This window comes from Peromyscus leucopus, chromosome 10, assembly GCF_004664715.2.
Source record: "Peromyscus leucopus breed LL Stock chromosome 10, UCI_PerLeu_2.1, whole genome shotgun sequence".
NCBI lineage: Eukaryota > Metazoa > Chordata > Mammalia > Rodentia > Cricetidae > Peromyscus > Peromyscus leucopus.
In genome coordinates this window covers 30607186-30679274 of record NC_051071.1, presented here as the reverse complement: position 1 = coordinate 30679274, position 72089 = coordinate 30607186, and the positions used below count along the sequence as shown (strand labels likewise).

Below are 72089 nucleotides of genomic sequence, written 5' to 3'. Positions count from 1 at the left end.
AAGCTCACGCCTCTCGATAGTAGACTGGCATTTAATAGAGGGATGTGGAGAAGAAGGGGATGCTGAGATGAAGCCATATATACACAGCCAAGAAGAATGGACAGCTGAATTCAAAAACTGTCAACAATTTCCAGAATTTAAAATCCTGAACATTTAAAATCATGACATGACACTAGTGGAATTCAGGTGTTTCTGGTACATGGACTGCTCTCACCCAATGTGAGGTTGAACTGTTGACCTTGTGTACATCCTACTTCACAAATGAGTCTGTCAGATACGCTAAGCCTATAGGCTGAAGATGATGCCCCAACACTGAGGAAACCTCAGGTGACTGTCCAGGCAGCTGGCTGTTTCTGTCAACTCACAAATTTTTTGGAAGTTGCTTGCATGCACTTCCTGTTTTTATTTTTGTTAGCTAATATTATTTCCTTCTTGGATCTCTGAGGGAGTTGAAGATTAGTTATAGTTGAAGATTAATTAGGATAGAAAGTGAATTAGATACATTTTGGACTTACCAAAATAGGATAGATAAGGGAATTATTTTCTCTGATTTGTCAAATAAAAATGGACTAGACATTGTTTAGGTATTTGTTACTTGTATATATTGTATGTAGTTATTGTACTTTTGTATATAGTTTTTCTTTTGTTAGTTATAACCTTTTCCTTTTTTTCTTTTTATTAAAATAGAAAAGGGGAAATGTGGTAGTATTCTAATTGTACTGAAATGTGATTTTAATTGTATGTTAATAAATAAAGTTGCCCGGGGGTCAGAGCTATTAGAGCCATAGACAGAGTATAGCAGTGGTGGTGCATGCCTTTAATCCCATAGATCTCTGTGTGTTCAGGGATACAGCCAGCATTGGAGACATATGCCTTTAAGACCTAGAGGGCTGTACATACAGACAGTGACGAGGCAGTCACGTATTTGGGTTTACAACCAATGAGAAGGCAGAACAAAAGACTATGAAGGGACAGACACACAGGAAATAGGTCTCTTTTGGGAAGCTAGGACCACCGCAGGAAGAAGGGTGAGATTTTAGCTCTGAGCTCTGAGCTCTTGGCTTTCTCTTTTACATTGGTTCTGTGTTTCTTATTTAATAAGACGGTTGGTTACATCTACATCAGAGTATCTTTATTAGTAGATGATATGATAGAATAAAAAAGTGGCCCAAAAAATTCCACCAGGAAACGCATAAGCTGATAAATACTTTCAGCAGAGTTGATGCAGGATACAAAATTAACTCACAAGAATCAGTAGCCCTCCAATACACAAATACAAATGGACTGAGAAAGAAATCAGGGAAACAACACCTTTCACAATAGACTCAAATAACATCAAATATCTTGGGATAACTCTAACCAAGCAAGTGAAAGACTTATATGACAAAAACTTCAGGTCTTTGAATAAATAAATTGAAGAAGCTGTCAGAAAATTAGAAGATCTCCCATGCAGATTCAGTACAATCCCCATCAAAATCCCAACACAATTCTTCACAGACCTTGAAAATATAATTTTCAGCTTCATATAGAAAAACAAAACCCCAAGACAGCTAAAACAATCCTAAACAATAAAAAAAACTTCAGAAAATATTACTATCCCTGATTGATTTCAAGTTGTACTACATCACTATAGTAATAAAAATAACATGGTAATAACACAAAAGCAAATACATTGATCAATGGAATTAAGTTGAAGACCAACACATACATCCACACAACTATGAATACCTGATTTTTTTTTTTGTTTAAAAAACTTTTGAAGCCAGAAGCATGTATTGAAAAAAAAACAGCATCTTCAACAAATAGTACTTGTCAAACCATATGGCTGCACTTTTAAGTTTCCAAATAGATCCATACACATCACTCTGCACAAAATTCAACTTTAAATGGATCAAAGACCTCAATACAAAATGAGACACAGTGGACCCGATAGAAGAGAAAGTGATAAATAGCCTTGAACTCCTTGGCACAGGAAAAGACTTTCTGAACAGAACATCATAAGCATTGGTACTAAGATGAATAATTAATAAATAGCACCTCATGAAACTGAGAAGCTTCTACACATCAAAGGACCAGCATTAGGACAAAGTGGCAGCCCATGGAATGGGAAAAGATTTTTACTAACTACACATCTGATTGAAGGCTAATATCCAAAATATATAAAGAACTTAAGAAACTAGTTATCAAAACCCCAAATAATGCAATTTAAAATGGGGTACATATTGAAATAAAGAATTTTCCACTCTCTTTCCCTCGACCCTCACCCTTCATTGCTCCCACTCATGTCCAGGCTGTTCATGTAGATCTCTTCCATTTCTCCATGTCTTTCTTGGGGTCCCGTTTTCCAGGTAGCCTCACTGGTGATGTGAGTAGCAGTCCAGTCATCCTTGTTCCACATCTAGCATCTTCCTATGAGTGAGTACATACCATATTTGTCTTTCTGAGTCTGGGTTACCTCACTCAGGATGATTTTTTCTAGATCCATCCATTTGTCTGCAAACCTCATGATGTCATTGTTTTTCTCTGCTGAGTAGTATTCCATTGTGTATATGTGCCACAATTTATTTATCCATTCTTCAGTTGAAGGACATCTGGGTTGTTTCTAGGTTTTGGCGATTACAAACAATGCTAATATGAACATAGGTGAGCAAGTGCTCTTGTGGTATGATTGAGCATTTCTTGGGTATATGCCCAGGAGTGGTATAGCTGGATCTTGGGGGAGATTGATTCCCAATTTTCTAAGAAAGCGCCATATTGATCCTAGCTGGATCAAGAAAAAAGAGGGAGAACAAGGAATAGGAGACCATGGTAAATGAAGACCACATGAGAAAAGGAAGAAACAAAGAGGCCCACAGAAATCCACAAAGATACCCCCAAAAAAGACTGCTGGCAATGGTCGAGAGACAGCCGGGACTGACCTACTCTGGTGATGGGATGGCCAAACACCCTAATAGTTGTGCCATAAACCCCATCCAAGGACTGAGGAATCTGGATGCAGACATCCACGGCTAGGCCCCTGGTGGAGCGCTGGGAGTCTAATTAGTGAGAAAGAGGAGGGTTTATATGAGTGAGAATTGTTGAAACCAAGGTTGGATAAAGCACAGGGACAAATAACCAAATGAATGGAAACACATGAACTATGAACCAAAGGCTGAGGGGCCCCCAACTGGATCAGGCCCTCTGAATAGGTGAGACAGTCGATTGGCTTGATCTGTTTGGGAGGCATCTAGGCAGTGGTACCAGGTCCTGGGCTCATTGCATGAGTTAGCTGTTTGAAACCTGGGACTTATGCAGGGACGCTTGGCTCAATCTGGGAGGAAGGGACAGGACCTGCCTGGACTGAGTCTATCAGGTCAATCCCAGTCCTCAGGGGAGACCTTGATCTGGAGGAGGTGGGAATGGGAGGTGTGCTGGGGGGAAGGGGAGGGGGGCCAGGAAGGGAGAGAACAAGAGAATCTGTGGCTATTATGTAGAACTGAATAGTATTATAAAATAAATACAAAAAAAAAAAAGATGCCACTTGATAGGATTTAAAAAAAAAAAGAATTTTCAAAAGAGAAATCTCTAATGGCTGAAAAACACTTAAATGTTCAACATCCTTAGCCATCAGGGAAATGCAAATCAAATCTACTTTGAGATTTCATTTACATCCACCAGAATGGCAAAGATCTATAAAACAGCTGACAGCTCATGTTGGAAAGGATGTGGGCTAAGGTGAACAGTCCTCCATTGCTGGTGGGAGTGCAAACTTGTACAGCCACTATTGAAATCAGTATAGTGGTTCCTCAGAAAGATGAGAATCAATCTACCTCAAGATTCAGCTATGCCTTTCTTGGGCATATACCCAATTGATGCTTCATCCTACCACAAAGACATTTGCTCAATGGTATTCACTGTTCCTCAAGTCATAATAGCCAAAAATTGGAAACAACCTAGATGTCCTCAACAGAAAAATGGATTTTGAAAAATGTGTTGCAGTTATACAGTGTAGCATTACTCACCATTAAAAAATATGATATCATGAAATTTGCAGGTAAATGAATGAAACTAGAAAAAATCATTCTGAGTAAACTATTCTAGACTCAGAAAGACAGTTATAGTTTATATTCACTTATATATGGATATTGGCTGTGAAGTCAATGATAACCAAGTTATAATCCATAGAAGCACAGAGGTTAGGTAGAGTAAGAAGCTAGGAGGTAGAGAATGGGAAGGATCAAGTGAGGAGGAAAGAATGGAGGTGGATGAGGGAGTAAATATAAGGAAAGACAGCTAAAATTAAGGTCCATCAAGGGGTAGCATAGAAACCTAATACAGTAGAAGCTTTATAAAATATATACATATATGAAAAAATATAAATGAAATCACCAAATAATGGGAGAGACAGAGTTCCAGGTGTTCTTCTCTTGTCACAAAATGAAGCTTTCCAGTACTGGGAATGAGTTGTATCTAATTGAGTTGTTGGTCAAAAGGATGTCATGGGAATCTCCAAACAACCCAGGCTGTTGCCAAGACTATAGGTTTTTCTCAACAAACTGACAGCACAGCCCCATTGTTAAAGTCAACATCTACAGGACTCATTGAACATGGAGAAATTGAGCTGACACCTACATAGAGTCTCTATCCCTACATTCTAGCATCTTTGGTACAGGAAGATACTCTGTACGCTACCAAAATAGAAACACAAACAACCCAGCCACAAACCCTTCATCTACAATGTTGTCCTGCCTGCAAGATATGCTAGGGTAATGGTGGCACAAAGTTTGTTGGAGTAACCAACAAATATATGATTTGACTTAAAACCCACTTCCCAAGCTGAGACCCATATCCAGCACTGCTTGGGTAACCAAAACAAGAGACTAGATAGCTCAGCATCGTAGGGTAAACCAAATACTACTGTTCTAAAAAGAATTAAAATTAATATTAAAAATAGTAGCAATAAAAATGACTCAATGATGTTTTGCTATACTCCGAGATTGGTGCCTTCTTCAGTCATTATCAGAGAAGTTTCCTCCTGCAGCAGATAGGAACAAACGCAAAAACCCATAGTCAGATATCATGCAAAGAGTGAGAGACCTTGGAACACTTAGCCCTAAAAAGGATAACTCTACCTAGTCCCTCCCGCTCAAGGCTCAGAGAGCTCCGAGGAAGAGGAGGAGAAAAGAGCATAAGAGCCAGAGGGGATGGAGGACATCAAAAAAATCAAGTGCTTAAAATCAACAAGATTGACACATAGAAACTAACAGAGACAGATGCAGAAGGAAAATAATAAATTTTACACCTTTATACAGTACCAGGGAGATGGCTCAGTTGGTGAAGATACCTGCCATGCAAGCCTGATAACCTGAGTTCAGTCCTGGATGCAAAGGTTGAAGGAGAAAATCAGTTCCACGAGGTTGTCCTCTAAACGTGTGTAGAGGATACACCTACACCTACACTGTGGCACACGGACCCCTACACACACATACACACACACACACACACACACACACACACACACACTAGTAATAATAACAATAATAATTAACTGTAAAATATAATCAGAAGTTTCTCTCCTGCCTGCCAGTTCCTGAATAACCATTCAAAGGCTTAATATTAATTATAAATGTTTGGTCAATGGTTCAGGCTTATTATTAGGTAACTCTTACATTAATTAACCAATTTCTATTAATCTAAGTATTGTCACATGGCTGTGGCATTACTGTTCTGCTGGCAGGTTGTTCCTTGGGCGGCTGAATGGCATCTCCCAGACTCCACCCTTATTCTCCTGTATCTCTGCTTGGATTTCCTGCCTGACTCTATCCTACCTTGCCAGAGGCCAAAGCAGTTTTATTTATCAACCAATGAGAGCAATACATATTCACAGTGTACAGAAGGACATCCCACAGTAGAACACACAGAAAAGTAACATTTACCTAGTTTTGTACTACTAAGAGACAGCAAGATCACTCTGCTTGCTTTTGTGGCTGTAGATATGGGATCTGGACAGTAACCAAGTCAACATGGGTAAGAATTCATATCCCATGCCCATCTCCATGGTCCCTGCCTATGAAACCTGGTGATAAGTGATATAAGTCTATGCTTGTTTTTTTTTTTTTTCTTCTTCTTTTTTCCCAAAGAGAAAAGTATTTTTTGAAGTAGTTCACTTGGGTATAGTGGCATGAGTGTGACTTGGCACGAGGGCTCTCGGTTGAGTCTTTTTTCTTTTCGGATATTGTACTTGTCCTTTGTATCATTTGCCATGAGGAGAACCGAAAGGTAAGAGCAGAAAGAAGGTCCTAGAAAGTCTACTGTTGGAGGTGGATAAAGGTCATCTTTTGTCCTGTCCGAGAACTTGACTTTATGACCTTTGAGATTTCAGGTCCTTGTAGTCAGGGAACAGGCTGTATAGTACATGCTAGGCAGGGAGTCTGAAATAGGAAAATGTCAAGCAGTGCTCTCTTTAGGTCCCAGGCAGTCTTTTTTGTGTCAAGGCTTTACTGTTTTTTTCTTAGCTATCTTTGGGAGTATAAGTCTTTGGGAATGGAGGTTATTTCTTTCGTAACTACCCTGTGAATACCTCTTTCAAAGATTTATTCTAAGCCTAGAGGATTACCAACTCATCTTTCTTTGAAAAGATTTATTGGGTTAAATCTATATTAGAATAAATGCATGCATTTTTAATAGCTTAACATGGTGAAAATTCAAATTCATGTTCAATCAAGAAGACTCCTGGCTGCTATTCAGACATTTTTAAAAATAGTATTCTGAATCTCACCTTCTAATTGTCTCTTACTCAGGTCACAAATTGGTGTGAAAAACACTTAGAACAAATTCTACCCAATATCAAAAAAGTATGATTGAAAATTTAGTGTTTCTTGTCTAGTAATTACTATTTATGCAAGTTTCTTTAAGAAAGTGGCCATAGTCTCCCAACTCTCCCTTGCTCTCTTTTGAGGCACACAGTTGAACTCTATGGGAATCATTCTTAAAATCTTTGTAGCAAAATGGTTCTAGCTTTTAAAAATTCCTAACTAACCAATTCATGGCCTCCCTGAAGCAAGGAAAGCCCTGATATATATATATATATATATATATATATATATATATATATATATATATATATATATATATATATATATCAACCCAACTGTCTTGAGGACTATCAGATTTATGTTGGCATTTGATGCAAGCCAGCATCAATTAATAGTAAGTGCCAAGTCAAGATTCCGTTTGTTTACAAAGGGGGTAAATATTGCCACATGTGAAATTTGTCAGCCTCTGCTTCTTGCTTTGTGTTTCTTACACTCCCTTGTGATTTGAATACCCTCTTGTCACAGTAAAAATGTACAGTCCATACAATCAACACTGCTCATTTCAGGTAGGCTCTCCTTTGAGAACGTTTCCCATATAACCAAACAATGTCTAGAGACAAATGTAACTAGAGCATTGCTTTGCAGGCAGGGCACTCGCTTGCCTATTCTTCCCGTGTCTCACTCTGTCCTAGAAGACCAGCTCTACCTATGTGGCTGAGGACTTGGATTTTTAACACTCCAGAATTCTGCTTACAGTGTGCCCCTTGGAGAAGGATACCAGTCACCTTAAAATTTTCCAAAGAGAGAGTTCAATTGATGTAGTCTGGGTCTTTTTCTTGCTTCCAGACTACTCATTAATATCAACAAACTTTTCCTAGTTTTCTACAAAGAGCTGTGGTACTACTGAATTATGACAAGTTCAATTAAAATATTGGTAATTACAATTAGATGGTACCTGAGGAAGACCAGCTGGTCTTCTATCAAGAAAATTGCCCCCACAGACATATCCACAAGCCAATCTGATGTAGGCAATTCCTCAATTGGGATTCCCTCTTCCCGAGTGTCTTAATTAGGGTTACTGTCCCTGTGATAAAACACCATGACCAAAGGCAAGTTGAGAGGAAAGGATTTATTTGGCTTATACCTACCTCCACACTGTAGTCCATAATTAAAGGAAGTAAGGACATGAACTCAAACAAACCCACACATTGCAGGATAAAGCAAGATGCAATGAGAGGAATCAACCTTGGGGTGAGACTCAAGTGAGCTATTTCCAATAAGCAGCACATAACTCTTAGGTTGAGCTTTCAGCTTAAAGGTTATATATATCATCATTGTGCCTAATGAGTACATGTTTCTGTGACCGTTATATGGTATACTTACATGATAAAATCACCTACCTCAAAAAAGGGTTCCATTCCAATCTAACTGCCTAATACATAATGCTTAGACAATCTTACTTGTGGAGGACTGAGCCCCATATTTATTTACCCGAGGTACTCTTTAGGACTGAAGAATAAGAGACTTAGTTAGAAATGAAGAAGGGAGAGAAAAAGATTAAAAAAAAAAAATACAGTATAGACTCGGGAGGGTCTAGATCCTAATCCATCAGTCCCAGAGCTTTAGTCTGAAGGGCTATTTATAATAGTGCCAAGGGGAGGGGCAAAGACAGACAGCCAAGTGTAGACCCTTACAAACACCTGATACTCAGGCCTGTGGTCCAATCAACCTCTTATGCAGTCCTGTGGGCTTCAACACTTACTCCAACTTCCTTTTAGTTTATAAGACTTGAACAAATCTACCAACTAAGTTAATTTAAAAACACAAGATCCACCAAGTGTCAGAACCTGCCAACGAGTCAACTGGGTAGCTGGGTGGAGGCGTATGGATTGTAGAGACAATGAAGAAGACAGAACAGAGTCAAGAGGACTGCCAGTCAATACCAGACAGTCCTGAGTATTTTCAGAGTCAGCTTATATACAAACTTGAAGGACATAAATTAAACAATGCACAGCACAAGCATTCAACCACTATCTATCCTGTCCTTGGGTCAAGGAGCAGGCAGTTTCATTTTCTGGCACAATGTACCTCCAGCTGGCATCAGCAGCCTACATCTAACTAGATAGTGTGTTCCTTGTGAGCTAATTAGGACTTTCTCACAGCCCTGGAGCGAGCAAGCTTGAACTCTATTGACTCAGAATAGACTTCAGATTCAAACTAGGAAACTAAGTCACTTGTGGGCTCCCACAACCAAGTGGGATAAAAGTTTACAATTTTAAGGTGAAAAATAAGGAGGCACTAAAAGAGGAAACTGAAATTAAAGGAAAGAAGGGTGCAAAGGGAAAAAAAACATAATTCGATACTCCAGCTAATTTTATGTTTCATAATTGTAGTAATTCAATTTGTACAATGTGGGGAAATGATATTCCCAGATGTTTAGGAGTGTTGTTGCCGTGTGTGTGTGTGTGTGTGTGTGTGTGTGTGTGTGTGTGTGTGTAGTGTGCTGTGTTAAACTAAGAGTCATACCTAATAGAGGTATTTGTCACTAGAAGTAACAAACGGGGAGCATATTTTAACTGAATTTTAGAAACTTGTAAGATAAGAAATGACGAAATTGCTAATTTGCCAGAAATGAAAGAGAGTTTAAGAAACTATGTCAAGGACACACCTTTAATCCTAGCACTTGTGAGGCAGAGGCAGGTGGATCTCTATGAGTTCAAGGCCAGCCTGGTCTAAAGAGTGAATTACAGGACAGCCAAGGCTATTACACAGATAAACCTTGTCTTGAAAAACCAAAAAGAAAAAAGGAATTATGTCAATTTTAAAAGATGTATAAAAACAATAATTATATTTTAGAAGTTGTGTCAGACTCTGAATTCCAAAGACCTTGTCTTCAGCCATATATTCTATCCTGTTCCAACATTGCTTCCTTCTTCATCATCCTTTCCTTCTACTCTATTCTCTAGCAATTGCCAAGGGGAACAAAATTCTATTCCAAAGGAAAGTATTATTACCTAGTTTTAATTTTTATTTATTCTTTGAAAATGTTACATATGCACACAAGGTATCTTAATCATAGCTACACTTTCATTCTCCACCTCCAGCTCTCCCCTAGTTCTCCCATCTTATTTCCCTCCCAACTTCATGCCCTCCTCTTATAATTAAAAATTTTCTAAATCCTCTGAGTCCAGTGAGTGCACATGGTCATGGGGGTCTGTTGCGAGATATTTGATTACACTGTGTAAAGATATGTCATTGTGATTGGTTTAATAAAAAGCTAAATGACCAATAGCTAGGCAGGAGGTATAGGCAGGACTTTCAGACAGTGAGAGCTCTGGGAAGAAAGAAGGGGGAGATCTGAGAAGAAGCAGGACATGCAGGGGAAGCGGTAAACACCATGAGCCACATGGCAGCTGAAGATTAATAGAAATGGGTTACTTTAAGTTATAAGAGCTAGTTAGAAACAAGCCTAAGCTAAGGCTGAGCTTTCATAATTAATAATAAGTCTCTGTGTCTTTTTTTTTTTTTGTGAGCTGACAGCTCAAAGGAAAAAAATCCACCTACAGGGGTCATCCACTGAAGTATGCTGTTATTATCTGTTTCTATGAAAAAGCCTAGAGGGAGAAAAGATTCTGATATCTCTGAACTAAGATGTCCCTGAAAACTTCACCTATGAGGTTGATATTCTTGTTTTGTATGACTGCTTATCTTTGAGTATATGAGCATCTTAAAAAGTACAGTATATGATATCTCCAACTACATCAACTGAGATCCCAGAGTAACTGAGTTCAAAACCTCTCTAGTAACAGTTCTAGCAACTATCATTTTTTGGGATACTTTTATTTAAATCTTCCAAAAACTGTCCAAGACATTTGGAATTTGACTTTGTATAGTTTCCTGGCTGACAAGAGTGCTGCTGACATTTGATGCAATGAAGCTGTAACCGAGGATATTATATTCTCTCAACAGCCATGATTTTATGGGCCAGGCTTCTTTATTTGATTCAAATGTTCATGATTAAAAGATTCAAAATATTCTCACTATCCTCATTAAATGGATTCTCTCATTGTTCAGAATTTTAAAACACTAGCTTTAAAATTGGTAGATTTTAAATCTTCCAGTACAAAGCTCGATCATGGGGATACCCTGATTTCAGACACAAAACCCTTAAGACTAAGATGATAATAATAGTAACTAGGTCCAACCAATGGGATTACTATATTGCTACTGATTTTAGAAATAGTAAAATACAACACCTTCCTAGATAATGTTCAATGCTTACACTTCCTCTTGATGGTAGGCTTGTCAAAATTGATGAAATTCTTGTGAACTCTATGAGGTAGAAATGTTTAACTCAAAATATTAGAACAAACTGAACTTACTTAAATCAATAAAAACATGTCTTTAAAAGGAAGGTGTCTTAGGGTTTCAATTGCTGTGAAGAGACACTATGACCACAGCAATTATTTTTTTAATTTTATTTTATTTACTTAACATTTTTTCATTTATTTTACATACCAACCACAGTTTCCCCTCCCTCCTCTCATTCCCTCCCCCGACTCCCATCTACTCCCTTCCTATCCACTCCTCCTCCATTCCAATTAAGAAAGGGGCAGACCTCCCATGGGCTTAAGCAAAGCATGGCTTATCAAACTGAGGTAGGACTGAGCTCCTCCCCCTGCATAAAAGCTGGACGAGGTAATCCACTATTGTCAAAATTGTATTATCATTTCTAAGGAAACAATCCAGAGCAAACAAAGCAAAAGAGGTCACTGGCAAGAAACACTACTTTAAAAAGATTTCTGAAAGTAAAAACTGTTAATGTGCCCCTTCCCTTTTCTCCAGGTAATTGCAATATTCATCCCTAGAACTGTCCTCTAACAGAAAGAAAAGTGCTTTTGAAAGAGGCCAACAATACAGATCAGTGACCTGGATCCTTTTCAATGTATCTGGGAGGTTTTTCAAGGCTATGGCATTGCTCAAGCTACATTGTATCTAGTGTGTGCAATCAGTATAATTGGAACTCCCGAATACAAACATGCTGCTTGTTAGATTTCTTCAACAAGCCAACCACCACATATTTTAGGATATCAATTGTGAATTATCTAAATTATAATCAATTCATACCTTCAAACATTTTGGAAAAGGCTTAGGATCTTTTATATATTATATAAATAATTTTATTTATTAGCCACTAAACAAATTCTTTTTAGCAGCAAATATCTTTTTTTAAATTAATCTTTAAAGATTAGTCATTGTGCCTAATTAAATTTGTTAAGTTTTTCAGGTTTCGTTTTGTTTGTTTGTTGTTTTGTTTTGGAGACAGGTTTCTCTGTGTAGCTTTGCACCTTTCCTGGAACTCACTCTGTAGCCCAGGCTGACCTCAAACTCACAGAGATCCACCTGCCTCTGCCTCCGGAGTGCTAGGATTAAAGGCATGCACCACCATTACCTGGCAAGTTTTTCAGTTTTATGGATGATAAATATATATACCAAATAATCACTAAGTCTTTTCATATTATAGACACACTTGACAACATACACCTAACAACATATTGGATTGCATTGTTGGTACACTAAGGAAATACAAGTTATAATCTCATCTTGTTACCAAAATTTATTTTGAAAATGGTGGTAAACGTCGTTAGTCGTAGCACTCAGTAGGTAGAGCCAAGTGGATCCACACAGTGAGTTCAAAGCCATCGAAACCTACATGGCTAAACCTAGTTTCAAGACAAAAAAGAAAAGGAAAGGAAAAAGAAAGAAATGATATTATACTTTATACCGATTTAAACTTGACTGATCTTTTTTTTATTTTTTGTTTTGTTTTGTTTTTTAGGCAGGGTTTCTCTGTGTAGCCCTGGCTCTCCTGGAACTCACTCTGTAGGCCAGGCTGGCCTCAAACTCAGAGATTGGCCTGCCTCTGCCTCCCAAGTGCTGAGATTAAAGGCATGGTCCACCACTGCTCAACTTTAAGAACAATTTTAAGAACAGCTTTAAAGACTCGGCCCCAGGACAGGCAATAACATGGCTGTATAACATTGTATTATTTACATCGTTTCCTGATGTGCAAATTGAAATTAGAGTGTCCTAGTTAGGGTTACTATTGCTGTGATGAAATGCCATGTCCAAAAGAAACTTGGTGGGGGTCGGGCTATTTCACTTGCACTTCCACATCACTGTTCATCATCATCATCAAAGGAAGTCAGGATAGGAACTCACAGGGCAAGAATCTGAAGGCAGGAGCTGATGCAAAAGCCATGGGGGAGCTCTGCTTACTGGCTTGCTTGCAATCAGTCTGCTTCCTCATAGAACCCAAGACCACCAGCCCAAAGATATCCCCACACACAACTGACTGGGGCCCTCCTACATCAATCATAATTAAGAAAAATGCCCCATAGGCTTGCCTACAGCCAGATCTTATGGGGGCACTTTTCTCAATTGAGGTGTCCTCCTCACAGATGACTCTAGCTTGTGCCAAGTTGACAAAAAATGCCAGAATATACAGAGACCTAGTCTTAAGTGTCTTCCAAGGACTAAACCCCTTATCATGAGTACATGCCATGCCTGAGACACAATGCTACATAAGCTTCACCCACTATTACCACGGAGCAGCAAAACCCTCATAGCTAAAATTCTGTCTTTAGAGACAGTAATGGGAGGCCGTTAGGTTAATGCAAGTGAGGCAACCACACCAGAAGTGTAGTAAGGGATGTCAAAGGGAAAATGGGATGGGTGGGTGGAACAGAAAAGCGAAGACCCTGAGGTTATTCTTCTAGAATCCTAGACTCCCGAGAGTTCTCTCGCAGTCCCACGAACGGTTCGCACTATAAATGCCTACGGGTTTCCACCACCCGGAGAAAAAGGAGCAAGTGCGGTGGGGCCGGCAGCCACACAGGTAAAACTAGGGCAACCCCTCCCTCCTCCTGTCTACTCGGAGCAGACCCTGAAGGTGCAACGCAGGCAGGCTTAAGCTCCCACCCAGCGCTCAGCATCCACCCTGCGCTCAGCTCCGACCCAGCGCTCAGCTGCCCTGCCCGGCTCAGCCTCGCGAGGGCGCTCACGCCTGCAGGCGGCGGGAATTGGACCACGGCGGCCCCCGTAGCCAGCCCACAGTGGCCGCTGTCACCGCCTTTTCCTCTTTTCCCTCAGTTCCTTTTCACTTCCGGGGTTGCTCTAGATCCGCTGGTTCCGTAACAACATCCCGTTGGCTTCCCTCAGGCGGCGGGACCTGTGTAGTCGCCTCCCCCGGAGCGCCTGCCCGCCTGGGCTCGCGCGCTCCACGGCCCGGGCCGCCATGGCCACCAACCCGCAGCCGCAGCCGCCGCCGCCCGCGCCGCCGCCGCCGCCGCCGCAGCCACAGCCTCCACCGCCGCCGCCGGGCCCTGGGGCTGGCCCCGGAGCGAGCGGGCCGGGCGGCGCGGGTGCGGGCGCCGGGGACCCGCAGCTCGTTGCCATGATCGTGAACCACCTCAAGAGCCAGGGGCTCTTCGACCAGTTCCGCAGGGACTGCTTGGCGGACGTGGACACCAAGGTGCGGGGCTGGGACGGCGGGCGGCGCAGGGAGCGAGGTCCCGCGTGCTCGGAGGGGCGGCTTCCCCAGACCGGACCCTCGCGACCGTCTGGCTCACGGGGTTCCTTTTGCAGCCGCTTCCTTTTTCCTGACCTGCAGCGGTGTGCCATGCACTCTGCAAGGCTTGCAATGTTCATTCATCCCCGTGCCCTTGTGTTCCTTTCGTGGGCTAGTGTTTCTTGAATACCTACTATGTGACAGGCACTGCTTGGCCTCTGCAATTACACGGCTGTGGTAAGCAAGACCAAGTCATTGTTCCTAGGGAAACTGGTTTGGAAACACTAGGGAAAACGGGACTCGGTTTAATGTTCATTCTTATTTCTCGTGATTTATCGCTCTATTAACTTTGCACCCAAGTTGGTTTTTGCCCTCCTAAAGTTTCTTCGGTTGTAAAAGCCACAAGTTTGGCGTTTGCATAAGTCGTAAAGTGGTCATGGAGTGATTTGCAATGTGTTTTGCTGGATGTTGGGGGGCGGGTAAACATGCAAAGGTAGGGAGGCAAACCTGGGCAGACAAAAAAGCGGGTTGGGAGACAGGACTGTCGTTTGATCTCTAGCAATGACTGCCTGATTTAGTAGTTAGGTCAAGGCAGTTTGCTAAGATGAGAAGAGGCAGAGAGCGATGGAGGTAGAGAGAATGGAGCCGTTCCGTGGGGAAAGCGTGGAGGAGACACGACAGCAAGTGCTGAAGTGGAAGAAGAACGGGGGTGGGAGTGGGGGGATGCGTTAGGAGAGTGAGCACGATAAGGCAAGAGTCAACAACAAGGTTTCGTATCCAAAAAGAAGGGGAACGCAGGAACCCGGCACTGTCCCGGAAAGGTGCTTTAGCAGAGTGAACCGAGGATGCAGGAAGGAGCAGTCAAGTGAAGTTGGTGAGAAGCTGGGGGAGTGTGTCTGGAAGCGGGTGAAGGGAGAGGTGTTGGTTCCTAGTGTGGGCTTCTTGCTGCTTTCATTTGGTTTAGTGTATGTATTTGGTTTTGCTTTGAAGTGGGTGGGTCCATTTGATTGGAGCTATGAAGATGAAAGTTTTTTTCAGACTGGCAGGTCTGAAGAACCTGGTTCCCTTAAAATGCGGCTGTTTATAGCACCTGCAAATCCTCAGCTTTGAGGTCGACTGCACACTGTTCTGCCATCTCCTCTAGAGAAACTCCTCCTAAGTACCTAAGGATATCTTCTCCTTCAAGGACTCTGGTGTTGGGCCCATTCCCTTAGCCTTTCTAAGGTGTTAGAGGTTTTATTCACAGGGACTTTAGCTTATTGGGGTGTGTGTAGGAAATATAATCTTATTTTACTTAGGGACTATCATGGCCATATTTTAAAGTCATTGCTATTGCTTTTTGAAAAATACTTTAATGAGAAAATATTAGGCATGGTTAGGTAAATATTTCCCCATATGAAGCTAGTTGTTTACAAGCAGCAAGTGGGCATTACACTTCGATGTTCTCAGAAACCTGAGTGTCTGTGTTGTCATTGTGTATATTGCATATGAAAGTTAAGTTTTAATATACTGATGAAGGAGGTGCAGTCTTTCCAACTCAACCGTTTATTTATCCCATCCCCATTAATTGTTACTACTGTGTGTCTGTAGTATCCCTGCCAAAACTCTCAAAAGTAGATTATTAAAATGTTCCTTGGGGGAAAGGAAAAGTTGATATGACAGTCTAAGGAAAACTAGGCCCTTCTCTTTAAATCCACACATTAAAGTGCTGTGTTCGGTAGTTCACAGTAGTTGACTATAGGCAGTTTCATGTGGTTCAGCCTCATGCTCTGGATAGAGAGCTGAGGGACCGCAGAACATTCTTCTCTAGGTAAGAGAAGCTTGAAGCTAGAGAGGAGCAGAACTGAAATGACCGCTTCTTCCCAGAGAGTGGGCACAGGAGGGCATAGTTACTGAAACTGTATAATCACTCAGTCTCTCTTCCCTTCCCTCCTTGACTTTCTCCTCCCTTCTAGCCCTCTCTTCCCTGCCTCTCCCTTAGATAACAATTGTATTGGTGTTAATTGAAAATATTTGTAATTAAGTCACATTTCTATCTTTTTCTAATATGTAAAAAGAAAAAGAATACTAATTAAGAATGTAACATTTAGCCGGGCGGTGGTGGCGCACGCCTTTAATCCCAGCACTCGGGAGGCAGAGCCAGGCGGATCTCTGTGAGTTCGAGGCCAGCCTGGGCTACCAAGTGAGTCCCAGGAAAGGCGCAAAGCTACACAGAGAAACCCTGTCTCGAAAAAACCAAAAAAAAAAAAAGAATGTAACATTTATAACATTACGATGAGTAGGCCAACATAGAGATAATAATCCCAATTCATACAAAGAACTATCACTTTAATGGAACTCTTGAATCTCATCTGCCACTCATGAAGTCTGATATTCTTCACAATTGAACCCAAAAAACTGTCCTGCTTTCTACCTAAAAGTCTTACATGTAGTGTATAGGCTGTTAACAGTCAGTCAGTCATACATGTGTAAGAATCAAGACACTTGAAAGCTTCCAGGTGCTATCCAAGAACAGAGTGTCCACCTCAGTGTATCTACACGAGGATGAGATGTACCAATGTCTACTGCCACTCCTGGAGCCATATAATACAGTCTAGTAAATTCTGGATCTCAACATAATTGTTGGAGGGATTTCTAGTACTGAGAAGTTATTATTGAGTTTGAGCAAAGGGTCATGATCTGACTTATATTTCAGATGAGGTGATAATTCATGATCTACTTTGGACGAATGTTTTGATGACCCTAACTTTAGAACATTTAATATACTCTGTGAGTTAGGCTTGGGTAGGCAAGAATGTCAGGAAATGAGGTGCCTTGGAGCATGGGGGAAGAGTAGTAGAAATACCTTCTGAACACCTTCTGATGCTGGAGCTTCTGGTGGCATCTGCAGACTTTGCTTAGCAGAAGAACTTGTTGATTTTAAATTTAAGGCAGGATCTGCCATGTAGCACAGGGTAGCCTTGAACTCAGTGTATAGCCCAAGTAGACCTTGAAATTGCCATCCTCCTGCCTCAATGTTGCAAATGCTGAGATTACAGACATGTACTATCATGCTCTGCTAATGGAAAAACTTAGAAAAAAGAAATTTTTTCCTTGGGGAAGTTGAAATTTGAATTTATTTTGAGGGGACTAAAAAGCTAAATATATTCAGTTCTAATAAACACTTGTTAGCCGGGCGTGGTGGCGCACGCCTTTAATCCCAGCATTTGGAAGGCAGAGGCAGGCGGATCTCTGTGAGTTCGAGGCCAGCCTGGGCTACCAAGTGAGCTCCAAGAAAGGCGCAAAGCTACACAGAGAAACCCTGTCTCGAAAAAACCAAAAAAAAAAAAAAACACTTGTTAAAAAAAGAAATATACATTATAAATGTTAGGGAGAAAGAAATTTTCATGTTGAAAATTTCATGACTAAGTGGAGAAGGCCATAAATAAATAATTGGGCGACTTCCTTGGGAAAGAGAAAGTTGACAACAGCAAGAGTTGGAAATTGGAAGTGATAAAAGAGTATCTCATAAGGCTAGGATCTTCATTTCTGTTGCGAGGTAGGTACCTAGTTATTGGAGGACAGCGTTTTAATTACTTACCTGCCAAGCAGTGTGGACAAGAAGAGCAGGGCTACACTGCAGAGGAGATAAGAATTTCTGCTTTTGCAAAATACAGTGCCCTGCAAGAATTGTTGAATGGTGGTATGTATAGAAGATGGCAGGAACTGTAAAAGAATGGCTGTATAATAATAAGCCTGCATTGGATGTCAGGATGACCTGTGTTAGGATGAACTCTGAAGGTGAGAGCTTTGTCACATGGTCAGGTAGAGGGAGTGGGTATATGAAAATTGGTTGCTGGGATATATGCTTTTAAAGGAGATAGAGAGAAGTGGCACAGGGTGATACTGTGCTCTTTCTTAAAATCATTCTAGGTCACCCACCTATATTGAAGGAAAAAAAGACAGAGAGAGGAAAGATAACCCTGAATGAGTAGGTAACGGGACTGACTGAGGCACTAACTCAGAACTATTTCTTTCTTTCCTTTTTTTCTTTTCTTTTCTTTTCTTTTCTTTTTTTTTTTTTTCTTTTTTTTTTTTTTTTTTTTTTTTTTTTTGAGATGGTTTCTCTTTGTAGCCCTAGGTGTCCTGGAATTTGTTCTGTAGACCAGAACCTTGAACTCAGAGATCCACCTGCCTCTGCCTTCAAAGTTCTGGGATTAGAGGTGTGCACCACCACCGCCCTCAGAACCATTACTTGAATAGGAATGACTTGATTTCATTTTCATCCTCCTCCTCTTCCTTCTTTTTTGGGGGAGATGCAGGGATAGGGGTTCTAAGCCTTGGACACTGTGCACCTTTTGAGCTGATTAGTTCCTGTAGGGTCTGTCCTGAGCTGTGTAGAATATTCAATAGCATCCTTGCCTTCTCCTCCTCAGTTAAGATCTAAAATGCTTTAGACATTACCAAATGCTTGCTTTCAGGAAGAGAGTTTAAAATCACTCCTGCTTGAGAACTACTTTTATATCAGATTTGGATTATAGTTCAGTGGTCTGTTCCTGAGTAATTTCCCTTGAGTCCATAACTTTTACCTCCTATCTTACCATGACAGACTTCCATTATTTTAGTTCTTGCATACTTTGCCAGGTCAGTCGTGTGTCTGTTTATGCTCAGCTAGTGAATCCCTGTGCTCATATGTATAATGAATTCCCACTCTCCAACCTCCTTGTGCCAGCACCAGGTCCCAGTCTGTGTCTTCATGTTGCCCCTTGTGCCCCCGTCAGCTACTAAATAAGATTACCAGTATATGGTCCCAATGCTTTAGGCCTTACAGTTTTCTAGTCCGGTTATTACTTTCTTCAGTTGTCGGCTCTGGCCACAAAGAAGGCCAGTCTCCTGCCTAGTTACATCATGCAACTTTGAAACCAGTTTTCCAGGTCAAATGCCACATTCTCACTCAAGACTTCTTTCTTGGGCTTCGCTGCCTTTCTTTGTTTCCAATCCTTCAACATTAACATTTGTGTCTTGTTTCTCCTCTTTTGTCTACAAAAAAATTTGTCTTCTCTATCTTACTTTATTTCCAAACAGCTTGTCTTAGACAAAATAGGCAGTATTTGAAAGTTATAACTGAGAAACTTTCCATCGACACTGTAAGAAACCTTAGGCCTATTAAATGTACTAAAATTATTGAACCAGTTATCAATATTGTATGAATTAAAGGTTTCTAGCATTTATGGTTTTTTTTTTCTTCCTTTTAGCCTGCCTATCAGAATCTGAGGCAGAGAGTTGACAACTTTGTTGCAAACCACTTGGCAACTCATACATGGAGTCCCCACCTTAATAAGAACCAACTGAGAAACAATATCCGACAGCAAGTTCTGAAGTAAGTCTGAGTAGAGTGCACAGGTTCAATTTAACATGCTGCTACTTACTTTGTCTGAAAACAAACAGAAGTACATTCTCCTGATGGCAGTTTTGGAAGGTTGATGTGCCTTGGTCTAGTATAATTTTGGAGTATGGCCTCATCATATTTCATATTTCTCCTATAAATTTTAACTCTTTTCTTGTGGTGGCATATCTTGAAAATCTGTCCAAGGAAAGTCTCTATGTAAATATTAATAGATGCAAATGCTATGATGTCCTAAAGAGTTATAACAGTTTTTTTGTTTAGCAAACAGAACATGACAGAACCCTGAAATTTAAAAAAAAAAAAAAAAAAAAAAAAAAAAAAAATTTGCTTGTTTGAAGGTGTTTTATTTTCTAAATATATAGTATGTAGCCAAAAGAAAATACGTTTGATCTGTCTGGTCATTTTTGCATCAGCATAAGAAACAAAGAATAAAAGCTGCAATATTTGAAAAAGTCTGGAATATTTACTTTTAAAAAAGGACAAACTTGATTTACAATCTTTTACTTGTTTTTGAATATAAATATTTGCTAAGACAAAAAGACTTTCTATCCCAGTTGTTTAAAGAGTGCCTATTCTTCCTGCTTTGACAAATATTTATACTCAAGAACATTTATAAAATATGGTTTTAAACAGGTGAGCAATCTAACTCAAGCCTACGTAGTGTGATAGTTCTAAGCCCCAGAAATAAAAATTCACTAAAAAGTCCATTTAGCCCCAGGTAATACTAGAAACCTGGAGCCTGGGAGCTTAGACTGTGTCTCCCTGTGCATAAGAAAAGGAAATAGCACCAGCTTTGTTGTCTGCATTTTAAAAGCTGTTTGAGAACCTGTAAAAGAGTCCAGGTGAGATCAAACGATGCCATCGGAAGGCTGCTTAATACCACCAGTTGGTAAAAAGTCAAAGCTGTTTCCTGAAAAGAAGATGCTAGAAGGAGTCTATTGAGTGGCAGGGCAAGAAGGCCCCTTCTTTCCACAAAGGCCTTCAGTAGAACAGTGAGCCGAGCAGCACCGCAGTGAGAGCTGGAGTGGGGGCAGGGGCAGCCCTGGTGCCCAACTCACATTTATATGCAGTGCTGCTGATAATCCGGGGCTCTCTTTCAACGCTTCCTAACTGCTGCCCTTCTCACTAATGATTGCATTGCTTCATTACCATCTGTTTAGAAGGCTCTGGCATCCTTTGTGCTGATCCAGGCCACAGGATGCTACAAATCTTGCACTATCTTATTGTCTCATGCTAAGAGTCTCAAGCAGAAGACTGGTTTTTTGGAGTTTCATGTATACTTTGGTGTTCGAAATCTGTAAGATGAGGAAGCTGTCATTTATTTTATTTTAGCAAAGGAAAGAGAAATGTGAAAATCATTCATTTACAATCCTAATACCAATAACAGACATCTTTGTGGTGGTATTGTGTTCCCCAAAATATTGTGTACTCTAATAAATTTATCGGGGGTCAGAGAACAGACAGCCACTAGATACAAAGACTAGAAAATGGTGGCACTCACACCTTTAATCCTAGCATTCCAGAGATAGAAATCCCTCTGGATCTCTGTGAGTTCAAGGCCACATTGGAAATAGCCAAGCGTGGTGACACACACCTTTAATCCCAGAAAGCCAGCCTTTAATCCCAGGGAGTGGTGGTAGAAAGCAGAAAGATATATAAGGCGTGAGGACCAGAAACTAGATTTTGGCTGGTTAAGCATTCAGGCTTTTGAGCAGTAATTCAGCTGAGACCCATTCCGGATGAGGACTCAGAGGCCTCCAGTCTGAGGAGACAAGACCAGCTGAGGATCCAGCGAGGTGAGATAGCTGTGGCTTGTTCTGTCTCTCTGATCTACCAGCATGGACCCCAATAACTCGCCTCGGGTTTGATTTTATTAATAAGAACTTTTAAGATTCCTGCTACACATCTTTACCACATTTTCATGCCTGGTAAAAGGTAAGGAAGCCAATGTTTATGGCAGTGGTGAACACTGGTATTGGCTTCCTCTAGACTAGAGACTAAGAAGGAGAACAGCTGTATTCTGAATAACTTAGCTGCTACTCTTCCTGAGATTTCTGTAAATTTTCCTCTTGTTATCCTCTGGTTATGGAGCTCAAAGGAAAACTTTGGGAGTAAGTTCTCTCCTTCCACTCTGGAATCCAGGGATTGAACTCAGGTCATTGGGCTTGTACAGTAAGTGCTTTTAACCCCTGAAATATCTTGCTTGCCCCATTTGCAAAGTGTTATGTTAGTGATAGTAACATATTCAAGTTTTCCTTTTCCCTAGAGAAGGATTTGTTTTGTTTGTGGTTTTTTGTTTTTTGTTTTTTTGAGACAGGGTCTCACTATGTAACTCTGGCTATCCTCAACCTCACTCTGTAGACCTAGCTGGACTTGAGTTCACAGAGATCTGCCTGCCTCTGCCTCTTGAGTGCCAGGATTGAAAGCGTGCATCATTACATCTGGCTTAGAAAAGGATTTAGTTGTATGAAAATGAATCCTGTATGGATGGACTAGCTATAGAAATAACTAATCTGAAGCAGGTTTTCATAAACACACTGGAGAAAATACTCAGCTGATTGACTAAGGTTAAGACATTGCAGTTGCCATTTGTGTAGCAAGTTAAGACGGATCAATGTAGTCGCTTATCTTTTGATTCAGGAGGAAGGAAATTTTTATTCTGCTTATGAACTCATTTACAATGCAGAATCTGAAAATGCTGGATAGCTTTCTGTAATGATCTTGACAGAATTTTAAAAGAGAAGGACTTGACTTGATTTATGTATTTCCTTTTTTTTTTCCAGTACTAAGGGTTGGATCCAGGTTTTCATAAAATCAAAATAAGCACTCTGTCACTGAGTTACTTCTTTTTAAAGGGTCTCAGTATGTAGTCATGGGTCTCAAAGTCTGTATGTAGCCTAGACTGGCCTGGAACTGGAGTGCTAGGATTACAGGAACTACCACCATGCCTGACTTCAGCCCTCTTTTATTTTCTTTTTATTTTGAGAAAAGTTCTGCAAATACCCAGGCTGGTCTTGAACTCTTACCCTGAGTTTTCCCTGTTGCTCAGGCAGGTAGTAAGCTTGTGACTATCCTGCCTCAGCCTCCTAAATAGCTGGTATTATAGACATGCACTACCAGGCCTGCAGCAAAGTAACTTTAACCAGGAACATATCTGTTGTCCACATTTGTCTTTACCTATGGACCTAGAGCTGAGACTTTGCTGTCTGAGGAAGCAGCTAGAGAATACCCCAAGGCAGGGAGCCTACAAAGAGCAGTGGATCAGTACCTCTGGACCAAATTTTTATGTAAGATCAGAGCTGATCTCGGTGGGAAGGAAGACTACATTTAGGAGTATTTTGCTTACAGGACAAGAAGTCAAAACATAGACAAACAGAGAAGGCACCTGAAGCAGTATTTTTAGGTTCAGTGGATTTTATTCTTTCATTTTGTGCCTTTGTACTTCTATGCCTTACAGCAGACCTTTTTAATGAGTCTTTCTACTACATTTGCAAGTCACCTTTAAGAGGACAAAAAGGACACCTTTAAGATACAGTACTGTTTTCAAGATTTGTGTTCTGTTTTTTAATCTTGGAACTTTAAAGGCAAGTAACCTACTTTGTTGCATGTCAGCTCATTTTTCTTTATGTCCCACATAAATAGAATTATAGTACCACATGGCTGCAAAGTGCCTTAGGAATTGAAAATCCAGTCCACCCTCACTTCAGGCAGGTACACTCGGAAACAGCATTTGACAGTTTGAGGACCAACTCCTCGCCCATTCTATCCCTAAAGATGGAGGCCAAGAAGCAGGAGGTGACTAATGCCTCAGTCTCCCAGTGCTGTCCTGGGTCTTTGATTCCTCCTGGTGCATTCTAGTGTTCTTAATAATAACATGTTCTTAAATCTATCGTGCTCAGGTGTCACTTTACAGAAGTGCTGCTTCTGTCCTTACCACTCCTGTCTACCTTCTGTGATGTTTCTTAAACGTGGAGCCCTTTCCTTCCTTCCTCTTCTGTACAAATCAAGATTCAGCTCAAATGTCTTCTCTTAGTGGAGTGTCCCAACTTATCTTGGACATAGCCAATAATCCCTTACTCTTCTCTCTCCCCTCAGGACATGGTGTGAACTCATGCCTCGCCTCTTGTATCTAAGTTGTCTCTGTATCTTTAACCAGTGTCCAGGGCTCAGGTCTGGTTTGTAGCTGCCTGGTGGCTAGCATGGTGCCTTTTATGTAGAAGGCTTTCATAACCTACCTCTTGAATGACTAAATCATCCTGTTTTATAGCAGGAAGGTAATAAAAAGAAAGCCAGACATCTTGAGTTTTATTTTTGTTTTCCTTGTTTCTTGTTTCTTAATTTGATGAAATTATACTTTGTGTATATTCTTCACTTTAACTGGAAACTCTAAGACTTATAAAAAAGTTTATATTTTCTATTTTTAAAAAAAGAAAGTTTCAACATTGAGAGATTTACTTTAGGCCTGGAACTCATCAGTCGTGAGGTGCTCTTGTGTTCCAGGAATGGAGGCTGAGAGAAGAAGCACCACCTCTCTTGTGTTCTGTAGTGCTGAAACAACTTCAAAGGCCTTTTATATGTGTTAGTTTTTCCACCAGTGATGCATTGGTGGATCGTTTACAAATGTCTTTATAGTATAGCATACCTAAAACCACTACTGTATTAAACTGCCCAAACAGACTATTGAAGGTGGAACATATCTATAGTATATGCTATTTTATTTAAAATATTTTATGCAACTAATATAAATTATTTCTTTTCCTTTCTGTGAATTACCTGTGTTTCAGATCAGGAATGCTGGAGTCTGGTATCGACCGAATTATATCTCAGGTTGTGGATCCAAAGATCAACCACACGTTCAGGCCTCAGGTGGAAAAGGCTGTGCATGAGTTTCTGGCCACACTAAATCACAAGGAGGAAGCGACTGGCAGCATGGCACCTGAGGATGAGAAGCCAGACTCTTCCGTCGTTCCCCAAGGTGCTTTGGTTTTACTCTTGTCAGTTGCTGTGCTCTCCTTGATCTGATTGCCTACCTAGGGATATTTGGTTCTTTAACACTTGCTCCATTTAGCTACTCAAGTGAGATTATATGTACCTTCAATATTGCTCAGATTCATCAACTGGCATGACATTTCTTTTTTAGCTAGAGTGTTGGGGTTTCCTTTTTTTTTTTAAATTTTTTAATATTATGTATTTGCTATGTATACAGTATTCTTTCTGCATGCCTGTACTCCAGAAGAGGGCACCAGATCTCATTACAGATGGTTATGAGCCACCATGTGGTTGCTGGGAATTGAACTCAGGACCTCTGGAAGAACAGGCAGTGCTCTTAACCTCTGAGCCACCTCTCCAGCCCAACATTTCTTTTTTGAAATTCATTTTAAAAAGCATTTTAATAATAACGAGTTTATGTGTGCATGATCACTGTAAGAGAGGAAGTAACTGAAAAAAATTAGTGAAGACATTCTTCTCACAACTAGAATGTTCTCAGATGTATTGGTGCCCTTCCTATAAGACACTGAACTCAGGAGATTGAAATTTGTGACAGCGCTGTACCTGAAAACCTACAGGAACATGCATTTCTGCCCAGCTTCTAACAGTGGTGTGTTGTGTGGATGAAGTGGATGGGTGTGCTTTTTGAATGAATTTATTCCAAGTCTTATCTTCTCCTTGAAGGTGTTCCTGCTCCTGGGCCCAGTGCTAATGTAGCCAGTGATGCCATGTCAATCTTGGAAACCATAACTTCTCTTAACCAAGAAGCTAATGCTGCCCGAGCTTCAACAGAAATGTCAAATGCCAAGGCCAGTGAGAGAGTACCCAGAAAACTCTCATCTCAGCCCAGCACTGACATCAGCACTGACAAAGAGAGAGGCTCAGAGGATGGAGCTGATAAAGAAAAGGCTACCCCTGATTCTGGAGCCGAGGGCATGGAAACTGCTCCCAAGTCAGAAGAACCTAGTGATCTCCCTTGTCCAGTGGAAGAAACTAAAAATCACACGAAAGAGAATAGCTTACTTTTACTGAGTAAGGATGCTCAGCAGGAAGGCAGTGACCAAAAAAATAAATCAGTGGACAAAGGGGAAAAGAAACCAGACAGTAATGAGAAAGGAGAAAGAAAGAAAGAAAAGAAAGAAAAGAGTGAAAAAAAAATTGATCACTCCAAAAGGAGCGAAGATACACAGAAAGCAAAAGATGAGAAACAAGCAAAGGACAAAGATGTAGAGAGCATGAAGCTTCCTTCCGAAAAGATCAACAGCAGAACCAGGTCTGCCGAGGGGACAAGAGAAGGTGCGTGCACTCGTCCATGTTTCTTTCAAGAGCAGACTGTTCCTTAGGGGAACAGGGACAGTGTCACATTTGGCTTTGGATCTTAATGATTTGTTTTGATGCTTCCATGTCAGACTTGAAAACTTGTAAAACTATAAAAGTAATAAGCTGGGCATGGTGGCACACAGCAATAATCCCAGCATTCATTGAGCATGATGATTGCAGAATCCAGGCCAGCCTGGGCTAAATAATCAGGCCCATTTGGGCTAGGGGGAAGAGAGGCAATTAATATTTATAATTTCTTTACTATACTGATGTGTCTGTTCACAAAGAAAATTAACAGAAAAGCTACAAACTTTGTAATTTGTGTTATCATTTATTCACACTGTTCCAAGCAATTTAAGCTGTATGTGCTAATCTTCAAAATACCAGGTAGTAATAATCAGTTACTTAAAATTTACATTTGTGCATATTTTTACATTGCAAAATAAAAGTTATTTTTGCAGGTTACTATTTTACCTTTGTATTTTATTAAGATAGCTGCCTTTCTGATAGCTGATTTCTCTGACATCTATTTAAAGCAGGAAATTTTTAATATTTAGGGCTTAGGTTTTGAATATATTCTTATGACCAGTTGTTTATTTCATTTTCTTCTTTAAGATTGCTCTTTGATGGATTCTGATGTAGATGGCCTCACTGACATCACAGTTAGCTCTGTCCACACCAGCGACCTTTCATCTTTTGAAGAAGACACAGAAGAGGAAGTTGTCGTGTCTGATAGCATGGAAGAAGGCGAGATTACATCAGATGGTAATGCACTTTTCTCAATGTCTCTGTGATGTTTCTGTTAAGCATTATTTGTATTCTGTTCTAGTGCCTACTTCTTGACAGAGTGTGGCCTAGCAAGAGCCTGCTACCTTGTAATTGCAAGATTGGCCTCTGACTGAACTGTAGGGTTTCTGTTTAATCAGCCTTGTACATGTTACTACAAACTTCAGTCCTTCATGGCCAGGACCATCATCTGAGACTATTGCAAGACTGAGAGGAGATAGTACACATAGAGCTGCTTTTGTTATGTATAAATGACACTTAACAGAAGAAGTACAAGTAAAGACATGAAGACTAAGAAAATTATCTGTGGAGTTAGCAGGTTCTACTTTTTTCCCCCCGAAAAAGACTGGAAGACTGCCCTCACTTCTGGCACCAGTTAGAAATACAGGAGTCCTAAAAGACACCTTCTGAATGGTTTAATAAAGAGCTAAAGTCCAGAAATGTCCCAAACAGGAGCTCTATGCATATTCTCTCTGGAATTGTGGGCAATTTTACGTCCTTGACCTGCATTTCTATAATAGGAATAATATATGATCAACCACAAAAGTTCACCAGTACTTTAGTTCGAAATTCTTACTTGGACTCCAGGATATAGTCATAAAGACTTCCTTGCCCTTATGTCTCTAGACCCTCAGAAGGACTTGCTGCAAGACCCAACCCCCATTCCCTGATCCTAATCATAGTAGACTTTGATTTGACCTTAAGAAAAGCAGGCAAGCAGAAACACACCAGTCAAGTGCAGCATCCTAGGAGCATAGAGATGACCTTTCAGAAGCCTAGGACAAATGTCAGTTCTCTCTGGGCAAAGCTGAAGTCTTTATTATACAGTTGCTTGTCAGCTAACTCTTCCTAAGTGCTCACAGTCCAGAGACTGTGTCTAGCTCCTGCAGCACTGGCAGGAGGCACAACAAAGGGAACAAAGCTGAAGTATGTCCAATCCAAAGTCACAAAGCCACTAGCCAGGGCAGAATCCAAACCTGAGTCTACTTGGAGCTTGTACATCATGCTGCTCTTTGCCTTGGCATATTGAAGTTTTACCTACTCTTGCTAGTAGGCAGGATTCTTTACATTTCCTGCTAGCTTTACATAGGATGCCTGTAGCCAGCTCCCAAATAATGACACAGAGACTTTTTATTAATTATGAAAGCTTGGACTCATCTGCGGCTTGTTCCCAACTAACTCTTAAAACTTTAATTAACCCACTTATTTTAATCTATGGTCTGCTACATGGCTCGTTACCTCTCCTCAGTACTGTACATCCGACTTCCTTCTCATCTAGCTGGCAAAACTCCTGTGTCTTTCCCAGAGTTCCTATCTCTCCCTAGAAGTCTTGTCTTTCCTCTCCTGCCTACCTATTGGCCATTCAACTCTTTATTAAACCAGTCAGAAGCTGCCTTAGGCAATGAGGAAGGACAGAGACACATCTTCACACAGTGTACAAAAAGATTATCCTAACAGATGCCTAGGGTGAAACTCGGGGGAAAAAAGTAGAACCTGCTAACTCCACAGATAATTTTCTTAGTCTTCATGTCTTTAACTTTCAGGTGTTTCTCCAGGAGAAACCAAGTTATATATTCAAAGTAGGATCCAGCAGTGCACCCTAACTGATGTTGGTCCTCACTGTACTGCCTATGAGAGAAGACTAGTTCCCATCCTGAGAATTTCCCCTCCTGAGTGATTTCTCTACTCTGCTGATGCTTTGGGGTCTGTTGGGATGCTTTCTTGGTTGGGGCTAGATTTTATGTGCATAGGCTCTAAAATATAAGAAGCTCACTAATGGCAACAAGTAATAGGAAATGAAAACATTCCTTTTTTTCCATTTCTACTGTGTCAGATGGAAAGATTGCCTTCCTGATGTAGAGGTTTAGTTTAAGATATAAGAACTGTGATTGATTCCTGCCTTTTCCCTGAATTCACAAGTAGGCATTAAGATGTTAAGTGTGAGCTGGGTGAGGTGGTGCACAGCTTTAATCCCAGCACTTGGGAGGCAGAGGCAGGTGGATATCTATGAGCTCGAGGCCAGTCTGGTGTACATAATGAATTCCAAGACAGCCAGAAGACCCTTCGTCCAAAAACTAAAATAAATAAATAAGATCTCCAGTGTGCTTTAAAGGGCAGTTTCAAGTGAATTTCCTCAACAAGGACAAAACCATTCATATCCAGTCTCCTGACAAACGAGAATTAACTGTTTGTCAAAATACATTGTTAAAATAACTGGGAGGAGCAAAAGGCTAAGGTGGCTCCTGACTTAATAAATCCAAATGGCATAAAGAGAAAGGGGAAACTTCAGCTGAGACTGGCAGGAACCATCCAGTAACCTCTGAGTGGGTCCTTCCATCAGATCATACTCAGGTAAAGGCCTCGCAGTAGTGAGTCCAGTAAAGTGTTACTTGGCTTCCATGTTGAGCCTGCAAAAGCACGCTGCTCCAGGCACAGTGTGGAGCCTAGTTCTCGGCATGCCCTGCTTGCTCTTTGTTAAGATCAGTTCTGGCAACTTTCATCTATACTTCATTTTTCTTTTAGTAACACAAGTATTTACAGTGTCTAATTTTTCCTGCTCTGACTTTATATGTGAAGTGATTTGTAGTTTTTTTAAAATGTCAACTTCTGAACTTTCTCATGCAGACACCCCTTTGGACTTTAAATATACTTGAAGTATATTGGTGTTTTTACTGCTTATGTGACATGTTGATGCTGTTGCTAATTACAGAAGCACTCATTCTTTATATTGACTTCTTTCCAGATGAAGAGAAAAACAAACAGAATAAAACAAAACCTCAAACCAGTGATTCCAGTGATGGAAAAGCCAGAAGTGTACGGCATGCTTATGTTCACAAACCTTATCTTTACTCAAAGTACTACAGTGATTCTGATGATGAACTCACAGTAGAACAACGGCGGCAGTCCATTGTAAGTCCAGTTGATCCCTTGCTGATTAGCAGTGGTCCTCAACCTTCCTAGTGCTGTGACCTTTTAATATCTAGTTCCTCATGTTAGTGACTCCCAACCAAACCATAAAATTATTTCATTGCTACTACATAACTGTAATTTTGCTACTGTTATGAATTGTAATGTGTAACCAGAGGTTTCTCAAGTCCTGCCTAGTCCCGCAGTCAGGGCGAATCTCTCCCACTCACGTCCCACAGCTGCTTGGTCCCAAGTAAACACACAGAAGCTTATATTATTTACAAACTGTATGGCCTATGGGTCAGGCTTCTTGTTAGCAAGCTCTTTCATCTTAAATTAACCCATTTCTATTAATCTATGTATTGCCACATGGCCGTGGTGTTACTGGTCTGCTGGCATGTTGCTTCTTTGGTGGCAAGCTGGTGTCTCCTATTCTCCTTTCTCCTTTCACTATCTCCTGCATTTTCCCACCTGGCTCCATCCTGCCCTGCCATAGGTCAATGCAGCTTTATTTAGTAGCCAATGAGGGTAACACATATTCATAGCATACAGAAAGACACCCCACAGCAGTAATGTAAATATCTAATGTGCAGGATGTCTAATATGAACCCCCTGTGATAGGGCTGTTTGACCCTCAGAGGGATCCCGATGCCCAGGTTGAGAACTGCTGTGATTTAGCCTGCTGCACCAGGTTGACAAAATTTGAGTAATAGTCTGTCCAAGGTACTAGTATGCACAGAGCAGACATGGCCTTACCCTCAGGGAGCTTGCCATGGAACTACATAGACTAGACACAAAGGTGATTATATCATTGTTACTGTCAAAAGAGAAAAAATGCAGCAGTCTGTTTCATAAAGATACAGTGTGCAACTAGTATAGCATTGAGGAAAATGCAGTCCACTGATTGCCTGGGCTTGAAAATGCTTCCAACTATCAAGTACCATTCAACTAATGATAGATTCTTTAACAAAATAACAAAATTCATTGGTTCTTAAATGGCTTACAATTTAAGAAGCATTAAAATAGGAAAAATTTCTTATTTCAAGATGAGGGAATGTTGCAGAAAACACTACAAAGTGTGATTGCTAGCTAGCTTTCCTTCTAGGCTTATTTCTTAGAGAGAATATTGGATAAGAGCTTTGCACCTGCTTAGGATTTTTGAAATTTTGGCTCTGAGCTCTGAGCCAGAAAGGAGTGGTAACAATAACAAAACAGTAATTAAAAGTTTTCTTACCTGTGCCTTCTATCATCTGGTAGCTGTCAAAATAGAACAGTCACACCAGTGCCTATGTACACATAGTGTATGTCTCCTTTTTATTTTATTTTTTAATGATTTATGTGTATGTTTTGCCTGTGCGTATATATGTATACCTATTGGCTGCAGAATTTAGAAGTTGTTGGATCCCCTGGAACTGGAGTTAGTGATGGTTGTTAGCTGTCATGTGGGTGCTAGGAACTGATCCTGGGTCCTCTGTAAGAACAAGTGCTTTTAACGACTGAGTCATTTCTTTAGCCTTGTGTATGTGTGCATATCCCATTGATGTGTAAGACCATCAGAAGAGCAAACTAAAACTTTGTTAGCAGGGGCAGCTTTGACTACTTGGATCACTACCTCAGAGGTGCACTCTCAGGTTTTTTTCTCTTGTATGTTCTCTCAGAATGTCTTTGCTTTTACCTGATAATATGTCAGGCAATTTTATGGTTTTAGGCTAAAGAAAAAGAAGAGAGACTTTTAAGAAGGCGAATCAATAGAGAGAAACTTGAAGAAAAACGAAAACAGAAAGCAGAGAAGACGAAGTCTTCCAAAGTGAAGAGCCAAGGTATAGCAGATAGTGCTGCCATTTGAGATTACATTATGCATGCCATCATCTTCTAGTTAGTCTCATATTGCTTGTGGCATATGCACATAGAATAAAGTGATCTGTTCCTAAGTGTGGAAGGAATTTATCCTGCAGTAGTGAATGAATGGATTTCAGGTAAGAGTAGTTGAGTGTTTCTGGTGAAGATTGTACAGCTAGCCTATACCTTACATCATCTATGATTCTTCTCCTATACCTTACATCATCTATGCTTCTTCTCTTTCCTTTTCTGTTCTTGTCTTTGATGCTGGGGATTGGACTCAAGACCACAAACTTGCTAGAGCTGTACTTACAGCTTTTGTGCTGACATTTATCTAGCAGAGTAAATATACCAAAATTGGGGTCTGTTTTTCCTAGCAGAAATTGGGGCCCATTAAAGATATTTTGTGTTTTAAAGTAATTATAAAACCTTAATGAAAAGTAAATACAGCATTGTTACAAAGCTGTCTTCTAAAGTAAAGCTTATTTATTTATGTATTTATTTATTTATTTATTTCTAGGCAAAAGTAGTGTGGACCTAGAAGACTCGTCAACCAAGACTTTGGAACTGAAAGCCCCAAGAATTAAAGAAGTCCTTAAAGAACGGAAAGTTTTAGAGAAAAAAGTAGCCTTAAGCAAAAGAAGAAGAAAAGATTCAAGGTACATTTTTATCTGCTGTGTTCTAATTGTCACATTAGTGGTGTACTTCCAGAAGAGGGCATTGAATGTAGTCATAGGCTGTCTTAAAAAGTAGCCAGGTATGGTAGTGCACACCCTTAATCCCAGGATTTAGGAAGCAAAGGCAATGGGATCTCTGTGAGTTTGAGGCCAGCCAGGTCTTCATAGAGAGTTTCAGGGTATCCAGGGCTCTAGAAAGAGACTCTATCTCCCCATTTAAAAAAAAAAAAAAAAAAAAAGTCCTTTTCACTTTGTCTCTGTGACTTGGATGGGTTTGTGAGTTTTTGTGTTAACTACCATCTTTTGTGCAAAGAAACATCTCTGTTGAGCTCTGCGAGCTGCACTAATCTATAGGTGTAGAAATAGCCCTGGAACTGTCTATGTAGACCAGGCTGGCCTTGAACTCACAGAGGTCTTTCTGCCTTAGCCTCTCCAGTGCTAGAATTAAAGCTGTGTGCCATCACACCTGGCTTTTTTAGAGATAAGGATTTATAGGGTACTTTAGTATTGTATCTTTTTAACAAAATAATGCTAGTATGTTCACCCCTGCATCCCATGAGCTCCCCAATTATGCATTTTTTAAGTCAGATTTACAATACTAGGCATGTGTGTCTTCTTATAGATCAGGCCTTAAATCCAGCCGAAATTAGTTACACCTAGAACATTCATGCCACTATTGTACCTATAAGCATGTCTTGCCACACTAGTCATTATTGTAGCTCACAGGGTCCACAACTCTGTAGGACTGTAGATGACTCCCTCTATCCCCAGGAGCCATCTGGCACTATGAAATCTAACCAGCAGGGAAGATGCTTTCAGAGTAGTACCAGCTTGATGTCTCCGTGTCCTGGGACCAAGGTGTGTGGTGTTTTCAGTAATAGGATATTACTGTCAAGTTATGGTGGCCACTAAGATTGTTGGCAGTAGCCTATATTTTATTAGGAATCTCTGAGACCGCCCCCCCAATCAACAACTTGAGGGGAGGCATCTCATACCTGGCACTAGGTTTTTATTTGGCAACCTGTGGCTTTTAGGGGGAGCATTATCCTCTGTGGATCCCAGGGATAGAACTCAGGCCACCTGTCTTGGCAGGAAGTAGCTTTACCTGATGGGCCATCTTGCTGACCTTGACATTCTTAATTGAAAAACAGAAACTGATGCACTCATGAGAATGATTTGTACTACTTTGTGATAGAAAATAATTGTAGTGGGGGAAAAAAAGACTGTAACAGAAAAACAGAATAAGGAAAACAACAACCTGTCAGGGAAAAAAAGAAAGTGGTTATAGAAAGTCTCACCTTGAATAGAAATGTTACTCTGTGTTTATGATAGTCCTGGAGTTCGTTTTTATCTTCTTTCACTGTGTTAAGAATATAGCATTTTAAAGTAATGTTTTAATTAATTTTGTGAAAATCTGATAGAAGCTTTAGACTCTACCCCAGAAAGTATACAGACATAAGCACGAAGCTTCCCCTGAGTATCAGAGAGTGGAGTTTATGGGCCTCTGGAAGTACTTGGAGAAGTATCTTATCTGGGTCTATGATGATCACTTACTAACCGTGGTTGCATCTCTTCACCAATCTTTTCAGCATCTATTTTTAAACATCATCCCATCATTTTTCCCTTTCACATAAAGTCAGGTTCTTTTAATTTTTGAAGCACTCTATTGTCATTGCTAATTGTTTAAAAATTACAAAGGCAGAGAGACTCCTGAAAGTAGCTGTGATGTGATGTGAATGATGGGCTACAGTTTTACTGTTTTATTAAATTATAATTCTTTTTTTAAGTTTACTTTTTTTATTATTTTATGTGTTTGTGCGTACACATGCATTTATATGTACCACATATGTGCAGGAGCCTATGGAGACTAGGAGATGATGTCAGATCCTCTGGAACTGCAGTTAAAGTGGTTGTGAGCTACCATGTGGGTGCTGGGACCCAAACCCAAGTCCTCTAAAAAAAGAACAGCAGGTGCTTTTAGTGGTTGAGCTCTCTCTCCAGCCCATCATTGCACCTATGTAAATTAGTCATAAACTTCAAGACAAGCAGATTTACAGAGCTCAGAGAGAGGGGTCAGTTCTCAGTTTTATTGTACCCTGTTCATCTTGCTCCGAATCAAAACAGCCTCCCTGCTTACTCAAAAGATGGAGAGGCTTTCAGATGTCTGCATAGCGGATGTAGTGTTCACAGTGCAGCACATTAGGAATTGTCCTTGTAGCATGTTTTCCTTTAGCACCAGGAGCAGTTCCTGCCACAATTGGATTGGATTGTGCTCTCTGGTGACTAAGAGTAAGGTTTAAATGAAGTGAGAAGTCACAACAAAGGAAAGATTTTCTGTCAACTTCTTGTGAGATTCTTAGATTCACATTGGAAAGTCATATTTGATATACTCCCCTCAGGAATGTTGATGAGAATTCCAGAAAGAAGCAGCAGACTGAGGAAGAGTCCAAAGAAGCCCTCAAAACTACTGAGGTACGTCTTGTTATTTGCCCTTTTGTTAGGGGTGGGTCATTCATGTTCCTTTGCAGCGAAAACAGCATAATGGGATCTTTTCTGTATTATGTCTTAAAACCACTCTGTTCAGCATTCTTAAGCTTTGTCCCATCTTGGCCTGAATTCCTTGTTGCAATGAGTTGATGCATATGATTTTGTTTCGCCTAGGTAGGAAGCTCTCTTCCGTACCCTCTTCACCCTGTTTCTTATATATAGCAATAACAAAATTGTCAATAAGAAGAAAGAGGAGAGAAAGCTAAAATCTCCTTAACAAGTCCTCTACTTTATCTCTTTGGTTTCCTGTCCACATTCACATAGGAGGGGAACTATGCTAACAAAAAATAATTTTTGAGACTTTGCTCACTGTATGTTACCTCCTAGGCTTCATAATTATGTAATGATTGATTATTGTCATACTGAATGGATACATTCACTAGCACTTATATTTGACACTAAGATTGTTCCAAAATGTGCTGATTTTAAATTGTGAAAATAAGCCTGGTTGTGGTGGTGCATACCTTTAATCCTAGCACTCTAACACTGTAATCCTAGGAGGCAGAGGCAGAGTTCAAGGCCAGCCTGCTCTACAGAGTAAGTTCCAGGACAGGGAGGACGACACAGAGAAACCTTGTCTTAGGGTGAAAATACATATAGTGAATACATTTCTTCCCTGGCTTATTTTCTTGGGACACATTTTGGCTTTAACTGAGTTTAAATATATCCATAGTTCTATAGCTAATCAATTCATGATGTTTCTGGGATAGAGACACTAATAACTTAGTAATTGTTAATAGCCAGTAAATTTCTTTATTCAGAAACCAGAATCATATTTAAGCATACATCCTGATATGTTGCTCTATATATATTTAAATGTTTAACTTTTTTGTGATAGTTTTTTTTATGGAAATTATCTCATAAAGTTTTACATGTTAATGTACTAAGTGTCAAAACTGGAGTGGAGAGGAAAGTTCAGATGCTGTGCATGTTCCCCCAGCATCTCCCCATAACACGTGAATGTATATGTGTGTATATGCTTATCTCACATGTATATGCTTACACTGTTACTCAGTTACTATGCATACATTTGAGATTTTATAAATAGAGTATACAAATAGTTTAAATTCACATGGCTTCTGTAAGTGATTTGGGTTTCTAGATTTAAAAATAAGCCTTTACTTCATCAACATGTACATTCTTATACTGAAAAGAACACTTAGCTTGCATTTATTAAGAACCACTGGGTATTAGTAAACTATAGTCATTTATAGAATTGAAGACTTCCTAAATGCATGGACCAGTTAGATGGAATAACTGTTCTGTAAAGCTGGGAGAATTCAAGACTAAGTGTGATCATCTAGACACTCCCATTGCAGTGAGTTTCAGCTTCCTGATATCTAATACCTACTGGGCAACATCATCCATGGATCCATCCACCATCCATGGATCACAGGAAGGGCCTCAGGAAGTCTAGCACTCACATACTAAATATACCCAATAGTAAGTTTGTATATAAAATGTGTCTCATAAGAACCCTTTGCTTTCTAACAGCACTGTGAAAAAGAAAAGACCTCCTCCAAGGACCTGAAACATGCTCATGGGAAAGGAGAACCAAGTAAACCTGCCCGGAGGCTTTCAGAATCTCTGCATCCAGCTGATGAAAACAAAACTGAATTGAAGGTAGAAAGAGAACATAAAAGACGAACATCCACCCCCATTGTAATGGAAGGAGCTCAGGAAGAAACGGAAACAAGAGATGGGAAAAAGCAAGCAGAACGCTCAGAAATTAATGTGGATGAATCCCAGAAACAGAAAAGCACTCTAAAAAATGAAAAGTCTCAAAAGAAAGATGAACCTGAAACACATGGGAAAGGCCTGCCTAAAAAAGAGGCAAAGCCCACCAAGGAGAAACCTGAGAAAGAGAAAGCTCAATCAGAAGAAAAATTGTCTTCAAAACACAAATACAAAGGTGATGGTATGCATAAAATAGGTGATGAGAGTGAACTTCACTCTTCTGAGAAAGGTGTAAAAGTAGAGGAAAATGCTCAGAAACAAAGTCAGCAAACCAAACTTTCTTCCGATGATAAAACTGAACGTAAAAGTAAACACAGGAATGAAAGGAGACTGTCAGTATTGGGTAGAGATGGAAGGCCAGTTTCTGAGTACACTATAAAAACAGATGAACATGCACGTAAAGATAACAAGAAGGAGAGGCACCTGCCATCTGAAAAAGCCAAGGCAGAACACAAGTCAAGAAGGTCAAGTGACTCTAAACTGCAGAAAGAGGCCGTAAGCTCCAAGCAGCACGGTGTTACATTGCAGAAAAGAAGCGAGAGCTGCTCTGAGGAAAAGTGTGACACAGACTCCACCAACGCCGATAGCAGTTCAAAGCCAGAAGAGCCTCACAAAGAGAGGCGGAGAGTGAAGAGCTTGTTGGAAGAGAAGCTCGTGTCAAAGTCTAAATCCAAAGGTCAAGGCAAACAAACAAAAGTGGCCGAAACAGAGTCACAAGAAGGTGTCGTCACAAAGCAGGGGACAACTCCAAAGCCTGACAAGGAGAAGACTACAGAAGACAATGACCCAGAAAGACAGCGCAAGTCCAAACTTGAAGACAGAGCTTTAGAAGAAACTGTCGTTGAACCTGCGTCAGAGAGTGCTGCACCTTCAGCACATGGTACTCAGAAGGACTCTGGGCACAGAGCTAAGTTACCCTTGGTAAAAGAGAAGCACAAGGCCGATAAAGACTCCGCCTCCTCCAAAGTTGAGAGGAGGCTCTCAGATGGGCACAGAAGCAGAAGCTTAAAGCACAGTAATAAAGACATGAAAAAGAAAGAAGAAAATAAACTAGATGACAAGGATGGTAAAGAAGTGGACAGCAGTCATGAAAAGGGCAGAGGGAATGGCTCAGTCATAGAAAAAAAATTAAGTAGAAGGCTGTGTGAAAACCGAAGAGGAAGCATATCACAGGAAATGACCAAGGAAGATAAGTTAGCCGCAACCATTTTAGGCACTGCCAGTAGTTCTTCCCTGCAGAGACCAAAAAAAAGCAGTGAAACCACATTGATCCCAGAACAAGAGCCAATGGAAATTGATTCTGAGGCAGCTGTTGAAAATATGTCTGAACTGTCTAAATCCCGGGACATCAGCAGTAATAGTTCTCAGCAAGATACTGACTTTGAAAATGTTACAAAACATAAAGCTGTTGCTGGGGTTTTAAAGGATGAGTTGAGAGCTTCCACGGTAGATTCAAAACCAGTAGCTGTGGCCTGTAAATCAGGGCGTGGACTAGCAGTTACTAGCAATTCTGAAAAGCATGCTGACCATAAAAGCACCTTGACCAGGAAAGTGCATGTCCAAAGTGCTACATCAAAAGCAACTAGGGAGAGAGAGCCAGTTCAACGAGGAGCCCATGACGTAAATGTAGACTCTGAAGGGAGTCGGAGAGTGCTCTCTAGGGCCCTATCAGAAAATGAGAGGGTACAGAAGAATGTGAAAGGCACATCCAGAGCCACTGAAGAATGTGGCCCTCAAGGGGATGCTTCTTGTGAATGCTCTGCAGACTCAGACCTCTCATCATCCTCAGGCTCCACTGTTGTACCTCAGAAAGAATCTCACGATTCAAGTACAGTTCCTCTAGTTGACAGAGAAACCATTTCTGAAGGTGGCACAGCGGGTGCCTCCCTTGTAAATCATTCTGATAGCCCTAACCAAAGTTTGACTATTAAGAAGTCAGAAGTCCATAAGACCAATGGCAGCAAAGAAGGTAGTGATGGCTCCACAGCAGATACACCATCCAAAGCAAACCTCGGGAGCAAAAGGCACCTTTCTGAAGATGGCCAGGCCACATTGCTGTACGGTAAAGAAGGCAAAGCAGGCATACCTCTGGCTGGCAAGTCAACGGGCATGACTGGGGAATGTAAGAACATTAGCAAGCAAAGGAACTTGATGGGCACAGCCAAAAAAGAGAGTGATCTGAACGTAGAGCCTGACATAAAACAGGACAGTGCTGCAGTTGAGAATGTGGTAGACCTGAGTACAAGAAAGGAGGCTGAAACAGTCAGACGTAAGCATAACAAAGATCCAGACGAAAGTAAAAAACTACCAACTGGTGCTGAAAGGAAGACTGAAAACAATGAGGTAGACACCAGTGCTAGGCGTGATAATGCCTCCGTGTCACAGCAAAGGCATGGGAAAATGGAGAGGGTAGCAGCTGGATCTGGTAGACGAGACAAAGCTGTCATTGCTACTAGTACTGAAGGGAAGGACAAAGGCATCACGTTAAACCCAGTGAAGGCTGGGGATGCCACGACCACTTCATCAGAAACAAGAGCGAAGGGGATGACCTTACCTTGCACCAGTATTGAGGCAGACGAAGGCTTCATAATGGGTGCATGCCCTAGAAACCATCCTCTTCAGGTTGGGGCAGAAGCCAGTGAGTGCACTGTTTTTGCTGCAGCTGAAGAGGGGAGGGGTGTTGTCACAGAAGGATTTGCTGAAAGTGAGACTTTGCTCACAAGTTCCAAGGAAGGAGAAAGTGGAGAGTGTGCTGTGGCTGAATCAGAAGACGGAACAGCAGGCCCCTTGGCAGCTCATACAGTTCAAACTGAAGCCACTGTGAACAGTGTTACAACAGAGGAAAAAGATGATGCAGTAACCAGTGCAGGCTCTGAGGAAAAGTGTGATGGTTCTTCGTGTACAGTTGAGGGGACTGCTACTTTTATTGGTGAAGTTGAAAGCGATGGAGCCGTTACAAGTGCTGGAACAGAAATAAGAGCAGGAACTGTGAGCAGTGAAGATGTTGTTGGCTCCCAAGAAAATAGGACACAAGTTGATCCTAAAAAAGAAACAGAAGGCACTGTGACATGTACTGAAGCCAAAGGAAGAAGTGATAACTTCCTTTTCTGCTTGGTAACTGGAGTGGGAACCCAAGAGCAACGTGTAGTTACAGGTGCAAATGTGGTCCAAGTAAATGATGATAAGCCTCGAGAGGCAAGTGCCAACCAAGAACGAGACGGTTCTGGAAATGATGGTACAGAAGGTGAGAGTGCAGTCACCAGCACAGGCATTACTGAAGAAGATGGGGAAGGGTCAGCAAATTGCACAGGCTCCGAAGACAGCAGTGAAGGCTGTGCCATAAGTTCTGAAACGGAAGAAAATGCCGAGAGTGCCATGGACAGCACAGAGGCCCAAGACATTACTAACATCCCTTTGGTAGCTGCTGGTCCCTGTGATGATGAAGACATTGTGACCAGTACAGGTGCCAAAGAAGAGGATGATGAGGGGGAAGGTGTTGTGACTAGTACTGGAAGAGGAAATGAAACTGGACATGCCTCAACTTGCACAGGGCTAGAAGAAAGTGAAGGAATGTTGGTTTGTGAGAGTGGAGAAGGGGGTAGTCAGAGTGGCCCTACAGTGGAGCATGTGGATGCTGAGGCTGGGGCAACCACTATGAATCCAAATGACAGTAATGTTGACAGTATGAGTGGTGCGGAGAAGGAAAGCAGAGACAATGATATCTGCTCCAGTGCCAAAGGGATTGTGGAAAGCAGTGTGACCAGTGCCTTTGCAGGAAACAGCGATGGGCCACCAGTGCTAGGTGGTAGTGAAGGTCCTATGGCTAGTGCAACTTCTCATCACAATGATAGCCAGCTTACCAGGAAAGAAATGGTGGAAGATACAACTATTTCCACTGGGTTAGTGAGGGGCAGTGATGACGTTCTTGTATCTGGTGCAGTTCCAGAATGTGAAGTTGGCCACATGTCACCCAGGGAAAAAGATGAAGGTATCATCACTTCTGTAGAAAATGAAGACTGTGATGGCCTTATGGCTTCTACAGCCAGTTCTGATATTTCCAACCAGGACAGCTTAGCTGGGAGTAAAAGTCAAGGCAATGGCTTGATGATTTCTACTAGTACAAACGATTGCACCCTTCAGGTAAGTGCAATTACAGATGTGAGAAGAGGGCATTTGTGTACTCTGAACACTGAAGAAAATGTGGAAGGCACAAGAATACACGTGGAAGGATTTGAGGCTCCTATGCCCAGTGCAATTTCAGGTGATGCGAACCAACTGACTTCTGCTAGCAGAAGTGAAGAGAAGGATGAATGCGCCATGATCTCCACAAGCATAGGGGAAGAATTCGAAGTTCCCATTTCCAGTGCAGCTACCATCACATGTGCTAAAAGTGAGCAGCCAGTTGCAGCAGTTGAGGAAAGCACTCCAGGTCCAGTCTTGGTAAGCACCGAGGACTTTGAGGTACCTATGCCTAGTGCCCCCACTGAAGCTACAAGTCCTCTTGCCTCAACCAGCAAGGAAGAAAAGGATGAATGTGCTCTCATTTCAACAAGCATAGCAGAAGAATGTGAAGCCTCTGTCTCCGGTGTAAGTGAAAATGCACCCTCTGTTACAGATGGGAATGCAGTTATCTCAACAAGTTCAGTGGAAGACTGTGAAGGCTCTGTGTCCAGTGCTGTCCCTCAGGAAACAATCTGTCCTTCAGTCATACCAGTAGAGGAGACGGGTGATACTGCCATGATTTCCACCAGCACCTCTGAAGGACGTGAAGCAGCCATGATTGGTACTGTCCCTGCAGATGAAGACCAGGCCACCACTGTGAGAGGGGAAGATTTGAGTGATGCTGCCATTATCTCCACTAGCACAACAGAGTGTGTGCTGATGTGCACTAGCCTAAGCAGACATGAAGAGAGTCAGCCAGCCACACACAACCCAGAAGGAAATGGTGGTCATTTAGCTACAAAGCAAAGTAAGTGTGAACTACCCATGCCCAGCCTCATGGCTGAGAATAACTGTGAGTGCCCTGGGCCATTCACAACAGTCAAAGAAGTGGGCCCCTTGATGGCAGTGAGCACCAGGGTGGGGCATGATAGACTACCCGTCTGTGAGCCCTCTGCAGGGCAAGGCCAGCCAGGTACTGCTTCATGCATAGGGGAGGAAGAGAGACATGGCAAGGACTGCCTTGGCCAAGACCTCAATTCCAAAGAAAGGAATGCATTGCTGAGCTCTGTTCAGAGGGAGAACAAAAGTGCAGAGGCAGAGGCAGCAGGAGACAGCACAGCTAGTGGTCTAGCAAGAAGGGGCTCAGAGAGGAATGCAAACTCAGTGTCTGACAACTTGTCTGAGACTAACTGTCTGAAAGGACCAGAACAGACATCTGAGGACTCCTCTGGCAGTAGTCACTGTCTGGCAGCAGTAAATACTGGTGCTAAAACTGATGACGTGCTGCCCATCAGAGATGCTGCATCGGAGTATCCTTCTGACCAGCAGGCACCTGAGAACAACTTGAAAACTACCACCAAATGTATTACAAGCCAGCAGTCAAAAATGACTCCTTCCCACACAGCAGGCCTTCCAACTACCTGCCTTGTAACTCCATCTACTCCAAAACGGGAGGGGGGCTTGACTGCAAAAAGTGACCACAGTGGCACATGGACTAGTGAAAGGTCTGCTGAGAAAACGGGACATGTTCCTGGTACAAGGCAGTCACTCCACAGGGAAGGAAACCTTGATGTCACTGTTCTTCCTGAGGAGAATGCATGTGGCATAGGTGAGAGTCCATCTGTAATTACATATTCTAACACTTAACCAAGGTGATTTTACAACATCCTGTGTTTTAAATATTAAAACTAGACCCATTGCTCATGTGTCAGTAGAGAAGAGGCAGGAGGCTGGGGGCAGGCACCTAAACGTGTTTATCTTCATGACTGGCAAGTTTCTGAGCCATCTTGGGGTTTCTTGTTTGTTTGTGCCTTGGTTGGTTGGTTGCTTTGGTTTGGTTTGCTTTGCAGTATCCTGGGGGTTGAACCCAGGGCCTCTTGTGTATTCTACCACTGAGCTACATACACTTCCAGCTCCTATTTTACTCCTAACTGAAAGTGCTATTCGAGTAAGATGCATTAACTTACACTTTAAAGTATTTGGGGGAGGGAGTACCTGTTCCTTTTTGAGAGATTGCAGAGAGTGCTGGTCTTGTGGAAATCAGTAATCACTTTCAAAGGTATAGTTGCAGTTATACTATCCAGTTTCAGATGCTGTGCACAATTACTACTATGCTAGGCTCTAGGGGTGCAGATAATCAATGGGAAGACGGTTATGAATTCTGCCTCATGTGACACTCACTGGCAATGATTCAAGTGTGACAAGTGTTTAGGGTGAAGTGAAGAATAGTGTATGCTACAAACTCAAGAGTTCCTGATAAGACTTGCACCGGCCAATGAACCTTGATTCATCTCCATTCTAGCTTTATAAACTATGGCATCCTGGACCTTTAAATGGAACCAACCTTACTTGCACTTAGTCTAGCTTCAGAAAACTGATGCTAGTAGATTTAGCCCTGTTTGTTATAGGTACTTAAAGCAGCATTAAGAAATGTCTTAAGGAGTTATCTCCAGGGAAGAGCACACCAGTTGGTTATCCAGTACCAAATGGTCAGCTCTGAAAATGTACATACAAGTAATGTTATACATACTGAGCAGATTATATATTTAGAAATATATGTAAGTACATACATACATATATAGAGAGATGTAACAGCAATTAATGAAAAAAAAGGACTTGAATTTGAAAGAGCTAGTAGGGATATATGGGAGGCTTGTAGAAAGGAAAGTGAAGAGAAAAAATTATGTACTTATAATCCCAAGAACAAAAGAAAAAATGGAAGAAAAGAAGTATCCTAAGGGTTGAAATAACTAACTTTTCCCATTGCATTTAGCCTAGAATGAATTGAGTCCTCCAAAGGTTTTTGTGACTCAGTTTTCCTGCACTCTTATTCCTCTATCCATTTTCTGTCCCCTGGAAGGGCAAATAGAAGGGCTTTTAACAAGAAAAGAGCTGTAGGCTCTTGGGGAAATGAAGGCTTTTCTTTGTTAGCTTCTGTGTGAGGTAAGGGAACCAGAAGCCACAGCTACAAAGGGATGTGATAAAATTGCCCGCCTGAGAAGATCCCATTGTCTTGGGGTCTGCCTGACAGGTTTTAATTTTGTATTCACTTTCACTGTGGCAGGAAGTAAAGTGGGTCTATAAATCACCTCTTGATTGGGCATTTATAAATCTCTTGTTCACAATGTTGCATATATAGTTTTAGGGACAAATTTGATGGAGCTGGCTATAGAACAATACTAGGAAATATAATAGCTCCATAAATAATATTTTATCTCCTTTTCTGGTCACCTGTCTTTTTATGCAAACAAAAAATAATTCCATTTCCCACAAATGAGCAAATAGCCACTCCTTTTTCCAGCCCCTTTTATCCACAGAGTACTCCTTTTTCTGCTTTTTTGCTTACAGTGAAATAAATCAGCAAGGGCAGGTGGCTCTGAGAGTTATATAACACATTACTTTTCTGGGTGAGATGTATTTTGCATTCAAATTTTTAAATTATATTAATTCTTTGAGTTTCATTAGGTAATATGGAGTCACCGCCAAAGGCTATAGAAGAATCAGGACTGTCAGCTAATTTGACAACTGAGGTAAGACCATTAGCTCAGTAAGTCTTGACTGAAAGTGGTGTGTGCTATTGGCCATCCATACATAATCAGTGTTCGGCCTTTTCTCATACTGGTGACACATGGTGGTGTTATTATCACCCTATGGGTAGAAAGCTAAGAACTTAAGTAATCTTAGTAAAAAGTGTCATTGTCAGTTCCGTCTCCGCAAGGCAAACATGGAGTCACCTTCAGTTTCATCTGTGTTTAATCTGTCAACAAAACATGAGTCCATGACTTTCTGTTTCCATAGCTACCACCCTCACCTCAGTGATGGCTTTAATGGCTTCCCATTTGACTTGGACTTCTGTTCCAGCCCATCTTATGGTTGACATTACCATGCCCAATGTCTTTCAAAATAGAAATTGGGTCTTGTCATAGCTCTGCTTAAATTTCCATGGTTTCATATTTTGATTAAAATTGTTCTTATTTTTATTATACCTGTACTATGCACAATTTGCACTCTTGTTTCTAGATTGATTCTCAGCACTTACCAATTATGAATGACAAGCTGGCAGTGAATGGGGGGTTACCCCCAAAAGGGCTTTGGGCAGGTAATAAGGAGCATTTGCAAAAGGACATTGGTGCAGAATTCTAGAAGTAGAGTTCATGTTTATTGGAAGAGAAAGGAGAGAAAAACTAGGCAAAGAGATGGAATGGGTGATACTGTGGTACACCAGGCTCCCAACTGTCTGGCAAGGTAGTGGGACCAATCAGAAAGGACCGCGTGTATTGTGCTAAACTATAGTTTTAACCTTTTGCAGTAAGAGAAATACTGATGGGTGAAATGTGAGATTAGACTGCTCGTTCCTGTATTTTTAAATGTTGATGTGCTCAGTTTTCAATTCATGGGAAGGTAGATTTTAAATTGCTTCTAGATGCTGGGCAGGGGAGTATTGTCACCACGGTTGCCAGCTAGTCTCACCTCACTTATTTTTGTGGTGATTTGGATTTTGTAGGCATCTGTGCATTCGGAGGAAAATACAAATCATGAAGTTGCAGCAGCATCTGAAAACCCCTGTGTTGGAAGGCCGAATGGATCGGGTAGGCTACTTTTAGCAGTTCTTCACACTGTCTGTCCCGGCATGTATTTTGATCTTTTGTTGAAGCTTAAAGTTGGTAGATTTATAGTAAAACACTGAAAGACTATGAATTTGCCTCTCACTTTTTAAAATAGTTCAGAGAAAATTCTTCATTCTTTTTCCTTTTTTTGTTAAAGATTTATTTAAAATTTTGTTGATGTGGATGAGTGGGTGAGCACATGAATGCATGCAGGTGACTTGGGAAGAGCTGTCAGATCTTCTCCAGCTGGAGTTAGAAGCACTTGTAAGTCACTTTATAAGTGCACTGGGAACTGAACTTGAGTCTTCTGGAAGAGCAGTACACCACATAACTGTTGAACTCTCCCTTGAGCCACACATTCTTTTGTTTTTAACATACACTTTTCTCATCCTGTTTTATGGAGGGTTATTGTTTAAATATGACCTCTCCAAATAATCATGTCAGGGGACAGGTGCTTAATTCCTGCATGTTTCTCCATGCCCTTACTGCCCTTCCGGGGACTATTGCAGCGTGTTCCCAACAACCAATCACGTGCCCACTTGACCACCTTGGCTCTCAGCCCTAGAACTCTGGCTTTTGCCCTAGTGACAACACAAAACCACTCTCAGCTTGCATCACCTTTCAGTCTACAGCACTCTCTGTTGTAAGCCACAATACTTTTAGGAGAAAGCCTCAGAATTAGAAAGGAAATGGCCTTGGGAGCCTTCTAAACAGAAATTCACATAATCCTCAGACTACAACAGATGCTAAGTCATTCATGCTGAAGTTAAATAATCCAAAACATGAATAAATTAGTTCAGTGTGTATGGCTGTTTCAATAGTGCATAACGTTCACTGTCTAGAAGGAAATATTTGTGCATTCTCAGTCTTTGGTTCCCATAGCTAGCTTTAGACTGTTTTACTGTGTTTAGGTACAATTCAATAAGAGATCTATTTACTTAGAAGGAAGCTGTTTAAAAGAAAAATGTATATTCTGTCATTGTTGAGGAGAAACAGTAGGCTTTGTACTTCAAGTTCCAAAGATTATAAACAGACCATTGCTGTGTGAGGGGAAAGGCTCTAACCTTTCATCTGATGGCATTATTTTTAAATGAGCCAGTGTTAACTGCAGCTTAGCAGATAACATTAAGGTCTTTCACCTTTCCCTTAACTCCAGATGACTGAAATACTTAAGTCACTGCATGACTTAATGGGCTACAGACATTATTATAAAAATACAAGCTGTTTTTCTGATAATATGCAGAACTCTGATTGTAAAAACTGGTTGGTTAGAGTTTTATGATCCACAGAAATACAGGTCACTTGACATTGTCTTGTTCAGTTCCTCTGCTCTGGAACTCTTTAGTAAAATGTGTTGCTCCACATTTCAAACACAGTGTTGTTTCCTTGTGTCTCATCTTGTTTTTGAACAGGTGAGCAGGTGAAGGAAGCTTCATTGGTGAGTGAATCACAAAATGTAAGTAACTGTAAAAGTTTGGTCTGTTGATGGTTTGTTTTTGTTTAAGGATGAGGAGAGAGGAGAACTAGTTTGTGAGGAGTCTGTACCGGAGGCTACCTGGTAACATGTTCTCCACTCAAGTTCACATGCAGACAGTAGCTTTCCCTTGACCTCTTCCACAGTCACCTACATGCTATGCTAAAGAACTCTGAGCTTGCTGCTTTCTATTACAATAGAACTGCACATTCAGTTGTAGTATCTTAAGTCTTCCTGGCAATAGAGACAAAAGAGTTTTTAGTTTGAGTGTTAGACTTCACTTTATGCTGGTAGAAAGCTTGTCTGAAGAGACTGAACTGTGATTGTAATAAACATTTTTCCCCAGTTGTGATTCTCATAATTGCTTTGAATCCCTTGAAAGTTTTGTTTTTGTTTTGCTTCAGTGTATATGTAGGGAACATAACACCAGAGGTGAATATTTGATAAAATGCTCACAAATCTCCCTTAGCCATTCTTTCCAGAACATCCATGTATTCTGGAAGATATGGAGAGTTTTGCTTACTTCTAGGCACTGTGACGTCATTGCAGTCCTCACCTGAACTCATTGAACTGCCTAGCTTTGTACCTAGATGCTCACAGACTATGCTGTAAAAGAGAAGCCCCTGTGGTGGGGTTCTGATTTGCCCTCCAAGCTGAAACCTACAGCACCAGGCAGTGTGTCACCCCATCACCCCAAGTCCCCAGAAGAGTACAACCTCCAGTAGTCATGAGGGTCTGTAGCTAGGGTTGTAAAATGCTGTAGGACATCGAAACTGTGTAGTTTAAAATAAAGTATGGTTGACAAAATTTGCCAAATAGGTAATTTTATGACAAAAAAGACACTTCAGAGTTTTGCTGGGTCTTGCTGTTGGTAATTTTATGACAAAAAAAGACACTTCAGAGTCTTGCTGGGTCTTGCTGTTGTTTGAGACTTTCTAACTTTTTGAGCCACGATCTTGCTATATAACCTGTTACTTGATATATAGACCAGCTGGCCTCAAGCTTATGGCAGTCCTTCTGCTCACCCTCCCCGGTGCTAGGATTGCACGTGTGTGCACTGCACACAGCTCAGAGGTTTTAAAGATAAAGAGGACTTGTGAGGAGAGCTCTTTGAGTGGAAGAGAATTCAGAACTTTAATTTTTTCTTTCTTATTTTGCTTTTTCCAAAATCATTTTAAAGACCATGAGAATAAACATTAAAGCATGGTAACTTATTAAGCTAGATTTTTTTCACAAAGAAGGCCCTCTGTATCTTTGAGCTTCTGGGTAAATGAAGAGAACACGGCAGTATTGTAAACAGCCAGGTTCCACACAATGCCTTTTTATCTGCTGTTAAGTTTACTTGAGACTATCCATAACGAACCCTTTTATTGTATATGTAGGTTGAAAATTCAGACTCAAAGATCAATGAAGAAATTCACTCTGAATCTCGAAACAAAGGAGGTAAGTTAATGAATCCCACAGTAGTAATTTTAGTGCTGATTATAATTATCATTCACTGAGAGTCTTGTATGCTCTATTACTTCACAGTTGTTCTCGTGTAGTTTATGCAGTCCACTAAAGTGAACACTAAGTATCACATTTATAGTTTAGGAAATAGCTTAGAGAACATTAGTGATTTGGCCGTACGACTAAGAAGTGGTATTTGACCTTAACTAGCTACAAGACCTTTACCAGTAACCTCACAGTGAGTTCAGTCCTGTGTTGGAGCAAAGTACAGTCTCCTGTGATTTTTTATGGTAGAAATACGAAATGCTATGCCATACTTCTGGCTGAGCATTTGTTAGTTAACTTCTCACTGTCTCAATGTAGCAACAGATCAGGAAGTTGCATTTATGTGAGTCGGTCCTTGTTACACATAACCTTTGAAGGCTACTAGCTCCAAAAAGAGAATTTTTTTCTCAGCCAGCATGTGAAGTTTTGTTGGTTTCTGCTAATTTTGTTGATTCTGTAACCCAAGATTGGAGAAAGAATTAAATATCATACACTTAGTTCTCATAATTGCCTTGAATTGTATTTTAGATAACAGTAAAACAGTGACATTGATTGATAGACACTCGTGCACATCACCACATTTATCATGCCTTAAAATTTAGCATATTTGTCTCACTCACCTATTAAAATGTTACAGATGTAGTGAGTCCCCATAATAGGATTTCCTAGTCACAATCTCTTTCTCTTTTATCCCACACAAAGGGAACCACTGTTCTGCATTTACTAGGTATGGTTTTAGTTTCATAAAATACATAGCATATGTTGCCTGGTTTAGGTGAATGGTAACCACATTTTATAAACCATTTCCACCTTCCACCCTATTTTCCTACTTTGCAGTATGTTCTGAGGTTCTGTCCTCTTTATTGTACATAAGTCCAGTTACTTTATTGTAATGCTAGTTAGTATTCCATTGTATGAATATGCCATGGTTTTTTTTTTGTTGTTGTTTTTTTTTGTTTTGTTTTGGTTTTTTTTGTTGTTTTTTTTTTTGCTTCTGTTACTGGTGAACATTCCAATATTTTGCAGCTTTTCTTAGTTACAAAGTACGACTTTGCATGTCCCTGTCCTTCAAAATATGAGCAGTGTCCTGTGTGTCTAGATTTGCTCGGTTATGAGCACATCTTCAGTATACCGAATGCTAGCTTTTCTTCAAGTGGCCTAGTTGTCACTTCACACTTGTGTTGTGCCTGACCTTGTTAGGCTGTGATGCTTGCTGATCTGATGGCTGTTGTGCAGTACTTCATGGGGATTCTTTGGAGACTCCTAACACTGTTTGGCTACAAAGCTGAAGGAAGGCCTTGAAAGTCTGTTGGGCAAAATTCAGTTTTGTGGCACTGGCATAGTCCGTTCCTGCTTGGGCCCTGTTTATTCACATTTAACACTGATAAACAGTGGAACTTCCCTACCAGCATTTTTGGGAGAATACCTCAAAAAGCACCTGAACTGTCGCCGTCCACCGTGCCTAGTGCACAACTGCTACCCAAAGGGATGACTGGACAGTTTTTCCCAACCACATGCACAAACACCCAGATGCTTTATTTCAGAGACTTACGATGTTTTTTCTTACTGTATTTACTATTTAGAAATGCTCAGTGGTCAGAAAGACAGCACGGAAGCCCTAAGCGGTGGCAGCATTGAAGCAGATCCTGAAGAGGTGTGTTGCAGAGTTTACTCAAGCGTTTGTGTGTTGTAGGTAGGGTTTTCACTCTGTATGAACAAAGATGCTAGAGAGATTCTTATTTCAAAAAAGAAAGACAGAAAGAAAGGTTCTATTTCTTTTTGTTTTGTTTGTACTTTGATTAGTTATTGGAAAGTTTCATGTATGTTTTGATCATATTTGCCCTCCCCAATTCTTTCCCACCCACCTCTTTCTTCCTACTCACCTACCTGTCTTTTCCTAAAAGTTCTTCAAAGCCAATTTGTGCTGCCCAAGTATTATTTCTTTGTGTAAATTAAATGGATGTTAGAGTGGTGTGTATCACATATCATTTGTGCTTGCTTACACTGTTGTAATGCTTAGGTACTGTGTCCCTGTTGTGTGTTCAAAGTGCACTGGTTTGCACTACCTTTCATCGTGATTACCTCAGTCTAAGTAAAGGTGCCAACATTTCTTTTTCTTTTCTTTCTTTTTTGTTGTTGTTGGTTTGGTTTATTGAGACAGGTTTCTCTGTGTAGCCTTGGCTGTCCTGAAACTCTCTCTATAGACCAGGCTGACCTCAAACTCATAGAAATCACCTGCCTCTTTCTCCCGATGGCAGGGGTTAAAGATATGTGCTACCACCACCCACCAGGTGCCAGAATTTCTAATAACATTTTTTTAAATTAATGTACCTACTTACTGCAGATGATAGAAATTATTTCTATGTGTCCTACTTTAACTGATTGGATGCAGATCCTGCTGCCTGTAACATGGCCATTGTTAATTCCAGGTTGAAGAAGAAGAAGAAAGACACATGTCTGGAAGAAACAGAAAGCAGCATTACCCCTCCTCAGAAGATGAACTAGGTATTCACGTGAGCTTCTGTACTAGATGTCCAAAAAGTTATATTCATAGCTAATGATGTGGGACAATAAAACAATCCATGAAGATAGTAACTTTGCTATGTAAATACTTTTGAGGCTAATTTGAGACACTAATAGGATCTTTTCAGACATAGATCCAGAAATTAGACTATTTCCTGGAGAAAACCCAACTTGAGGACATATCACAAATCTCTGTTATAGGGGCACATAAGTGGCACTGAATGCTATGATTTTTGTTGTGGGCAGATACCAGGCAAAGCTAGTGAGATATTTTAGCCAAGGCACATGAGATAATGCCTCTGTGTGACCTTGTTGATGTTATGGCGTGTAACACAGCCAGATGATAGAACTTTCTACATTAGTGGATGTCCCATAGTTATTTATCTGTATAATGGCTAGTGGGTACTAGAGGATGGTTGGCATTTGGATATGGTCAGTGTAAATGAAAGACTGAATTTTTTTCAGTGTATTAGTTAGGATGGGCCACAGTAATAAATCTAAATACATAATGGCACAGCACTGTGATGCTTTCTGTCTTAATGCTGGGCCTGATGGCATGGACCTGGAAGCTCAGCTTCTCAAGAGACTGAGCAACAGGACATTAGGTCCAGGCCTAGCAGCTACAGAGTAAGACTGAAATACATGTTGCTAGTGACTGCCATGTCAGATAGTGCCTGGCACAAAGTAGAAATTCATTAAATACTTAAGTGAACATATGAGAAAAGACAATTTTCTCCTTTTTAAGTAGAAGCATGTGATTATTCTGTAGTAATAAATAACTCCCATTTTACATTCGGATACTATACATGGTTCTTTATGTGCAGTCCCAGGTTATCCTCATAGCATCTAGTAAATATAGGCTAAAGCTGAGAGATTTCCTTTACTTCCCCCAAGCAGCCTGCTCGCACAGCCCAGGTCCCGCTCAAGGCCATGCTTCTTGGGTTGAGCTTTTTCAAGGAAGTAAAGTACCAGTGTCCCTGGGACTCCATGTGCCCAGCCCTTCCTACTAGACCTCATGGTACCATGTGGACTTTAGGGTGGGATTGTTTTTTGAGACAAGGTCTTGAGATGTAGTCTAGACTGGCCCTGGACTGGCAATACTCCTCCCTGCCTCCATTCCTGAGTTCGGGGGTAAACTATCATGTCCTGATAACATTTGAAGATTTTTTTTTATGCTCCCTTTCTTCGGCAAGCCAAAGACCAATGCTGAGTGTTCAACCATTGCTGAGTGCTCAAATCCCAAACATTTTAAGTATATTTAGAATAACTTTTGGCTTTAGTGTATCACAGACCTAAAAAAAAATCTGCAACTGCCCTAAAATAGAACTGTATTTCATTTTCAGTTAGTTTTTGTTCTTTTGTGATTCTTTTGTGATTTACAGATGATAGCCCAGATGTCCTGGTTTCCAGAATAGAAACAGCACAGAGACAGTACTCTGAAACTGAGCCACATGACACAAAGGTATTTTTCTACTGATTAGTTCTAAATTTGGAGGGAGGGAGGTAACCTAATTGCATCACTGTGAATACTTACAATTTTTATTCTATTATCCTTACATCATGTATCTAACAATAACCAGCTTGTTATAAAAGATATGTAAATTTGCTACTTTTTAATCATAAACTGCAAGATTGTAGTAATATGACAGATTTGATGTTCACTTATGACTTTGTTCAGTGATCTTGCTTATTTCTCAGCATTTCCAGATGCTTTCTTCCAGCTATGATGTGCTTTTAACATAGATGTACTTGCACCAGTGGTGATGTGTGTTACTTAGCAATGTTGATATGCTACCTCTGAATACTTTCTGCCTCAAGTCCAGCAGCCCTGGATCTGCACTTTTCCCATAGCTCTTACATTTGTGTTGGGATTTAGAGAAGCAGCTTGTGGGTCCTTACCTTCCCTCTGCTCCCCTTCCTGCTTGTCCCAGATTTGCACACTTCCTGCTGGGGACCTCTTGAGTGATATCATCTGTCTCTCTTGCCCATGTTATTTTTCTCCACCTAGTTCTAGTTTTATGCAAATATAACAGCTGACTTCCTGCACACTACAGGAATTCTTGTGTCTGCAAGAACTGGTGAACTAAATATAAAGAGAGGACTCTTAAAAAACCAAAGAAGGAAAAGTGGCATAGTACCATGAATTTCAGTGGGTGTGTGCCTAGGAAAGAAATAGTCTTTTAATTCATTCCTCATTGCCCTGTTCACAACTAGATGATAAGATAATACTTTTAAATTAATAGAGAAGCAGTTTGAAGGAGATTTCACTCCACCCCCAATTTCATGTAAGTTTTTAAATAATGAATTTAAGTAAAATCTGATAGCTCAGCGATAAAGTATTTGCATAGAGTGCATAGGATCCTGTACTCTATCTTCAGTCCTTCAACATAAAACAGCATCCATAGCTAATATTTTCAATATTATGAAATGGTATTTTCCTGCATAGAAGCTGTGTTCAGAAGCTATTTAATGTCCCATTTTACAGTAATGCTGATCTGTAGATAAGCTACTAGGTTGGGAGTGATTTTACCTTTCCTATGACAGCTCATGAAATAAAGATAATGAGAGAACTTTTAGAAGCAATAAGTCATTGGCAAGTTGGTATGGCAAGACTAAAAGAAGTTAAAAATTGAATTTGGAAAAATTCCAGACACTGGGGAAATGGAAAACAGAATAAAAATGAGTTCCTGCATGTCATGGCGGAATTCTTGAGGGACCCAGTGCTTGTTCTGTAAGAATCATCCCTAACCGGATATATAGTCTATCCTAGACAGGAAAACTGGACAGCATCTTCAGCCACGTGTGAACTGGAGCAAACACCAACTAACACAGACACACCTCTGTCCTTCCACCTTTCAGCACATGAAAAGGATCAAGGTTGGAAGTCACTAGATACATGAGGGCAAATTAAATAGCTTGCTCTAGAGATAGCTGTTAAGCGTTCTTAGGTGGGCTGAACTTCCATATTCTAAGCCTGTGCCCTCCCAAGCTGAAAGAGTGATAAGCCACAAGGACAGCTGTTCCCAGCCTGTGGGTTGCGACCCCTTTGGGGACATCGAATAACCCTTTCACAGCAGTTGCCTAAGACCATCAGAAAAAATTATGGTTATGAAGTAGCAATGAAAATAATTTTGTGGTTGGGGGTTACCACAACATGAGGAACTGTATTAAAGGGTCACAGCATTAGGAAAGTTGAGAACCACTACTCTAGAATATTAATTAAATGACAGAACTGCTTTCAATTCTACTTTCTGTTTACAATTGTTCTAAAATCCTCTGTGAATGATACAGAAACTAGCCCTGGTGTCTGAAGTCACTGAGCTACATTGTCAGTCATGTCTGTAATTCCTTGTCTTGGTCCTGGTCGTGTAGTGTTTTCAAGATACCCTAGGGAAAGCTGGGAGTTCTGCAGGTGAGAGAACTTGAGAATGATCTGCGTTTAACATCATGTGATTAGAATTTACAGGTAATCAGTTAAGAGAACTTGCAGAATCTGTTAGCTTAGTGTTAACTGGAATGACCCTCCACACTGGATACTTAGGGCTCCTACAAAGAAACCATTCATTATGTAGTCACAGACAAATGAGAAACACCTGAGCTCACTCTGCTATCACTAGGAGATAACACAAGCTCCTTGTCTTCCTTATTACTAGGGAGAAGGGATCTGCCTCAAAGTAGGCCAGCAACTCAAATGTTTAGAAAGCCTTAAGTATGGTATAATGTGGATATTTTTGCTTTGTATTTATACCTCCTTAAGTTTCTAAAAAGTGGGCCAGCAAGATGGCTTAGTGGGTAAAGTCTGATAGCCTGAATTCAAATCCCAAGACCCACACAGTGCAAGGGGAGAAGTGACTCCTGAAAAGTCCTCTGACCTCCATATATGTGCCATGTGTGCACTTAAGCACATGCAAAAAATAAATCACATAAAACACCTGGTGACACTGAGTGTCTTTGTGAAGGGAGGGATGTAAGGCAATCCTAGACCCTCCAGTGCCACAAAGAAAAAAGAAAGGAAAGAAATGAGGATAATAATGGGTCGTTCAAAAAGTAATTTAAGTAAAATTTAAAATAATGGAAATTACTTATAGTTATATAAAAGACCATTAAAGCAGTAAAATTGAAACTTGAATTTTTTAATCTTGATCTCCTCCTACTTTGTTTACTTTTTTGAGCATGTTAGTGCTGTAAACGTTTTGTGGAGTTTTGTTTAAACTGTAACTTAGGTTTTAGTTGACATAAAAACTGTATGTGTATGTGAGAGAGAGAGTGTGTGTGTATGGTAAGATACCATGTTGCAGCATGGTACATATATAAGTGCAGTGTTCAAATAAAAATGAGCTTATTTGTTTCTTTAAATATTATTGCTTCATTGTGGTAGAAAACACTCAGCATTCTGTCTTCCCATTTTTAATATAATACATTGCCACTATCTGTGTCATGCTACTGTGTAGAACACCAGAACTGATCTTCCTTTTACTTAGTAATACTTGACTAATCAAAAGACATTTTCAAAACACATGCCAGAAATAGATTTTGTTGTTGTTGTTCTCATCCCTTTCCTACTCAACAGAAACAGCTTTTTTTTTCTTTTTTTTAACCCATCAAGTTCAATTTATACTACCCATGTATTCTTGAATGCATGGCCTTCCACTGGAGCATGATAAACCTACCAGGGGAAACACTTTAAAGAAAACTGACTCTCCCTCTCCCAGTAGCTATTAGTTGCCAATAGTTGGACTTCAGACCTCTCTTTCCTCTCCATGCTGGGATTTTATTTGGCCTGAGATTGCACCACAGGGCTTGTGATTTCATATGTGGTGCTTCCCTGCTGTGTCCGAAGTACACTGTTTGCCTGTAGCGATCCACCACCTCTGGCTCTTACAATCTTTCTGCCCCTTCTTCTGTGACGATCCCTGAGCCTTGGGAGGAGGGGATATGATGTAGATGTCCCATTGAGGGCTGAGCAGTCAACAGTCTTTTATTCTCTGCACCTTGGCCAGTTGTAGATCTGTGTTGATCTCTATCTACTTCAAATAGAAGCTTCTCTGGTGAGGGTTAAGAGATGCATCTATGGGTTTAATAAGTCATTAAGAGTCAGTTTAATACTGTGTCCATTTAGCAGAAATGGTAGTTTCTCTAGTCACAAGTTCTTGGCCCGGCAATAGTCCAGGTATGAGTTTCGTCATATGGAGTGGGACTTTAATCAGAAGGTGGTTGGTTGCTTCCGTGATGTTTATGCCACTGTTGCAGCTTATGGCCAGTCATTGCTGTAGCTGGCAGGGTTCACTTGATGTTTCATGCTCAAAACTTATTTCAATTAAACGTGAATAATTTAACTGTTAGGGATTACTACTCTAAATTAGCTCATCTGAATCCCCACCTGTTCTTTTTGGCATATTCCCTATTACTCCTTCCCTATACCTTTCTCCTCTACCACTCCATAAAGAAATGTAATTTATAATAATGCTTCCTTTGAAGTTTCTCTTAAAAAGAAAAAGTACATTTTAAAGAAAGAAAATAAAACTAACCCTTACCTTGGTATTTTGTATCTAAATTTGCTTTTCTGCCTTCAGTTTTTTTTAATCTCTTTTTAACAGTTCCACTAACTGCAATAATGGTTATGTTTTTAAAAACATTTATCAAACTATTCTACATGACAACTAGGACATTGTTGTTGAGAGAGACTCAGGGGAGTATGAATGGAGACAAAGTTAAATTTGAAAATGAAGTCTCTGGTCTTGTTCAACTTCTCCACAGGAAGAGAACTCTGGGGATCTGGAGGAATTCTCTAAAACAAGTTCAAAAAAGAACAGTACTGCCCTGGACGACAGAGGTGAGTGAAAGCCTTGCTTGTGGGTGCTGGGGCTCAGCCAATGCTAAACTTCACTGTGGGAGCTCATTTTCAGGTTCCTAGTGGCTTTACCCAGCAGGTCCACATAGAGGGGATGATTAGACCACGGGCCTGAGTGCAGGTGTCTGAAATGGTCTGCACTTGACTGTGCTGGGGGAGGTCTTTTGCTCTACCCCTTGGCATTTCTGTAAATAGCCTGGAGCAGAGACAGTCAGGGCCGGTTGGAAGAGGTTCCAGGCCCTTTTGAGGCTATCCTGTATTTTCTGTCTGTTTATCTCCCACATTCTAAATCCTTCTATCTAATATTTCCTGCTGTTCTCACTCAAGAAAACTCTGGAGAACTGTGGGATTGGTAGGTGGCCGCCCCACACTTCACCTGCTGGGATGTCCTTTTGCCCATTTGCTCTCCCCAGATAGTACAGTACCTTAGGCTTAAGTTTGTAAAGTTGGAGATCATTTTAATTTGAATCCTCTTCTCAAAGTATGCTGTTTCTTAAATAACTATAATCAGGCTTATTAGTTTTAATAATGAAGGTATGCAAATGAAGTATGTGTGTGTATGTGCATCTAAGTGTGTACACGTATGTGTCTGAGACTATGCAGATCCTCTGGGGTGTGATGAAAGCTTATCTGGTTACCAGCATTGCATTGAGCTCTGCATTTTCCCCAGATGACCTTAGCGGCAGTGAGAGTACAGGCGAAAAGATTGAGCTGAATGAAGATGATATCAAGTCACAGGAGGTGAGAACTGGTTTTCCTATTGATTTTCTCCAGAATGACATCCAAATGTGTCCTGTGCCTCTACATGAGTTTTTCATAAGTACTTTTCAGCCAGTTTTAGTGCAGTAGGACACTGTTCAAACAGTATGTTTTATTAATGTCATTCTGATTAATTGTGTTCATTTTGTCTGATTTCATCAAAGCGTTTATTTGAAACCTACTTATGTCATCATTACATAGGGTCAGTCCAATACTCTACAGGGACACTGTCAGGTTCCTGGCCTAGCAGCTTAGCACTGCAGGAGCAAATAGGGAAATGGGAGCAGCAGGAGGAGGGCCAAGGAGACCCAGCGTGGTGAGGCAAAGTCACAGGTTCACAGGAGACTGTGTCTTCACTAAGTCTGTGCCAGCCGTGTCTGCTTCCAGCCTAGTCATTCACAGGGAGCTTCTGGGTCAGAGAATGACAGTGGCCTGAGAGAGCCCTCTAAGTCCAAACTAGCCATTGCTAGTTTACCAACTCTTTAATTTAACAGTTTCTTGTGAGAAACTCATTAGATTTTTTTTTTTCCTGTAGGAGATAACATTTGACCACAAGTAGCTTGAACCAAATCCCAGTTTAAATGGGCATACATAGTTCTTGTGTGGGACAACACTCACTAAGCTCTTGTTACTCCTGTGGGACTCTGGACTGATAGGACTGTCACACTCACTAAGCAGAGGGACTGCAGTGAGAGTAAATGCAAGACCTTCAACATCATGTCTAAGCTGGGTTTTATTCCTGTTAGTAACGGAACTCTGAATTGATACAGTGGGGAGTAAGTTTTTCTTTTACTGTTGGGGATTTTTTCTCATGTCTCTCTTAGGACGATCAGCCGATAATTATTAAAAGGAAAAGAGGAAGACCTCGAAAATACCCGACAGAAACAGCCTTGAAAACGAGTAGGTGTTTGGCTCATTTTCAAGTCATACACAAGAACTTTCTGAACTGACCATCTAAGTAATTTTTATTATTATTATTATTATTTTAGAAGAAGATTCCAAAACAGAGACTGGCATTACCTCTGTAAGTAATTGCAAAAGATGAGGGAAAAAACATTCAAATATGTGCTCTTAGCCTGTGAACATCTAGTGTTGTAAACTACTTCAAGTACTTCAAAAGACTTTCTTAAAATGTGAGTTAGCCATTCAGATGATGGCTTGATTAATAGTATCTTCCTATGGACAGAGTTTTAATAGCCATTATTAAGCCTGTTCCATCAATTCCTAGAAGCTCAGTTATGTAAAATTAGGGAGCCTTAGTTAAAATACAGAAGTTCACTGTTTTGTGTGGTTTTGAGTAGTGACTTTCCATGGGAAGTTTCTGATGACTTTTGCTGCCTTATGATTTTCTCTTGAATTGTTTTTAGACTGAATATACACTGATTTTAGAGCAGGGGAATTATTAATGCTATTTGTGTGGGTATGGGTATAGTGTGTGTTCATGTGGATGTATATGTATATGTGAATGCATGGATGTGCATATGCACATGAAGGCCAGAGATTGACATCAAGTGTCTTCCTTATAGCTTATATAAGTTATATATTCCTTATATATTTTTTGAGGCAGGGTCTCTCCATTAACCTATAGCTCATGATTCAGATAGGTTGGCTGACCAGTGAACTCCCAGGATCCACCTGCCTCTCCCACCAACTCTGGATTATAAATGTTCATCACTGCACCCAGCTCTTTACACAGGTGCTAGGATCCCAACCTATAGAGCAGGCACTTTATTAAGTCAGCCATCTCCCAGTACTGTTACTTTATTTCTTTGAATGTTCTTCTCTTTGACTCTGAAGAACATACCCAGTGAAATCATTATATGAGGATTTCATTCCATGTACTTCAATGGCAGTGAGTAGTGGCCTAGAAAACATCACTTTGGATTTAAACCTCAGCTTTGTCACTTCCTCCCAGACCTGTGGCCTGCAGCCAATCATGTAAGCCTTCAAGACTGCTTTCTTGGCTATGAAGAAGCACAGTGCAGTAGTACCTAAAGTACTTCTCTCTTAGTACTATAAGACTGCAGAGTCCAAGAACCACATGTGAAAGCACTTGTTGGCCTCAGGGAAAACTGACAGTTTGGACATTTCACTGTTCGGGCAGTCTCCAGAGTTGCAGCACGGTGGTGGGAGGATACTCGTCAGAGATTATTCGGGTGCATGGGCACCCATACGTGCCAGCTCTGCTGGACCAGCCACAAGAAATAGGTCCCCATTATTCTGATAATGTATTAAGTAAATGTCTTAAAATTTACTGGTTGCCTTTCTGTATGATGATGACAAACTGTTCATTTTAATTTTTACTCATTTAAATTTAGGTAGAACAATCTCCACCTAGTAGCAAACTGAAAGCCAGCCAAGCAGGTATGTACCAAGAATTCCTCAGCCTATGATCTAAGGAGCTACTATGTTTTCAGTTCATGCACAAGGACTGTTCAGAGTAGTTTTCTAAATAAGAGGTTTTTCCTAATTGAGCAGGGAACCTAGCCTGGATGTTAGGAGAGATTTTGTTGTTTCTCCATGAACTGAGTTGACTTTTGATTAAAAAAGAAAGTTACATATACTTACTGGGTTTTTTTCTTTAATCGGAGTTTCAGTCTGGGGCATTGTCATCACAAAAGGGCAAGACAGTAGGAAGCAAAATAGTGAAAGAAGGCTGAAGAGAAATCACTGCAGTGGCCAAGCTGTAGATTGAGGTGAAATGGAAGAAGTAGCTCTTTGGAGCACTGTTACCGTGGAAGCAGAGGCACATCCCAGGAAACTAAGCTCAGAGGAATAATAATGTCTGAAAGAACCCTCTGTACCATACAGACTTGAGATCTTAAAAAGATGAAATCATTTCAAGTATTTTGTCCTCATTCCAAAAGGGAAAAAAAAATCACAAAATATTGATACTGCTTGCCCCTGGATGGGAGGCTAATAGAAATAGAAGCATTCCTTATTATTTAGTCTGCCTTGTTCAGATTTTTTAATGGGTTGTACATTTTAATCTCCTAGCTTAAGGATTTTTAAATGAAAGAAAAAACTGTCAGTGGACTTAAGGTTGATTATATGAAAAGGGGGTGAATATGGCAACTGTTTGTGTAACTTGCGAAAGTTTACAGTCTGGTCAGCAAGATACAGCAAGTACATAAGCCTGTATACAGGTTTTACGCACCTACTTATATATAAGCTTTGATCTTGCTTCGTGTTTTTTCTTGTCTCTTGGTAAATGAAGGTTGTTCTCTTGTTTGGGTTTTCTGTTTTTTGTGGGTTTTTTTTTTTTTTTTGCTTTTGTTGTTGTTGTTTTTATTTTTGTTTTGCTAAGAGAGGAACAGTCTGCTTCTGTTTAGTTTTTAACCTGATTTTATTATAGTATTTAAATCCGTAGAAGTCTTCATACCTTGGACTCATTATAAAGATTGTGATCTTTGTGATTATGTGGTGATTTTGCTTTTTTGTTATTTCCTGAGTCTGGGTGAGAATGACCAGCTTAGGACAGACTTCTTTGATCTTATTGGATTAACTTTTCTATGTTCCTTAGTGTAATGAACCTTCAGAAAAGAGAAAATACTCTTCTCTTCACCTCTGAGGAATAGAACCTTTGAAGCCCAGAGTGGTGGCCTAGGCTACAAAATTAGTTTTTGAGTACTTGTCCATAATTTTATATTGAAATAATATACTACATTATCTTTATTTTCCTTACCATAATGTGTTCTCAGAAAATTGTAACATCTACATAAGACAGTTGTTTAAAGAATAAAATGAAGTCTACCAACAGACTTATAATGCATTTATTGTTTGTTTGTTTCCATGATGTGTGTATCTGGAGTGAAAAGAGTCCAAATACCACTCTACTCATGAATTGCGTGACTGAACAAGTTATAGAAACCAAGTTATTCAAGCCGCTTTTTCCAAACTGTAAACTGAGGTTGAAGTATTTATAGAGCAGTACTGAGATTTAGAAGAAACATCTCTATTCAAAAATCTGAAATGCTTCAGAATCCAAAACTTTTCCAGTGTTGACATGATAAAGTGGAAATTTCCATAGCTGCCCTGTGGATTGCTCTCAGAATACAGACACACTAAAAATACTGCATAATATTACCTTCTAGCCATGTGGATGAGGTATATAGGAAATATAAGTGCATTTTATATTTGTTTTTTAATATGTATGTGTGAGAGTAGGGCAGGGTGATATACTTGTGTGCATGTATGTCTGCACCTGCACATGGAGGTCGGAGGAAAGGCTTAAGTGTCATCGTCAAGAATGTCATCTGCTTGGAAATCACCAGTTAGGGTAGACTGGCTGGCCACGAGCCCCAGGCATTCCCTCCACCTCACCAGCATGTTGGTCAAGGGTCTGAAATCAGGTCTTCATGCTTTCACTGACTGAGCTAGCTACCTCCCAAACCCCAATTTTATCTTTACATGTGGGTCACCTTCCTAAGAGCTTTCTTTATGGTATTTGCTGATATTCCCAAATCTGGGGGGGGAAATCCAAAATAACTCATTGTATAACAGTATATTAGCATTGAAATAATGAAAGATAAAACAGGTCAGACCTACTGCTGAAATTTAATTTCTGTTTTTTTAAAGATGAGACCAATAAAGAAACAGCCAGCCTACAAGAAAGAAGTACAAGTAATGTAAGTACTAGTTTTCTAATTAAGGTGTCTCTTGTAGAAATACACTTAATAAATGCTCAGCTAACTACCCTTTCAACTTTAATATGGTGCTTCTAGGATGATAGTGAAGAAAAAATAGCAAGTATGCGGCGGAGAGGAAGAAAGCCCAAACGCTCATTGACTTCATCAGATGATGCTGGTATAAGTCTAATTTTCTCTTTCTCTCTCTCTTTAGAAAACAGGCCAATTTAAAAAAAAAAGAAAGAAAGAAAGAAAGAAAGAAAGAAAGAAAGAAAGAAAGAAAGAAAGAAAGAAAGAAAGAAAGAAAAAGAAACGGGGGAGGTGCTTAGTCTTACTGCAACTTAATATACCATGTTTTGCTGATACTCACGGGAGACCTGCCCTTTCCTAAACAGAAACAGAAGAGGAGTAGATTGCAGAGAAGGAAGGCAGGGGGAGGGGTACTGGGAGAAGAGGAGAAAGAGGAAACTTTGGCCAGGATGTTAGATAGATAGATAGATAGATAGATAGATAGATAGATAGATAGATAGATAGATAGATAGATAGACAGACAGACAGACAGACAGACAGGTTTATTGTGAAAATGGAACAAAGTAAATAGAGGAAAAAACAAAAAGCACAAGAAATAGATACATCTGTACATTGTTAATTACAGTCTTATTTTTTTCAAAAATTACACTTTTTTAAAAAGTACTTTTTAGATGAAGAAAAATCAAGCCGGATGCAACTAGAATTAATGTTGCATAAATGTGTGTGAAATGGCTCTAATCCCTGCCAGAAATGGCACATCCAGATGCTTTCCTGAGTTCGTGTGAAGGTTTTGCAAATGCTGGCCGTGAGATGCATAAGTAAACTATCCCAAATGTGTTTGAGATTAAGGTAAACAGTTGTGAATTGCAAGTACTGAGACCAAAAGGAAGTGGAAAAGCACTTCTTCTGCTTCCAAGTTGCTAAGACCCTAAGTTCTACTCCATGACTGTCCTGGGGAAGCGTCTTTGGGAATTGTATAGTCCAGGTGTTACCCTTCTGTCTGAACAGAATCCTCAGAGCCAGAAAGAAAGCGCCAGAAATCAGTTTCTGAAACATCTGAGGACAAAAAAGATCAGGAGTCTGATGAGGAAGAGGAAGAAGAGGAGGAGGAGGAGCCCTTGGGAGCCACCACGAGATCTACCACTAGATCAGAGGCCCAGAGGTAATGGGAACAACCAAGAGCCTCCAGAGCCTTCAGCAGCTGCTCTGTCTGGAAACAGCTCTGGGTATCATGGGACTCTGTTGAAGCCGTTTCCTTTCCGTGTTCTCGTCTCTACTGTATCATCTCATGGAGAATGTGTTTTCTGTCTCAGTTGCTGGGAGATTACTTCAAAGTCTTTGCCTGGTTTAAGAGCTTGTTTGATGAAACCTGTCAATTCTCTCCAGACATTTTTAAGCATCTGCTTTCTCAGACACTGTGTGCTGAGGACCATGAGGGAGCCCAGAGGGCCACACACAGCCATCACCTGTGCTGACCCTGATGAACTGCCTGAGTTTGTGTGTTCCCCTAAAGTATGTTCTCTCAAACCCTAGTAGAGTCACAAAACTTTGGGGGTGGGGAGGGAGGACCCAGCATGTGGTCACATGAGTTTGAAGAAGCCAGTGAGTTCTCTCTGCTTCTTCTAAGTTTAAGGACATGAAATAAAATGAATTATTTTAGGCTTGGCAAGGTCCTAAAGGAAGGAAACCTGTTGTAGTATTTGCCCACAAGACTCGTCCCTAGCTCCTCCCTGTCACTGCCCCTGTTAACACCAGCAGTGCCCCTTCCTACTGCATTCGTTGAGAGAGAATGTGTGGCTGTGCCGCCTAGTTCTCCCTAGTGTTCACCACTGTTGCCAGAGCAGGGTATTCCAGTGTTACTGTCATTCACACACTGTTGACCTTGGCACAGTCTTCTATAAAATATTTCCTTTGAAGATTTACCATTAACATCTGTCCCCATAATAATAAAATAACACTGTATCATGTTTACAAAAAGATTTAAATTCATCCCATTTCTTTAGCAACATGGTTTGATTTCTCAAAAGAGTGAGATTATTTAAAGACAAAAGACAAAATCAAGGAGCTCATATGACTGAAGTTAAAATAGCCTAGTGTTTGGGCTTTCAGAGGGAGAGGGGTTGCTGAGAAGGGACAGCTGACATGAATAGGAGTCACTGAACCGGGAGTTGTGCTGAGAGAGTGAACATGCCGGAGTGCAGCGCCCATCTCATCAGTACCTCTGCTTCCCTCTTACACAATCCGAGAAGCCTTTCTGTGTAGTGGGCTCAACTACAGAGTGTTGCTTAGACTTTCTGTCTTCCGGACTATATCCAACAATCACTAGCAATATCACAACTATCCTCAAAACAGTAGCCAAATTGCATTATATACATGTATGGTATTGTTTTAAGAATAAGGAAAATACATTTCTAAAAGAATAAGTCATGTAATTTATAGGTTTGTGATCATGAGTTATCAGTGTTGTCAATGTTCTTTAGGAACATGAGATTTACTAACAGATGCTTTTCTGTTTGGTTTAAATTTCTCAACATGTGTTGGTTGGTCCCAGAGCTCTGGTATCTTTGTGGTTCCTGGGTCTTCAGTGTCGGATTGTGTACACTCTGATCCTCTAGTACTGCTAACCTTGGGCGCCTAAACCACAGCAGCTCCTCTGTGTTGGTCCTGCTCTTGCACAGACCTCAGGGGCAGGCAAACCTCTTCCTCCTTGGCCTTCTCTTCCTATGCACTATAGAAGCCAGCCTCCCTGTGACTTCTTGTTTCAAGTTCATCTCTTTGCCCCTCGTAATAATTCCCCTTACATATTTAGGGCAGTTTCCAGGCCTTCTTCTTGTCCTGAGCTTCCTTGTCATCTTATCATTGTTTGCTCTCTAGTCTATCTCTCTCTAAGAAACAAATGCTCTACACCAGGTGTGGACCAAATAATCCAGAAGGCTTGTTCTGATCTTATAGATACTGATTTTCAGTATGCATCCAAATTGGAGTTTCTAGTTCTTAGTTTGTATACTAAGTAAATCCATTTTCTTCCTTTTCTCTGGAAAGTCAGCTCTTTCTAATCTGATTTCTTTCTTGTATAACTGACTACTTGGAGCATCAGCATTTAGTGCTGTGTGCCATGCTTTCAATAACTTCGGCGTCTTACTCTGTTTTAATGAGCTCTTTGATGCCCTTGTCTGCCACTATATTTGCTATTTTCAGAGTCATCTTCTAAATTGTGGTAAAATTTGCAAAGGAAAAGCAGAGACAGTGCCCTGAAGGTAGAGTTAGTCCTGGCTGATGCTGAAGTCTTTACTAGCAATGATCAAGAGACCCTGTCCCTTTGATTCTTTGAGTATCCATAGCTGTCTTGCCTGTGAGAAGTCTCTTCCTTTCCAGTAGGCCATGGCCTAGAGAATCCAGTGCTACCATTGCCCAGTGTCTCTATAATGTGTTTCAGAAAGCATCATAGCAAGCCATCTACACGTGCAACATCCAAACTTGGCATCTCAGAAACAGTTTCTCCTAGAAATCGCCAAAACTTAGCAAAAGAGAAGTTACCTACCATGGAAAAAGTTAGTAAATCTCCCCCATTAGGAAGGTAAGTCCCTGCCTGCGCTTCAAGTTGTTAACTCCCAAGTAACGCTTTTCCTATTTTCCTAAGAGTATCTGTCTCACCAGATAGCTGTCTTGGGGGATCATGGGTTTCCAGAAATAGGAAGGCCTAAAATAAAAGTGCTATCAGTGGCTTTGCCATGTAGCCCAGCCATACAGGTTTGTCCTTGACTCTTGTGAGCCTTACTGGCCAACTCTCCTGTACAGAGACTGAAGTCAGGCATGTTTCTTCTCAAGTGATTGCATGTCTGAATGCTTAGTTCAATCTGCACAGTGTGGTGAAGCATGTCACAGCTTAGAGGCATTTCAGGTTTAGATTATTATAGAGGTAACAGAACAAAAGCGCTCTCAAACAGCTCCCTGCAGCTTGCACCTTGCACCGCAGCCTGGTTCACCTCTGCTTCCCACAGTCCTCCTTTGCCTCTGCTGTGCTAAGGCAGTGGGTGCTCACTGCCTGCCTCGGTGAGTCAGGTCCGTCCTTTCAAGCCCCTCTCCTACAGGGCCTCCTCTCTGCTGCAGCCCATTCTCATCTTCTATTGCATCTGCAGCCGGCACTAAACAGTTGGTAATGGCAGGTGGCAGTGGTGTAGGTAGCCTAATTTTGCTTCTTCCCCTTAACTGTTGTTTCTTCCTTGATGTCGGGAACTTGTCTTGCTCTTTGTATATGGTAACATTCATAAACAAAAGATGATTCCATGAATACAAAGATTGTTCTGCACTCTCTTACAGTGTCTGATCCTCATAGCACACTTGTAATATGTGTGTACTCTTACCCACCAGTCTTAGAAAGGAAGAAAATTCTCTCATCCTTGTTGGGTGAGATGAAATATTCATCCTTATTTTCTATGTGTATGTCAGAGTACCAGGACAGTCTGGATACACATTTCTCAGAATTGAGTGTGCAGAGAAATGACATGGTGGACATGCCAATTGTGTCTGTTAAGCATTGGGCCTGTGAGCCTGTACTTCCAGTAGGCTTCTGGGTATAAGGAAAGGGCTATCAACATACCAGCTCCCACAAGCGGAGAGAAGGAGCCTGACTAGATATTCTGCTCCCTGCTCACAACTCACAACACTGGCTCCTTTTGCACAGCGGCTCTACAGTAACTTAGTGTTCCCTGTGGCCGGTGGCTTCCCATATCACAACTTGTAATGGGTTATTAACAGACATCTTCCTTAGATGTACTCAGATCATTCATAGATAACCTGTAAGAACCATTCATTTGCAACACCATTCAACTCAATATGTTTTCTTCTGCTGTCAGAAGAACAATAAGCATGTCTTCTCAGCAATAAACATGTGTTTCTTCCTATCCTGCACCTTTAGTTTTCCAATTCTTTAATTTGTCTATAAAAATTTGCTGCTTGCTTACCATATGATGAGCAGATACTGGCAGTCTGGTTAGATAACATGTTTAATATTAGCAACTGCCCAGAGAAATGTCTTTTCTAATGACAGAAATGAATGTGCTTCAGACTTTCACAGTTTTGATAGCAACCCACAGTTAATGGGTCACAGTGCAGCTGGTGCTCAGATTTTAGCTACTGTAACAGACAAATGCTCACTAGTAAAACTTTATAGATATGGTGACAGTGGCATTTTCTGTCATCCTCTACTACCATGTTGCTATAAATATTGATTGTAACCTACAGTCTGAAAAAGCACAGGAGATGAGTTATAATGGCTAGTGCTATGGTAAAAGTCTAAAGCACTGTATAGTTTCTAGGGAGGAAGCTGCTTGTGTTGTGGCTCTGTACTGTGGAAGGCTTCCCAGAGGAGGGCTTTTGAACTGGAGTTGAAAAAAAAAAGAAATTTGGTCAGGTGGGTTGTATAGAATAATAAGAAAAAGGGAAGAAATGGGCATGTGGCTCAGTTGGTAGAGTGCTTGCCTAGAGGGCATAAAGTCCTGGGTTGGATTCCCAGCACTGCATAAACTGGGCATAATGGTGCATGCATGTAATCACATCACCATCAGAAGCTGGGAGATCAGAAGTTCAAAGTCATCCTATGCTTCCTATGCTACATAGGGAGTTCAAGGCCTGCCTAGGCTACATGACACTTTATTTCAAAAAGGAAAAAGAAATCACTTGTCAAAACATGGAGAAAGATGAGTTATTTGTTTGAGCATAGCAGTGCTTAAACAGCACTGCAGTCTGGAGTGCTCAAAGTAGAGAGCTGGCTCTGTAAAAACATACACTGTGCACTGGATTGCTTTGCCCTAGAAGCTTCAGAGAGCCAACAAGAGGTGTAGATGTCTGAGAATGGTGGCATGATTGAGTTCAGTTACCATGCTCCTCGAAACCCCCTACCATGCCAGCTGGCTTCCCTAGTACTACCCTGTGCAGCATGGTTTCAACTGTCTGATAGATGCTAGGTTGACATCCTGCTGTGTTCCTGCTCATTGTTTCAAGTGGGAACTGTGTGTATCAGTAGAACAAGGATCTAGGAAAGGATGGTGACAAGACCAAGGTTAGCACCTCAGGGTGGTGGGGCTGGGACAGAGTGCAGGCTTCTGTGATCCTCCATAGTCCCATCTGTGCTCTGCTCAAGGTTGGTAAAGAACCAGACCGTTCCAGGCACTTGTAGTATTAAATACTGGTGTCATGTTTTAAAGAACTCCCAAGTTATTTGAAGCAACCGATTTGAACTCTCCTCATTGTCTTGGCTTTTGTTCAATGCAGATCAAAGGTGCAGCTCTCTCCTTCTGTCAAGCGCAAGCGAGAAGTCAGCCCTCCTGGAGCTCGAACAAGGGGCCAGCAGAAAGTGGACGAAACCCCTCTGAAAAAGGCGAAGCGGTAATGCTGACTGCCCTGGCCCTGGCTTCCTGAAGAACAACCCAGTGGAGAGAAAAGGGACAAGCCTCGCCCCATGGGCTTTTTCTTTTTTAAAACAAGGAAAGGATTTGCATGTGCTGTAAGTTCCTAGGTGCAAGCTTGTTCTTATTATGTTTTAAACAGCTTTATAAACCATTGTTCATAGACGGTATTATGTACAGTCACTTCAGATAAAGGAAAATAAGTTTACTTTGTATCTGAACTCAGCAAAGTAGGTGTATATTTTAACAGTGGAAATTGGGGTTTCCCAATGTGACACATCACTAATGCAATCCTTCCAGCCCATCAGACACCAGGCTGCCCCCTGGGGATCTGTGTATAGTATATAAACATGTAAAAATAGGCTGTATTTTACTCAATGTATGATGCTAATCAATGAACACTTTATTTATTTTACAGAGAAATCTTATCTGTGAACTTTACTATATATCTGTTTATTTTATTTTATTATTTTTTTTAATGAAAAGAGGGTTTTAAATGCTATGCAGTCATTAGTAGAAGAGTTCTAGGACTCTGCCTGCCCTATAACTATCTGCATATGGCCTGGCAGGAAACAGAAATTCACGCATGCATTCAAGTAAAGTAGTTTAGGTGAAGAACGGACTCCGCTGCTTTCCGTCCACAGTTGTGACTGTTTTCTAAGAATGTAACTTGTTTTTCAATAACCCTTGCTCTGTGGCTTTACCACCAGCTCCATTAACGTAAATGACTGGTTCAGGTAAAGTTGCATCCTACACCCTCTGGGGGTCCATTCCTCTCTGTGTTGTTCCCAAGCCTCTGCCACCGTCTCCATCCTGTCTGTGAAGATGAGATTGCTCCAGTCTACTCAGCTTCAAATGTCATGTTGTTTTATACAGTTATTTCAGGATAGAAACTGGTTTTATCACCAGGTTCTTTTTTAAACATGTTTTAACTCCCATAATGAACAAACTGTCCAACTTAAGTTTTTCATAAAATAACGTTTTCTTAAGATCAGATCTGTTTCTTGCAATGATATGAGTTGCCAAATGATTGAGATCATTTTAAATGCTCTGTTCATAGTCTTGTTTTATAATTAAAATTTACATTCATTGTTGTGTGGGTTTTTCATTGTTTTGGGTTTTTTTTTCTTTTTTTTTTTTTAATTTGGGTTTATTTTATTGTTTTGACTCTTAATGTAAGGTGGATATTCTTGTCATTTTACATTGTTTCTTACTGAAATTTTATATATAAATTATAAAATGTTTCCCTAAAACTTGAGTGACAAGAATTTTTTTTCCTGGTGTCTTAAAAGCCACTTATAGTTAGAAGTAAGACTGAATTCCAGCAGTCCTGCTTCCTAGAGTAACAATGTTAAGTTGATTGGGTCATTAGCAGTGAACACCTGAACACAATCTCATTGTGAAACCAGCACTCATTAGTTTAGAGATGCCTGGGGACTGAGTTGGATCTTCGGGGGAAAAAGCTGCCTTCTAATGTGGAACCAAGCAGTAGAACTATATCAGGCATGTTCTGGTGGGGTAGTCAGCTACCTCTTCGTAACTTGCAGTGGTTCTAAAGCCCAGGTTGAGAAGATAAATAAACCTGGGGGATGGGAGATATTGCAGGTATGAAGAAGCAGTTCTTAGTCGTGATTTGATGCTGAAAGTATTTAGCAAAATGGAGGCGCTCAGAACATGAGATATCCTAATTTGCATTAGGAGTCCCAGAATCCTAAAGACTACCTGGTTCAGGAGCTGGACAGACAGATCAGCAGTTAAGACTACTTGTTGCTCTTTCAGAAGCCCCAAGTCCCATTACCACCATCCATCCATAACTCCAGTTCCAGGGGATCTGATGCTCATTCACCGGGAATGCTCATGATGCACATAAATACATACATAAATGCAAGCAAAACACTTATACACATAAATATTTAAAAAAAAAAAAAAAAAAGTCCAACTCAAAATCCCCGTGGCTTTCTCCTACTAGCCCACTATGAAACACAGCTGTCACTTTCTTGGCCTTAATGTTGCCACCACACCACTTCTTCAGAAGCTTTATCCATCAGCTTCTCCATCACAGAGCTATAATCAGTCAAAGTTAGTGGAGTACCCCATGACTGAAGATGCCAGGATGCTGTGGCCCACAGATGATACCTGCTTGCTTGCTTTTAACCTACCACCATTCTCCATGTCAGCTTCTGAACTCTTTCCTCAGATTCTCAAATATAGCTCCCACCATCCAGACTTCCTGAATAGCTGACCCTAGTCACATTCACCCTAAGTAGGAATGGCCAGCAGGGAGCACCACTCTCTTAGTGGGATCTCTCATAGTGAGCTGATGCAAACTGGAAACTACATTTATCTCCGCACCCTAATCCAGAAGGTTGTTTCCTTTGCCTATAGAAAGGAGGTGCTAAACTTTCTGCAGATGCCCCCTGCCCTCAGGACCAGCTGTGGCAGAGCTTTCTTCCAGGTGTCTTTGCAAAAGATGGAAACCCAACTCACTTGAGATCCTAGGAGAGAGTATTAACTGATAGAAAGACCAAAAAAAGTTTGCTTTAATTTCTTTTGTTTTTAAGTATTGTTCATCCTGACAACAAGCACACATCACATTTTCTAAAAATCACTGCTCAGTCATCTTGAAACCTACACAAATATACTCAGGATAAAGAAGTGTTAAAGCAGGCATCTTTCCACCAAGACTGCCTTTCTGGAGAGTAGATGCCTTTCTAGGACTTTGCACACTCCAGGGATGCATCATGAAGCCAAGGCTTAAGAAGTGGCAACAAGCCGCAACTGCTATACAGATACATCTGCAGAACACAGCAGGGGGCAAAGGACTAACTCCTGGCCCACTATGCAGTTTGAGTTTTAAGTCAAATGTTTCAAGCAAATTTGGACCCAGAGAAAAGAACATTTTGGAAATTGATCGGGGAAGACGAGACAAAGGTACCATGTTTATCACATCATCTTCTCAGAAACTTGCTGGAGGAGACAGAAAATAAAACACTGGTTCCAGGAGATAATGCTTTCGAGAGTACCTTCACTTCGAAGTTCCATGTAATAGCATATGTCTTTAATGCTAGCACTCAGAAGCAGAAACAGGCAGATCTGTGAGTTTGGGGCCAGCCAGGTCTACATAAGGAGTTACAGGAAAGTTGGGACCGCATAAAGAGACCCTGTTTCAAAAACAACAACAGAATGTGACAGGGGCTGGAGGGCTCAGTGCTCAAGAGTGAATATGGCCTTTTCAAAGGACTAGAGTTTGGTTCCCAGCACCCATATCAGGTAGCTCACAACCACCTATAACTCCAGCTCCAGGCAACTCCAACACCTTTGGCTTCTACAAGCACTTCACTTACGACAGATACACGTAATTAAAAATAACTTTTTTTAAACCATAAGAGGAATCTGGTTAACCCAGTGTTCTTCCCCAACATACATGGAATTGAACAACATCCATGGAACTCAATACTGTGTATCATCTTGGAAACCCTGAAGTCAGAGCCTCACAGCAGCCTTTGTGGAGGATTCTCAGATTCCACATTTTCCAGTTGGAAGAACTGGAATGGTGACCAAATAGCTTGCTCGTGGACACGAACGAACTAGCATGAGTGGGTC

At 40.7% G+C, this 72089-nt stretch overlaps 1 protein-coding gene across 9 annotated transcripts; it reads left to right on the top strand.

Moving 5' to 3' along the window:
- Positions 1 to 13969: 13969 nt before the first annotated feature.
- On the top strand, positions 13970 to 69581 carry Bod1l1 (biorientation of chromosomes in cell division 1 like 1). 9 transcript variants are annotated; one of them, XM_028892939.2, is made up of 27 exons: positions 13970 to 14328; positions 19599 to 19723; positions 24535 to 24725; positions 25424 to 26035; positions 26675 to 26824; positions 29589 to 29755; positions 31461 to 31572; positions 32112 to 32250; positions 34668 to 34740; positions 36310 to 42322; positions 44179 to 44243; positions 45218 to 45302; positions 46733 to 46776; positions 48177 to 48237; positions 49872 to 49942; positions 50718 to 50793; positions 52194 to 52273; positions 56569 to 56644; positions 57333 to 57403; positions 58246 to 58321; positions 58411 to 58445; positions 59740 to 59785; positions 62000 to 62049; positions 62146 to 62227; positions 63088 to 63241; positions 65516 to 65656; positions 68353 to 69581. In XM_028892939.2, exons 1-27 carry the CDS (start codon positions 14092 to 14094, stop codon positions 68468 to 68470), a joined length of 9150 nt encoding a protein of 3049 aa, XP_028748772.1. In that variant the 5' UTR covers positions 13970 to 14091; the 3' UTR covers positions 68471 to 69581. The 9 variants fall into 9 exon arrangements, with proteins under 9 accessions (XP_028748772.1, XP_028748770.1, XP_028748776.1 ...); XM_028892937.2 differs by having other exon boundaries at positions 44170 to 44243; XM_028892943.2 differs by having other exon boundaries at positions 31461 to 31581; positions 36310 to 41521.
- Positions 69582 to 72089: the final 2508 nt, after the last annotated feature.

What these genes read in the sequence shown, in the direction of transcription:
- Bod1l1 (XM_028892936.2), top strand. Translation starts at nt 14,092, where the DNA reads ATGGCCACCAACCCGCAGCCGCAGCCGCCGCCGCCCGCGCCGCCGCCG. An exon ending in ATGATATCAAGTCACAGGAG is followed by an intron (nt 57,404 to 58,245) that starts GTGAGAACTGGT and finishes TGTCTCTCTTAG; the next exon opens with GACGATCAGCCGATAATTAT. An exon ending in ACTAGATCAGAGGCCCAGAG is followed by an intron (nt 63,242 to 65,515) that starts GTAATGGGAACA and finishes AATGTGTTTCAG; the next exon opens with AAAGCATCATAGCAAGCCAT.